The sequence below is a fragment of the Neopsephotus bourkii genome, unplaced genomic scaffold (genome assembly GCF_033783945.1).
Source record: "Neopsephotus bourkii isolate Nb327-2 ecotype Australia unplaced genomic scaffold, CSIRO-AGI_Nbou_v1 NB_1846, whole genome shotgun sequence".
NCBI lineage: Eukaryota > Metazoa > Chordata > Aves > Psittaciformes > Psittacidae > Neopsephotus > Neopsephotus bourkii.
The window spans coordinates 52,363-124,451 of NW_026902319.1; the positions used below are offsets into that span (position 1 = coordinate 52,363).

The window sequence follows — 72,089 nt, forward strand, 5'->3', positions numbered from 1 at the left end:
GAGCTCTGTGGAGTTTAAACTCACAATGAATTATGCATTATCAATCAGGCAAAACAATTAGCTGAATCATTAAAGCTCTAAAATGGTTTCAGAATCAAAGGGACCTTGGTTCAATTTACCTTCATTTAGGAGACTCAAAATAGATTTTAGTGCCAGTTTAGCTTAATTTGCACCTTTTGCATTCACTTCCCTGAGCATGTCCAAGAAAGAGTTTCCCTTTACCCGCATGATGCCTTTTCTGGGATGTATAACTGGTGAGATCTCACCACAGCACGTTTGTACTGGTGTGAGGAGTCTTTAAGCACAAGTCTGCTATGGGAAGCCTCATTCTTCCCGAACTGTGGGGGACCTGGGGCTCTGGTCAGGGCAGTAACGATGCCCTGAGGAGCAGAGGAGGAGCTGGGTCCTCATCCTGCAGCCTGCAGCCAGCTCCCGGGGTGTTTACTGTCACCACAAAGTGACAGGAACGGAACAAGGGCCAGGAACTGAGCGAGCCAACAAAACAAATCAGCGTTACTTGCCCACCCAACCGGCTGCTGAAACGCTCCGCGTTCCTCCACGGGAATTGCTTCTTTCATTGCTGACATGTCAAAGGAGGTTATTAACCACATCCATTTGTACTGCAATGGAGTTTTCCTGTTTTCATAAAGAATGTTTTGACCAGCTTTCCCCAGGCACCCTGGCATGTCATTCCCTGCAGGAATTCCTAGACCCAATTATTTAAATGCCCAAGCAACCATTTGGAAAGCACTGCTCTGCAAGCACTGTTATTTTAACTCCATTTTCTGGCCCATGGCTGACCAGAAGGCATCATTGCATGTGGTGAGCTGCAGGCACACCTGTGTTTAGGCACTTGAATCCTACTGCCACAAAATAATTGATTGGAAAAGGTCTCAGCACATATCCAAGACACTGTCGCACATCCCTGCTACTCTCCGAGCCTCTGAAATGGATGCTTCTCAATGCTCCCGTCCATCTGTCCCCAGGCTTCCCATTCCTGTTCTGTTTTACTGACACTGCAATGAGAAAACAGCGTTCCCACCCCATGGTGTGAGCGGGTGCTCTGGGGTGGCAGCTTCCCTCCGAGCAGACCCTCCAGTCCTGCAGCACAGCGTGCGAGACACTGCAGGGCTGCCTCGGAAGTATTTTGTCCCTGTGCTCCTGAGAGGTCAGCTGAGACTTCACAGTGGTTCCTTTCGGTTTCCTTTTCTGAGTCTGCCGGCGGAAAAAATGCAATGAAAATACTTGGATCACTGATATTTCAGTGAAAAGGAGTCGGGGAATTAAGGCTCACCTGGCTCTGCTGTTTCCTACTAAATGGGTGTTTGGTTTATTGCCACCTATTCATAAAGTTATCCATCATTCCTCACGGAGTTTGGTAGGAATCCATGTGAAAAGCCATTTCAATATTCACCTTTCATTACTCACCTGTCTTTATGTCCATTCGGCCCCAGCTGCAGAAATAATACTGAGTGATGCCAGCGTCAATGGCCACTCAATGCTGTGGGATGAGGTGGCCATGGCCACGGGACATGTGCCAGCAGGACACGTGCCAGCGGCTCCGGCGGAAGGCGAGGACACGAGGCAATGTCTCATGTGTACGCATAATCTGCTCTGTCTCAATTACACAGTTCACAGGCAGCTAACAGCCCAGTGATGACATGCTGGAAAGAACTGGTGCCTGCTTACAGGCTGCTACAGCAGCAGAATGTCAGATGGAGCCGGGAGCCGCGGCCGTGCCAGGCTGAGGGTCTTGTCCTGGCTGGATTTGGTCACAAACCCTCCCACTGGTGTCACTCATGGAAACCCTAAGAATGACAGAAACACACAGGAGCAATGGCGTTTCCTCCCTCCTGGCACCGGCAGTGTCGATTCCCACATGCATTGTGGCATAATGTGGGCCCCTGGTCGATGCACACAGACCTGCTGCTCTGGTTACCAATTTCCAGCCTGTCTGAGCAGAGGCCCCTTTTCTGAGAGGCTCCCTGGCCAAAAGAGGGGGGAACAGGGACACTGACATCTCTTTGAGATATAAAAAGCAAGTTATGAATAATGCGAAATTCCACTGGCAATGTGCATAATGTGCACAAGAAGCACAGGAGGAGGGAGGGCACTGGAGGGCCAGGTCACAGAAAGTGCTCCACATGCAGCATCTCTCATGAGCAGATCACGTAGGATTTTAGTGAGGGCTTATAAATATTAATACAGCACCTGCTTTGATTGCCTGCAGCTCGCAGGGGCTGTCATGCCCGGTGAGTGGGGTGGCACAGAACGGGACCGCTCCTGACAAGCCTCCAGTGTTTACCTTCATGCTCTTTTGTAGGGTTGCATGGGCCTCTCCTTTAATTGGCACTCTGGGGTAAAAGCAGAGGTAACCTCATCACGGGCTGGAGAAGGTAAAGCGTCATAATCTATGTGCACCACATCCTCATGAAGAGAGGAGGGTACCTGAGCTGAAGAGGGGATCTCAGGAAGGGATGCAGGTCGAAGCACGTGTGTCTGGATCTACAAGTGCTGTTGGCTACTTGAATTATTGAGAATTGCCAGCACATTACCTTGCAGTCAGTGCCTTCCTACACAGAGGAAAATGCGGCAGAAGCTGAATTTTGCTCAGTGTCAATACAGAATTTATTGCTGCCTTCATACCCCACAACGCTGTTACCGGTCAGAGCCCTCGCGGGGGCTACCCAGGTTACAGCGCATACAAATGCTACTCTTCTGTAATAGAGAAATCACACTTTTGGGTAAAGGGCAATCCATTCAGCTCTGCCCCCCTGAAAACTCCCAGGGCTCAAAAGCGAGCTACCGTGTTTCACCTGATCCTGAAACCTTTCTTCCCACGGGGCATCCAGACTGAATTCTGCCATGGAATGTGAAACAAGCCTGCCTGGGCTACCCTGTCATCTCTCTGACCTGGCACAGGCCTGCACACCGTGCTGGGCTTCAGGGGCTCCTAATGAGGGTGGCACAGCTCAGGAGTTGAAAATACAAGAGGAAAAATAGAGAATAGCCACACAACATGTCAAATAAGCTCACAGTGGTTCTGTAGCCGTGACTCACTCCATGAGATACTGCTGTGGTACAGCAGTAAACACACCCAACCATACAAACATTAAGGCGTTTGCTTTTTAAGTCACCTCCAAGTCCTTCAGTGCAGAAAACTTGTATATAAATCACTGTGCTTTTCTCTAATACATCACTGCAGCACCTGCACCCCGAGGGCTCCGGCAGCCAGAGCAGGAGGGAGCTCGGTGGGACCGGCCTCTCGCAGACCAAGGACACAGACGCATGAAGGGACTTGCCAAGGTCACAGAGCCAGGCTGAGCTCCATGGAAACTCGCTCCAGCACCCACTGACCCCGGAAAGAATGGACCCTGCTTCATCATGAAGCGCTGGAGCTTTGCAGTGCAGCGGTTCAGAATAACCCGAGTCAGGAAGGGAGGAGAGAAGACACTGTGGGAAACGGGTATCTTGGTGATAACCTGACATCAGCTCATGTTCTGCATAATCCCCCTTCTCCATCCCTCTTTTTCCACAAGGGCCCACCTGCACCAGGGTGAATCTGATCGTGGTGGATTAGGCAGTTCGGTACTGCAGCATGTTACACGGACATCTTGGGACCAGAATCCAGATGTTCTCACTCTCATCTTCTCTGCTTTGTTTCTGCCTTCCTGTTTTAGCCAGATGGACCTCAGCTATTCCTTGAAGCTGTATTCAGCTTCTGATGTATTTTCCATGAGTGAAAGGGGAACTCTTTTTTTCTTCCATCAGCAATTTTCTACAGTAAATAAGAAAAGGAAATGGAAAACCTTGTAGGAAGTCCCAGGCTGCTGAGGCTTTTTAAATGGGCTCAGAGCTCAGGCAAGAGGCAGATTAATCACAAAACAGACATGTTGAACCCGTGCAGAAGATGACATTTCAGGGTAGTGTAAGGAAGAAGGATTAATTGGCTGATGGGACTGGGAACAAAAGAAGCCTGAGCATGAACCACCAGGTACAGGAGAGTCAGGCTGTGACAGCACTGAGACTATTCAACAACTTTAAGCATGAACACTGTGATCTTATTCCAATGTGCTTGCAAGAAATCGCAGATGATTAATTGGATCATTTCCATATCCTGCTCCTAAGTGAGGTGCTTCAGGGAGCCTGTGTTTCTGTTGCTGCCTGACCTACACTCACAGAGTGCCAGCCACTCCAAAGAAGCTTCAACATGAAAAAGTGGAGTGATGAGCAGTACATATTAAAGAGACAGACAAACCAGGTAACAGCCCCTGCATCCCCTGAAAAATATCCCACTCCTCTGGTTAACACTTACAAAAGGCATGGCATGGAAATATACCCCTCATTTAACCAAAATAAATAACCAGTCACATAACAGGTTGCTGTTGACAGCAAGCAGCACTTGCCAAAGATACCGAGGTCCTTTCATGCAGTGTTAGCACTCCAGGATGGTTAATCTTTGCTCAATGGTCCTTTTACCCTAAAAATCCAGGAGATAAATTGCAGTGCTTTCTGCATGGGGAAACCCACACGTAACACCACAGCCATCAAACCGAGACTCAAATCCCCTTGTCAGTTCCCCCCTCTCACTTGCCCACAAGTGCTGCAAGGTAGAGCCAGAAAAAGACAAGGAGGCAGAGCAAAGCTGCTGTGCCTTGGGCACACCTCGCTCCTCCGGCACCGTGCAGGTCTGTTCACTGAGCAGCTGGAGCCTTCCTAACGCTTCATTACCCCCAGTTACCAGCGGTGGATCTCCCTGTGTATCTTCAGCCCCAAATATTAGGTTTTCCTGGGGCTGGAAGCTGGCTCTCGGAGCACCTAGAAGCTGTTTTCCACATGTTCTGTTTCTACATAATTCTAGTACCCACGAACAAGGAGGGGTTTCTCCTGGCTCAGTCCAGGCAGGTAAGCACATGTTCGGTATCAGGCACAGAGACAAGCCGGCAGTGGGATTATACCTGGAGTGGGCTTACACACCTCCTATGTTGAGCAGCCTGGGTGTACAAGGCAGAGCTGCCTTCTCGTGGAGGAGTGTGAAGTCTCTGAGCCATCCAGGAAGGATCAGTGCCTCGGGACAGGTATCTGGAGCCTGAACTGAAAAGGTTCAGCTTGTGTCATTCTAAAAAGCTTCCCATCAACCCATGACTTCATTTCAGTTTCCCAGCATCACTGAAGCTGCCATTGATTTACTGCTCAATTTCTGGGCAGTTTGGAGAGTTTTTCCCCAGCATAAACGTTATTTATTTGAAGTAGAAATGGAATCTGATGGGAAAATTTAATTTGCAAAACCAGAGAAGGTAAAAGGGGCAGAGAGAAAACCCTCCTCCAACCAGCAAGTTTTTACATCACAATGGTGCAAAAGCAGTTCCTGTTCTGATTTAAAGCAAAAACCAAAATACCTTTCCAACCCCGGCATCCCTGAGACACATGGAAAGGACCTACCAGAGACGCCCCACTGTGAAGCATCATGGTCAGGATGTCCACAGAGCACATAGTGACACACGAGGGTACAGTCCACTCATGGGGTGGTACCACAGTTGGTACCATGTATTTGCAGTGCATGACTCCAAACAAACCTGTGAAGACATTGAAAAGCTTCACAGGTACAAACAGGTATTAAACCTAACTACGCACTCTTTCTTTCTCTTTGCTGAATTCATTTGCCATTTACCCGTGTCTGCACATTTGCATTCCTTGTTCTTGCATTATGTTTGTAATGAATTTTCATTTGTACATTGTAGAGAAACGTCTCTTTCTGTCATCACACAAATGCTGCTTCTTGTTCCCTCATGCACTAACTCAAATGCAGACACTGTAATTTCCAACTGTAAAAGAAAACGATGTTTTTGAAGGCTGCGTTCTCTGCAGAATAATTCAAAGTACGTCACATTTCTTTCACTGCCAGAGCCTTGATCACTGGTTTCTTCTTTCTGCTAATCAGCTGTTACCAGTAACACTGAAATGTAGGTTCCTGGGTGAGCCTTACAAACCCAGAGAAACTGTGACCGGCATTTCCTTGGAGTTCCCTGCTGCCTGCCAGTCCCGGAGGAGGAGGACAGCACCAGCTGCCTGAAAAACATGATGGGTGCAGGAGATAAACTGCTGGTGCACATTAACCTGGAGCAATGTTTGTGTAGGAAATGGAGCAGCAGGACAGAGCTGGCCCTCAGTGACCAGCTCTGGATCCTGCTGTGCTGTGAACTGGGATGGCTCGCTCATCCAGAGCTAGAGCTGCTCTTCTGGACACCTTCAGCCTCCCCAGTTCAAGATAGGACTAATTGTGAATAACAGGCTGCATTGTTCTAAGTTTTGGATTAACATGAGATATTATGCTATAGGGCTCTACAAGAAACCTGGAGAGGGGCTTGGGACAAGGGCCTGTAGGGACGGGCCAAGGGGAATGGCTTGAACCTGCCCGAGGGGAGACTGAGCTGAGCTCTTAGGCAGAAGCTCTTCCCTGTGAGGGTGCTGAGGCACTGGCACAGGGTGCCCAGAGAAGCTGTGGCTGCCCCATCCCTGGCAGGGCTCAAGGCCAGGTTGGACACAGGGGCTTGGAGCAAGCTCCAGTGGAAGGGGTCCCTGCCCGTGGCAGGGGTTGGAGCTGGAGGAGCTTTAAGGTCCCTTCAGCCTAAACCGGGCTGGGGTTCTGGGATTCTCTGCCCCACACAGCCCCAAGGCTGTGGGACCCCATCATCCCTGCCTAGCTGCGCATTGTGTCCCTGCTGCAACCACAGCTCTGTGCCAGCCTCCACCAGCTCACGGGCTGCAGTCAGGTTAGCTGCAATCCGGTGGACCAGATTTTGGTCACCTCAAAAACAACAACATTCCCCTGCTCCCCCTCCCAGCCCTCCCACACACACATCTGCCATGCTTTAGCTGCAAAATTAAATCCCCTTTTCACTCAGCTGGCAGGAGTCAGCCCATAACTCATGAGAACAACAGTGTGAAAACAAATTAACCCCTTCAGCGAAGCAGCAGAACATGGAGGCAGGGGAGGCTGGAGGCTCTCTCCTATAAACCCCTCAGCTTTATCTGTGATCCACACACCCCAGCACCACCCTGCACACACGGACTGCCTCATCTGAAACAGAATGTCTCCTGTCACAGGCTAGGCGAGACTTTGATCTTCCTGGAGATGCACCGAAACGCCAGCTCCGGTGTCACTTCTCGGTGGAACTGGCATTTGGGTGCGTTTCCAGAGCGAAAACACTCCCTTTCGGAAATTTAAGTTATTCCATCTTATTTAATTAACTGGTTTTGCTGACCCCCTCTCTGTATTGTATTTCCACTTACCTTGTGCTTCATTAAACTTGCATGAAGCTATCCAGCCGTCAGTGCCTTGCACTCAGGATGCCAGGAACTGTTCTGACAACAGATTGGAAATCATCATGTCAAGTAATAAGCAGCTTTTGCTGGGGTTATGAAGACACCTTTGTCACGTAAGGTGGTGCAATTAGCAGGGAAGCAGCCTAGGTCCTAATAGCAAGAGAGAGAGAAGATGATAGAGAGAAATGATTAAATCTGCTCAGGAGGGAAAGGGGCTGGTGACAGCTCTGGGGCTGGATGGAAAGGGAAGCAGCAGGAGAGGGGAACCGCGGCACAGCCACAGCGGGTTTAGCTCTGCACTGCTCTTTTAATCTCTGCACTGAACTGCGATCCAGGCAGCATAAAACATTTATAGATGCACCGTGCCTTCTCTATGGCACTGTGATAAAACACGCCCTTCTGCAAGTGTCCCCACGCAGGTTTCATTCCAGTTGTCAGCATCCGACTGGAATTATTACCTGGATAAAGTCCACCAGCCCAGCCCGGGCCGGGCAGGAACCCCACAGGGGACTCGTCAAGGTGCTCGTGCCACGAACACCATCACCTGTGCCCACACCTTTATCCCAAACAGGGATGTCAGAGAGATTTCTAGCCCATGGTGCAGGTGCTCCCTCAGGGATCAGCAAATGATGGGAAACGTGCGGCACTGCGTAACTGCTGATGCATTCTGTGCACCACTCCCTTTTGTGAAAAACCCGTTATTATTGGGCAAACACAGCTCAGTAAAGCAGGGACCCGTGTGAGGAGGTTTAGCTGTGATGAGCCTGTCACATCTCTAACTTTTTTGGGGAACAAAAAAATCTGATTTGAAGTGACTATATTTTAGAAGCTGTTGCTCACTTCTGGTTTAAAGCAGCTCCAAGGAAAACCCAGAAGAAATTACGGTGTGATGAAACCTAAGTGGGATGCTCTGATTGAGAACTCCCATTCGTAACGCTGGATTCTGCTTCAGGAAAATTCTGAGTTTGAATTGTTCAGCTCAGCCGAGTGAGAACAGGGCTGACATCTCCAGAACGTCCTGCCCATCTCTCCCGCCCACAGCCCGGAGCTGCTTCCAGGAATCTCTATAGGTTTATTTTTAGCTCCCCATTTTCACATAGATTCAAGTCCAGAGCATTTAAGCTCACTCCCGCTTTAAGCAACCATGTTTAGTATTCAGCTCCGGACCAGAGGGCACAGAACAGCAGGCTCTCCAGCAGGTCCCTCTGCAGAGCTCTTCTGCAGAAGGTGACTTGCCCTGCAGCTGCCCCGTTCCGTCTGCAGCCGGTACCGGTCCCTCAGGGACACCGGCTGTAGGAACAGCTTAGGAGCAAGGGTACAGCAATCCTGGGTGAAAGCCTTGCTCAGCTGCAGCCATAGGAAACCCCTCAAACCCGGTGACTTTAACGTGCCTGGGATTTTGCTGTTCGCATTAGTAAGAGAAGATTAATTTCAACACATAGATGTGGATATTAAAAATAGGGGTGACTTTTGAGCCCTCCTGTAAAGCATTTTAAATGGCGAAACAAGCACACAGGCAAATCCTCCCTGGTGCACTTGCACCCAGCAAAACATGAGAGAGGATCAGCAGTCGGTGCCAGAACAAATTGGTACACAATCATCATTAACAGCAAGCATGCAGACCAACAGCACGCAGTGCCAGGAATGAGGAACGACAGATGAATCCTACCCTGTTGCTGCTGAGCCAGGGGAGGATTAAATGATAGCGATGGCAGTGCTGTCGGAGCGGGCTCACACTGGCCAGCAGCGGAGCACACGTGGAGATCCCTCCCCATTTCCCAGAGGCCCAGAAAAACTTGAGGGACAAAAAATTAGGAAAGCCACACAAATGTCAGCAGCCAATGGGCCGAGGCACTGCCCCTCATCCACTGTGATACCTCTTGTACATCGGGCAGGATTTGCTTGGAGATTGGATCTTTTCCCATGCTCCAGATACAGCGAGGGGGGACCCCAGAACCTCTCGTGCATCAGCTCACTTGTGTTGTTTATTCAAAACACATCAGTCAGTGGCATTTCTTTTCATTCAGCGTTAATCATGGCACACAGCACAGTTTATGTGGCACCACATTCGCCTGCACAGCACGCTTCCGATTCATAACATTCCCAAATTCTTGCAAATCAGTCAGATTCCAGCTCTGTTGTTCACACTTACAGCGATATCAGCAAACATCAGAGTATTTGAGAGCCCAGTCAGGACACTGTGAGGTTGGAGAAGGGAACCAGCGTTTGATGCTACACCTGGAGAAAGCTTTGTGCCAAGCAGCAGTTCCCAAAGGTGCAGCCATCGGCTCCAGCTCTACCAGAGCGGCTGAACTCAAGCTTTGGTGAGCTGCTGCCATCAGAGCACAAATACATGCTCTTGAAAGCATTGAGAAATGCCCCACGGTGAGATGCACTTACTTGCTTTCATCCTCACCTTTGGACACTGCGGTGACCTCTCAGCATTCTCCTGGAGGCACCAAATATTGCCCAAGCCACCCCTTTTAAGTTTAATGCTATCATAACCTTTCTTTTCTTTGTAATTAATTTACAACATTTAAATAAATGATCAGGTGAGTGTTTATGCAGAACTGAGGCCCTGCATGGACATCTGTGAGGGTATTTGGGGTATTTCTCATGCGCAGAGCAGCAAGCATTGATGTAAAGCCCACAGTGGCAAGCATTGCACTGCCCTGGCAAGCCCTGTGTGAGCGTGGCAGCGGGTTGCTGCGGTGCATCACGCACCAGAGGCAGGGCAATCCAGGGCATCATTCAGCAGAGCCCATGCTGGCTTCCCTTTTAATCTATGTGAAAATTGGATATATGGGAGAGGAGTAAGAGCTATCCGAACCCGGCCCATAAAACTGGGAGAATCATATTTTTCTCTCCAGCAAGCAACTTTTAACAGCTCTGCTGGGTGCTTATTTGCAGTCACCAGGCAGAAATTTTCCCTCTGCTGTTTACAACCCTTTTACTCATTTCTGTGGCAGAGGGGGGTGGTTTGGAGCACGCTGCCAGTGATGCTCTAGTTACTGGGTGTTATTTGCTCCAGGGACTCTTTTGATATGTAGTCCTCTGCTGTACTAATGTCCCCATTAGTCTTGATTGCCTCTGCAGGGGGTGGTAAAGACTTCTGTAACAATGTGCCTCCAAAAATCCTCCTTGAGCCTTTGATACCTTCTTTGTGACGTTTCCCTCATCTTGCACAAGACAACAGTTTGACTTTGAAATTATTACAGTCCTGTTGTTGTCATTACTTTGTATTTTACTGTGTAGCAGGATGTTTCTTATGGGATATCAAGGCGCTACCAAAGAACCTCCCTTTCTGTGTTCCTCATGTGCTCCTGAGCCATCAAGTGTGGGGGCTTTAAAGGCGGAACTGAAATGAATGGAGATTTCCTGGTGAAATTCCATAAACTTCCTGTTCATGGGCAGGATGGAAATAATAAAAAGATATTATGTTTTTCTCTGGGAAACAACATAGGACTGGAAATGAAAAACTGAAAATGAAGAGCTAAAAGGCCCTCTCACACCTCTGCAGCCTGGGGAGAACAGCCCCTTTGTGGAAGGGCTTTATATCCCCTGCAATAGCGTTTGCTTTAGAAGTGGGTCATAATGGCTTTAATTTTCATCAAGATTAGCCATAGAAAGTAGGCTTTAAAATACCCAATAAGGGAAGAAAACTTAAATGAACTTTTTTAATTTTGAAGATGACTGCAAAGGCCTGGGAGAATTCCGGGAGGATTCGGAGGAGCTGCAATGAGGCTTCTGCTGCTGTCACCAGCAGTGGACAGAGCTCCCAGCAACATCAGCACTTGCCAGGAAGGAGGCACACCAGGCTTGGATTTCACCCTTTCAGTTCTGTTGTGCTCCAGTCCTGAACTGTGATTCAGGCACCTTTGTGTAACATGCAATTCCTGGAGCCAGACATCAATTTGCTGTTTCTGTCTCCAGCTCCTTTGGTTCAAAGATCACCAACGTTATTTCCCATCACAGCTCATGCCTCAAAAATAATAAGCAAGGGCAAGAACAAAGCTTGAAAAACACCCCCATGCTGGAAAGCTCAGCAGCAATAACCACACAGACACAACAGAGCGCACAGATACAAAACCAAGTAGAGGGTCACCTCCATTGTCAGTTGTTAGCAGCATTCCAACACCTAAAAGGGCAGCAAGAAAGCTGGAAGGGGCTTTATACAAGGGCCTGTAGGGACAGGACAAGGGGAACGGCTTTAACCTGCCAGAGGGGAGGCTGAGGTTGGAACTGAATGAGCTGTAAGCTCCCTTCCAACCCAAACCATTCCATGACATATGTAACCCAAGGGATATCCAGCCCTGAGCCCATTCGGTTTCACCATATTATCTGCAAGAAGCCCCATCACCACCATCAGGCACCTTTCCATGCTAGAACCACACCTCTTGTCCCTGGGGTGAGCTGTGCACAAGAGGGGACCCAGAGAGGGACAATGGGATGATGGAGCTGCCCTTTGCTGCAAGTTCAGCCCACAGGGAGGTCCCAGGGGGAGAAAGGGCTTTTCCCGCATGAACTTGCTGTGCTGCTGGTGCTGTCGTGTTTGTGCGTTTGCAGGAGGCGGATAAGAAGGGCATCAAATTTGAATGTTATGCTAATAACATCTGTGTACTTAAATCAGCACTGAGCAGCTGGTACATTTAAAACAGCCCCCAGCATGTCTGAACACTCTGTAAATACAGAGTTGGTATCTCCTGGGATCAATTTATCATTAATAAGTTATAAAAACAGGATTTGATGCATACTGAAATAAAAATAGTGTCAAAAAAAGCCTGTTCTTTACTTCAAATTTTTTAACTCATTTTAATCATCTGGTGTGAGGCCCCCTGCCAGACATTGAGTTGCACAGATGGACTTAGAACTGGCCTCATCCTGCCCAGGACATCCAAGCACAAAGCACAGCATCCTGTGATTCCTGTGCAGTCAATGTGGAGATGCAGGCACCTCTAAAGGGGATATGAGCCATGACTTCTCAGCTCAGCGCCTGACACCTCAATGCACAGGTTAGGGCTTTGGCTTATGCTGCCAAGTGATTCACCTTTACTTAGCATGTCCAGCTTCACTAAATGTGCTACAAGGACCTTCATGTCCCCAGCAGACTCCAGAGAGCATCAGAACTTACTTTGAACACTTTGGGATGCCACCCACTGAGTCGTAAAAATTAATGATAATTACTGGGATGAAATGAATCCCTTCTCCTCTTATGCTCTGAAATAATCTGTTGTGAACAGGCATCGGACATACATATCCTGTACTGCGCTTCTTGTGCCTCCTGGATCCACAGACTGGTGACTGCTTCATTAAACATATATTTTATGCATCCTATAAGCTCAGGGAAACTGTATAATTCAGGGTACCAGCCAGGGTGTGCAGGTGGCATTTTGATTGATGCTGTGTGTATCTGTAAAACTAAGATACGCCTCTGCTTATTTGGTTGTGGTTTTTTCTCCTGCTCATCTCTTCCTGGAACACTTTTATCTCACTCCAGTAATTGCCAGCAAAACTCAGGAACAGTCAAGTCCCTGGGTAAACCTTATCAACCATGTTACACTGAACAGCACTCCTCTCCACTTCCATATGGGTCTCATCATGAAAGGTAAGCACTATTGTCACCACCAAAGGTAGTCACGGGTGTCCTTGTCCTACAGGGTTTGGTGCACTGGAGACACGTCTGGCAGAGGGATCCCGGAGAAGGGACTGGATTGAGGTTTTATTATGGTGCTGAGCTGTGCATGCCAGGAAAGGCAAATGCAGATGGTAATGTGTAGTTTTGTCCAGCTCCACCCTGGTTGGAACTGAGAACTGAGCCATGAAACGCGCCAAAGCCCATTATGTTGGTTTATGATCTTAAACAGCCTCACGGATGGACTGACAACCTCTGGAGCATAAGATCAGTTGTGCAAACCGCCAGAGTCCTGCCCCGCACTGACTGAACCAGCTGTGCAGCTGCGGCACCTCTGTCTGGAAGGCTCCAGAGATCTTCATCAGGGCCCTGTAAGCCCGGTGCTGCTTGTATGGTTGCTGGTTTCCCCCTCCCCACAGCACATGGATCGGGCGGACACCCAGCAGCCGTCCCTGTCCACCTGGAGGAAGCGGCCCTGGGCAGTTTGCTGTGGGCAGCCGCTGTGGTTGACTGGCTGGAAGCACTGTCCTGCCTCCTGCCTGCCTGGGGAGATGGGGAGAGGTTTGCTCGGGGGTTACCCCTTCCCAGGGGCCTCACTGCGGTTACGACTGACGGCAGGTCCCAGGCTGGTTGGTTTCTTAGTATTCCTGTGTGGGAAGTGAAAAGCTGCATCAACCCTAACGTGGGAACGGGGGGAGGGCCCTGGCTTAGCCCTGGGAAGCCACGCTGAAGAGAACATCTCCCTTGCCTCCTGCCAGCCGCTCTCCCCTTCCCAGCAGGTGGCTTCAGTTAAGGAGTCCCTAGCAAGAACCATGCCCCTAAGCTTAGCCTTGCGCCCACCCCTGCAGGTTGGCCTCTCCTGACCTAAGCTCCCTACATTGCTCCAGGGCTTTAAGAACTCATGCTGACATCAAGGGACATCCCTAAGATGCCCACACTAAGAGAACCTCAGGGTGAAAATGAACAGGACAGAGAAGACGATGCATAACTACTGGGTACATGCACAAGAACAAGTTTCCTCTCTGGTGTGTGCTGTCCCAGCCCTTCCCTCAGCACCAACATTCTACATACCTTGTAAAATCCTGCTTTGGTCTGTAAACTCCTGCGAGGTTTTTGCTGGTCCTCCATCACTCAGGTTGTGCTCTCGTGGTTACCAGAGCCCCCAGCAGGTACAAGTAGTGCTGCTGCAGCTGCTGAAATAGCAGGAATTCTTCACAGGACCGTGTGAAGGAGGGTGGAAAATCAGCCTTTCTCCAGCAAGCTGTGACTGTGTAAATAAGCACAAGCAGTGTAATTATTTTTCCCAAGCAACACAAACAGGACATTTTCCTGGCCAGAAGCAAGAAAAATTTCTTGATGTACTGGGATGCTGTACGCTGAGGATTTGTTGCGTATTCAATTGCATTTAACATTTGTTGTCTCTCCTGCTCTCTCAGCTGAGCAGTGCAGCATTAGGTGGTCATCTTGATCTTTGTATTTCCTTAATCACATTTGTAAGAGATTTACCCAGTGCTCAGCCTTTCATTAACAAAACCTGGCTAAACCCATCGTTAGGTAGGTATCGAATGAGAGATCAGCTGAAGTGATCAATAACAACCAAGTATAAAATGAAAAGCTATTTTTCTTCCATGCACCATGCAGTTTTCTGCTAACCTGCACATAACCCCTTCACTTCACACTGGTTCTGCTGGAGATGTGCACCTTTCTGCAAGGTTAGGAGATGGTTTACCTCGACAGCGATGGGAATGAGTCCAAACCCCCCAGCCAGTAACCTTGCCCTTATCCCTTCTGTCCACAGGATATTTCTGGACTGCTCCTCAGTTGTGTCTGGCTGAACTTGCTGGATTCAGTCCATGGTGGCAGAGAGCTGCTGGGGACCGGTGCTGGCGGGTCACTGCCATCTGAGGCACCGTCTGTCTGAGCAAGAGAACGGTTAACCAGGAAGCACATCCTGTGCCTCACAGAGCTGTGCTTTGACTGAAGAACTTGACCCAAACATTAACGAAAATCAACCAAACCACATTTGTAGTTCTTGAGAGGTATAAAAGTCCCAGGTTACAACAGATCACTGGGTAAAACAAACAAAGAAAGATTGCTAACCAGTGCTTTGTGAGATAACCAACATTTTAACTGGGTTTGGGCAGTTTTGCCAAATGCTTTAAGCTTAGGAACTAATTTGTATGTTGCCCATGAGCAAACATTTGTGCCCATTTGGTTATTTCTTACATTTCTGAGCAGTCAGTTCTGGCTCAGGACACCAGTGTCAGCCAAGAGCCACCTCCTGCAGTTACCGAGATGGTTAAATCTGGTGACGAAGAATGTGCAGAGGAAACAAAACCATTGCATATGTAAATAACAGTCACTAACCCCTCTAATGAATCTGCTCCAGGAATATGCTGTGCAGGCTGCGAGGCAAGATAATGCTCCCTACACCAGAGCAGATAGAGCCGGACCACAGCTTGTCCTTTTCTGGGAGAAACAAGGGTGAACAGAAACCCAACACGTGAGCTGTTTGAGAGATGCTGGTGAGATTGCCTTGGTCTGAACAGAAGCGGTCTGAAAGGAAACGGTGCTCTTCCAGATGTACCTGGTGCCATTTGGGATGCTTGTGGGGTTTTTCTGCTTCTGAGGAATTTTGTGCTTTGTCAACTGCAACTCAACCTCCTTCCACTGCCACTGCTGCAGCATCTGTTTTTACATTTAGATTCTTGGCACAAGGAAGAAACAGAGCCCATTGTCACTGGTGCTCACTGCCTTCTGGTGTGTGTAACTAGTCTGCAGATGATCTGCACCATGATCATTACAAGAGTGATTTAAATTTCAGATTCTGTAACTGAAATGCAGAAGCCACGATTTAAGAGCTGATTGATGAGTAACTGTCACCTGCGCATCCTGATCTCTGTGTATCCCCAGCACCAGGTAGTCATCCTCCCTGCCCCAGTGCTCAGCAGGTTCTTGCTGGTCCCCCTGAGCACAACAGTCTAAGGAGGAAAGAATAAGCAAGAAATACATATGGTTACATACAGCCTAATCCAGTTTAAGGATATGAAAAGACCCTGCCAGATACAGCAGCCTTGCTCTTACACCACCTTCCTCCGTAAAAACAGAAAATGGGGCTCTGAAGGTCAGCGGCAGGAACCAGCTTATGACCAGCTACCAAGCGCTGAAGTTTTATTGTATTAAGATACCCCTGCATAAACCGCCCACCCTGGGGTCAATAATTCCATCTCTCGCACCCCAGCCCAGCCTCTTCCAAATGAGCAGATGAAATCGGACTTTGTTCCGGAGGACTTGGGCAAATGCAGAGCTTGAGACACTGCCCTGCCTCCCAAATCCTCCTCCACCTGAGTACCCTCATTCTTTCCCTGATAAATTCACTGCACTTTTAAAGTTCTCCAGCTTTAACTCAATCACATTCCCAGGGGCTGGCAGGAGAGAACAGAAATAAAGAAATCAATCACTCGATGAGAGACAGGCTTGAAGCGGCGCCAGAACTAATAGTGCCGAATTCGGGAAGGGAGCATTTCAATATTTATTAGGAAGGGATGCTCTGGCAGATGTTTACAAGTCTGTTTCTCCCAGCGCTGCCTTCAGAAGGCTCATGCACCTTCCCCAAGGCACAGAGGGCATTCCTTTGCACAGCTACCTCCACGAGCCTTGCAGAGGATTGCTATCACCACTTCTGCAGTGAGATCATCCAGAGGCAGGCTGGCGCTCAGCCCATTTAAACTTCTTTTTGCCCTTCATGGACTTTGGGGTTCCACCCTCCCTCTTTGCCGGTGACTCCATTTTCAGACTGTTGAATTGCACTCAGTCACATAAAAATGACTGAGGGCAACAGGTAACGTTCATTACCATGGGAATGTGGGTTTCCTGCACAGACAATTCAGAACCGTTTCAAACAGCACATTGGGTTAAGCCGTTTAATGTGGAAATGAACAGGTCAGCCCCTGGAAAGCAGGACTGAAGGTGCCACATTGCTTAAACAAGTGCCAGCCACTTGTTTAATCTACTTGTGACAGCATTAAATATAACTTAAAATACTCAACTGTTTGTTCAATCTGGTGTCTTTAACCTCCAGTTCAATTCTAACTGTACAAATTACAGAAGCAGGCAGTTCAGACTCAGAAAAAATCATTTTTCCATCCAGTCTTGGTTACCTCTTTGAGAAGCTTCTTTCAGGCTTCATTAAAATCTATACACCAAAATTACCATTTTCCCCATGAAAAGCAATATCAATGTAAATAAAACAAGTGGCAGCCCTGCCTTTCCAACACTGTATGAACAGATTGACTCACGTAAACCAGTTCAAGGATAATTCCACTCACCCATCAGAATGGGAACAACACACCCTCTAACCACAGTGAAGCACCACAGTGGGGCAGTGCTATGGGTTAGCATGGTGTGCTGGTGCTCCCCACTGCCCATGCCCATCCTGCTCCCACACTGTGTACCTTCAAGCTCCCATCCACTGACTCGAGTCTTATCCCATGAGATGGGTGTGCATAATGCGTCCTAATGGCAACACAAAAGGATAAACTCTCACCTTGGGCCAGGAGAAAACATCCAGCCACCCCAGCATGAAGACACCATGTCCTCCAGCCCCTGAGTCTCAGCACAGCACCACAGTTTTATATCTGGACACTGATCCAGATATAAAACTACACCTAGATAACCTTTTTTTGAGCTAAACATACTCACCAGAAATCAAATTGGAACAAAAAGTTCATCTTCTAACATACCATGAAGAGGGAAGGAGGTCCATGGAGGAAAGGCTGGGCAGTTGCCAGAACATTAGGCAGGGTACTGGGAAGCACTGGGCACTACTGTTAGTTCCTGCTTATCTCTGGTGCTCCATCAGTGGTTTTCTTGACCTTCAGATAAAAGCAAAGTAATTTGATAAATAGAAGCACATGCTCTTGGCTCAGAGAAATAGCCAGAATAATTACTTGGACCAAGAAGAGATAGGCCAAACTGCTTTCAGCTAATCCCCTGCCTCTTTGTTGTTAGAAAAGGAAATCGTGGCCATGTGACAAGGGGCTACGGGTGCAAGCTGCAGTAGGAGAAACTTCAAATAAGTTTAAGGAAGAGCTTTTCTTCCCATGAGAACAGTCGGTCACTGGAAGAACTGCTCAGGGACTCTGTGGAGTCCCCATCTGGCAGGGCACTGGAGCTGGATGAGGTTTAAGGTCCCTTCCAACCCAAAGCAGTCTGTGAGTCTATATTCTTCACAAGGCTGGTTTTGACATTTGGGTCTGGTAGAGCTCTTTAAAGTTCTGTTTTTGAGCAGTGTCTCAAATCCCAAGGTGGTTACCACGCTGGACTTGGCACTCAGTGGAAGCCCCAAACCACAAAGCCTTTCCACAGGGCTGGACCGCATCCACTCGTACCCCCAGAGGAGGTGGAAAGACATCCCCTCCAGCCCTGAGGTGCTGCTGGGAGCTGCTGCCCATGTTCCTGCACCACCGGCCTCGCACTGCAGCTATGCTAGAGAGGAGAGCCCCAGAAAAAGGCACAACCCCTGTCATGTAGCTGCAGTCCATTAAACAGCCAGATGTGCCCAAGATCAGGTTCCTCCAGTCTATTCCATTATGGATTAAGTGGAGTCACTGAAGAAAATCATTAAGACTGTTTCGTTGTCACATCACTTCCAAACGATTACATAATTTACTGGAGCGTTTCCCCCCCTGCATGGCTGGACCTGGCTCACATCTGCAGCAGTCCCTCCGCTCACACCCTCCAAAATCCAAATTCAAGCTGAATTTCTCATTTCCCCTGGGAACCCTAAATCACTGCTTTTCATCACAAATCGGTTTCTGAGTGCCATCTCCCAAATAGGCATTTTAGTTTAAAACCTGGAAACAAAAAGATGTCAATTCAAATGTTAACCCACAGTGAAAGAAAGCACTGTCTCCAATATATCTTATGATCTTTCATTCATAACACTGAAATTTGAGTTCCAGCATCCATCAAAACAGCTTTTGAAATGCTGACTTGGAAGAAAAGTTTTTGTTCTGAATGGAGTCACCAAAGACCTAATGTTCAGGATATTGAATTAACACAGTGACTGCCTTTGGTAAAATGGTCTCAATGACTGGTAGAAAAAGAGCAAACATTAAGAAAACAAGAATTAACAAAGTACTTCTGTTGAAAACTAACTCCAGAGCAGGCATGTTCCTGTCTGGGCATAGGTGCGATTGTGCAAACCATTGTTTTGTCCAGCTTTTCTCTTGTGTGGAGAGAAGTAAGCAGTTTAATCCCATTTATCCTCAGTTTCAGTGTTCAGAGCTGGATAATTAACACTGTTATATATAGCCCTCTATTTATTGGCTAAACATCAGTGTGTGAACTGGCATACTCACATGTATTGCATATCCATATGCAGACATATGGGAACGTGCAGTAAACGAAGCGTCAATCAGTTTAACATGGAAGCTGCAATGAAATTCCTGCACGTCAAATATAAAACAATTAATAAAAGGACAAGAAATGAGTCAGAGTTTAATATCAATGCCCTGAGTGCCCACAAAAAGGAAGGGTCCATTAAACCCAGCTTCATCACCGTTTCTTATCAGCTGTGCTTGCTCTCAGCCACCAGCTATTCCATTTTAAACCTGTACTTCTATCATTTTGTTGAGCACTTACTTTTACACACTCTAAACCCACTAAGCCTTATACTGCAAGCTCTCTATAAGACAGGGCTCCAGATGTTTGCAACAGGCTGCTTGTGTAAGAACTCACATTAGCAGAACCATTTTAAGGGCGTATTCCGGCAGTGGGCTGAGGCTGTTGTATTTCTTTATATAAACACAGATTTTAAGGATACACGCCCAGGTCCATGTGGATATACACCACCTGAAACTGAAAGGTGTTTCTAAATTGAGCAATATTACTGAAAGTGGAACCTGCCCAAATCACCCTGGCACTGACTTCTGCTGGGGAACTGGCTCTGTGGGAAACTCCCTTCGCATCCCTTATATCCAGGGCATTAAATCAGTGCAAAGCTTTCTGCAAAGTTCATGAGTTATTACGTTTCACAAAGGACTAATGACAACCAAGCGTTGTGAATTTTAGACCTCATAGAATCTCCATAAAAGGGACAAGTTGGCAAACTCTCTGATGGGAGTAGAAAGGAAGGCAAAAGCTAAAAAACCCAGCACCTGTGAGAATGATGAAGTGCAAACAGCTCACACACGGTATTTGAAACAGCGGTGCTCACAGGTAGGCTGCTATTACCTTTCGCATGGGTGTCACAGCAGTGCCCTGAGAGTAAGAACACAGCCCTGCCCTCGGCAACCTTCCCTTCCTTCAGGAAGCACTGCCGGGGCCTGATTTACAGGGGATGAGCACAGAATCGTGACGCCTTGTACAGAAACCAGAGGACACAATTTCACATTTTTTCAAGGCATTTCCAGTCACCTCCCAGCTCCCTGGGGGACATTGTCCAGCTCCAGCTCCGGATCAAGTGCTCTGTGCTGTGCTCAGGTCCTCCCTCGGTCCAACCTGCATGACAGGATGCAGACACACATGGGGACATCTCCTTTTTGCAACTGAAAAGTCATGTAAGCAGCCTTAATACAACCCAATAATTACAGGTAAAAATAGATCCCCTTTGGAAAGGAGACACAGCTTGAACGGTTTCTGGTAATTTATTCTGAAACCAAAGCAGAAGGAAGCTTCTGGCCTCTGCATGGCATCAGTTGCTGCTCCTGATCTCACAGTCCTGAAAATTCGTAATTCCAGCCAGTTTCTGTGGGGTCAAGCACTTGCAGACCATGATCAGGCCTGAGGGAAGCAGAACTGAGCTCACAGTCAGGGCGATCCTCACTGCCTCTGGTTTCTTTGGGAGGTGAACGCTGCTATCATTACACCAACAGCCCTGGAGCAGCTCTTGGCTTGTGCACATGTAAGCAAGAAGAACGTACAAGCTGGTTAACACAGTCTGAGTCAGGAGCTGCATCCCGGATCTTTGGCAGGCATTTTTCTTTCTTTTAAGGGAGCTGTGGGTCTATGCAGTGATGCTTGTTTGGAGAATTCTGACGTACGAGAAAGGAAACCCATGAATTATGAGATTAACAAATAGGAAAATCAATATGGTTAATGCAAGAGTCCTTCCTCCTGCCAATTTTAATAGGGGATAAATATTCACAGAGGAAGGGTGATGCCAGGAGGCACATTTATCTCCTGATCCACACGACACCAGCGCAGTCAGCACCGAGGATGTGCCTTGGTGGCGATGCTATCAGAAAGCCCCAGCCCTGGGGTGGGCAGATTAATCATTAATCCATACTCACGTTCTGCACTGTGGGCTCGGGTCTTACTGGCACCTCTTTGGGGCCTTAGATAAGAGGGAAAACCAGGTGCTACCTGTCAGTGCATGTCATATCCCTTCAATGCACCCGACCTGCTGAGCTCCGTGCTGCTGCTGACGAAGGCTGTGGCTGGCGGGTGCTGTCTGGTAAAGCCCAGCCTGTTTCCTCCTGGATGTTCACACTCCTACATCTGGTTTTAAAGGCGGCCAACAGGACCCGAGAAGTCCGAAAGGCTCCTGTCACTTACTCCTGGTGTAAGACATCTGTGCTGATACTTCCTCTTGGCAAGGGATGAGTGGTAACAGGTCACTACATACCAAATGCAAAGCCAAATGCTCACACTGGGGATCACTAAAAGCAGCAGCCGACAGCCTCAGGGCTGTGAATTAAAGTGCAAGTGATTCACAACTATGTTAAAATAGTGGGAGCACAGGACTAGGATGAGGAGGATGAGGAAGGATGAAGATAGGCCCTGCAAGCACACACAGCAGCGAGCGTACCTGTTACAGGAGAATTCCAGATTCCCTGGCTTTCCCGGCTTTCCCATTGTTATTAAGCTGGAAATTTTTTTGCTGCACTTCTTTCCCTCCTCAGAAAAATTAAATGAAACCAGCCCATGGCAGTAACCAAACCCTACCTGCTCCGTTTCTCTTCCAAGAGCTGCGTTTCACAGATGGAGATTTACTTTGGTTTCAGTCATCTCCTAATAGATCTTGGAGGAAACGTAATAATTTTCTTCTATCCTGAAGTGACTCAGTGATGGGAAATAGATGTTAAACAAGAAAAGAACAATTGATGTATCTGCTCCTGCACTCCCTTTGCTCTCATTTGCACATAAGCTGTTTGGCTGAAGGGTGGGCTGGGGAGGACGTGAGCGCTGCTCTCGCCTTGTTCTGCTGATGTAATGATAATGGGAGGATTATTTCTTAATTTTCAGCGTGGTAAGTGGGTAATTATTGTCCAATTAGACTTGCTATTAACCTCTCTGTGCCTCATTGTGCCATCCATAAAACAAGAATAACAGCACTTACCACTCTCACTGGGATATTGGGGAGATTTATTAGTTAATGCGCGTACAGCACAGTGCAAATGAAAAGCACTGCGTGCTGGCTAGAGCAGAATTATTAATAATGAATTGTTGTTAGCAGGGTTACAGCTTTGGAAACAGGGGGTGTGATTGGATGCCTGGCAATATGGTGCACCTGTAAGGGTTTATCCTGTGAACCGTGGAGCTTAAGCTTGACTAGCTAGGTGGAGAATCTAGGAAACGGAGTCCAGTGAAACGCCAAAGCCAGTTTTGATGCTGCAGGCAGGAATGTAGCTTTTCCTGAAGTATAAACCCCCAGTGAATTAGGTTTTTTAAAAAATCTCATTAAATAATAATTAATTATCTGGGAAAAATCTATTCTTAAACTCTTCCTCCTTAAACGCTGTACATGAGCGAACACCTTGTGTCAGTTTGCCCATGACAGGCTGGCTCTTCAGGAGAAAGCTCTAAGGGGAAAGAGGAGACATGTGGAGAGGTGACCGGCAGCACTGGGAGCAGAGAGACCAGAGCTGGTCAGCCCCCAGCAGAAACATCGGCTGCAGCTGGGCAGGGACAAAGGGCAGGGAGGAGAGGGGGCAGGCACAGCAGTCAGTTACTGTCAGGATTACTAATGGCGGTCTGGAGACTTAAGCAACCTCCCACATTGCTTAATATAATCTCTTCTAAAATCTGATCCCACCTCCTCCAGGTGCCTGCTTGTGATGGACAGGGAAGAGCACGTGCTGGGGGGATGCCAACTGGGACACAGGAACTTCCCAGTCCAGTTCTGCTGCTGGTCTGTCAGGCCTGGACCTGTTGGTCTGCAGGGCACAGTGATGGTCCCCACAGCCTGGTGAGGTTTCTGTGGGGCAGCACAAGTCTCTGCTGCTGCCTGAGAGACTGTGACTATAGATCAGTCGGGGATAATTTAATTAAAGACTATACTAACTGATGCATGGGAACACACCAGTAATGAGTGTATTTTATCCACTAAGGAACAAATGCATTTTCAGAAACATTCTTTCTTCAGCTCACTTCTCATTTAAACATTTGGATGGCTTCCAGTAGCTCACTGTTGCTCCTTCTCCCATCTGTCCCACTGAGAAATACAAAACATCATTCTGCTCACATATATATATATATGTGTGCACACAGGCACACACATGTACATTCATATATAAACCCCAAGTGATGTTAAACCTTCAGTCGTGCCATCTGATACAGCTCAGGCATGTGAAAGCTGCTGTCGGTCCCTTGGCACCAGTGCCAGGGCAGAGCCTGGCAGATGCTGAAGTGACACCGATGTTGGGTGTTGGGGTGCAGCAGCAGGGGAAGGGCAACCTCATCCCAGCATCACCATGTGCTGCCTTGCTGATAAATGCCTGGGCCATGTCCCAAAACCGTGACCTCCAATTAAAAGTGGTTTTCCATCCCACACACTGGGAACAGATGAAACCTCCACCAGCTGCAAACACCCAAATGGTATTGTCTTTCTGAATAAAAATAGAAATAATGAATATGACTGGGGTACTTCCAGCTCTGCCCAGGCCAAAGGGAACAATCAAACTGACTTGCAGCCCACAGGCTCTAAAGAGAGAAGTGGTGATTGACTTACTCTCCTTTCAGGATTATCCTACCAACAAGTCGCTTCCAGCAAAAAGATCCATGGGTGCAGAGCTGAAGCACAACTGCTCCTCCAACACAGAGATTAATATGGTGCTGCATGTAGGTGTAGCAATAACGTGTTAATGAGTTATTGATTTCTTTAATTAAACTTCACTGGTATCATATTTTCAATCTAAATGAATGCATCATTAGAGTAATTAATAGCATGGTGATAGGGAGAACTGTCTGAAATTACAATTAACTGGCAGCACATGGTCCTCCCATAACACAGGCATAACAGGCAGCCCAGGAGCCCCGGTGGTGGTGATGCACCACTGGTCTCTGCTGGATGCTGCAAGGAACCTGCACAGCTCCCAGCATGGGGAGCCAGGTCCACAGTGCCCAATGCCCACCACCGTGGAACCAGCCTGGTGGGAGCCCTGGCTGAAGCCCAGCACCTATGGGATGCTGCACGGTGTGCGCTGTGCTCCCATCTCCCCCAGTCCTTCATCCCCTTAGAGCTCAGAAAGAGCAAGCACCATTCACACAGCACTGACATGAAGGAGTTTGATTTTGACCATCCACATTTGAAGATCATCCCTGCACAGTTCCCTTATCCCTTCAACACACGCCAAAGCCAGCCTCAACTTGTGCCATTTGAAAATGGCACATTCATTTACAAGAGTTCTGCCTTTGCAAATGATTGCTTAGGACAGAAAACACAGACCAGTAAAAGCTTAGGAAAGCCTGGTATTTCTAAGCACAGCATAAAAAAATAACCTAAATTGAACTCAGTTGTTACATACAGTATGAATAATACTAAATAAAAAAAAAATCACTGTGATCATAATTACAGCCAAAGCTCCTGGAGCTGAGGTGACATTTTCTTGAGTAGAATGGAATTTGCAGCTCTCCCCCTTAGGCTGGGAGCAGGGCTGCAGACCTGGTCACTGAGACTCATCAGGTCCGAGCCCTTCCACGTATTTTAATTCTATCTAAAACCTCACTAGCTATTTTTAGCCTGAACTGGTTTTTGCAGTCGCATCCGGGGCACACACATAATATCAGACTCACCCACACTGATGACTTTCTGTGGCTCTTTGCAGGGCTTGTTCTGACCTTTCTACCCTGGAAGAACAGAACAATAAGAAATTCACTCTTCTGCTATAAACCAAAGAAAGAAATGCCCTGGCTGAACATGGGAGCTGGGCAGCAGGACTGCTTCAGAGCTTACCCCATCTTCTCAATGAAGACATCCTGTCTTTCCTTGCTGTGTGGTGTGATCTGACCCATTGCAGAACCAGGTAATTGCACTAATCTGATACGGATGAGGCTGACAGCTCACAGTAGGCACAGCACGGACAAGCAGGTGACCTCAGGGGTGGGCAAAAAAGTCCAGATGATTCTCAGGGCTTCATATAAAACTCAGCTTAAAAGCTCGTTCATTTAAACAAGTTGTCACTGCAAAAAACATTGTGTCCTTCCCCGGGAAAAACAAAACTGTTGTCTTATATTAAAAGGAGTGCTTCCTTTAGGGCTAATTAAGCTGACAAATAACCCTTCCAGAGATTGAGCAGTTTAACTGATCACAACGCAGCGATGCTGGGGACCCTGGCGAGGACCAATTGCTGCTGTGCACAGCTGGGAAAATGACTGTGCCCCTCTGCATCAGGACATCGAATGAGGGAAAAATAATAGCTCATTAATCTTCCTAATGAACCTCTTCTAAACAAGATAATTCACAATTTTATGGTGCACATGGGGTTGCCGTGGAGATTTGCTAAGCTGCTTACCAAGCTGTGAATCAACGTGCACAAAAGCAGAAGCCGGCTGACATGAGTACACTCAGCAAACCTGTCTGTGGTCTTCCCGTCCTCTGAGTTTCAGTAACACCACCTCAAATCCAGGGATGGGACAGACATGCCTTCAGAGAGGGTTCAGCTGCCATGGTTATTGGATGGAAGATGCAGCCAGAGTAGCACAAACTGAGAAATCAAGTGGTTTGTGTCAGGAGCCGTGGTACTGAACATCTCCATCTTTCCCCTCCCTGGTCCCACTACATTCACAGGCCAAGCACAGGGATCCTCAACCACCCTGGAACACGAGAACAAAAGGAACTGGAACAATCCTGCCGTGCTTCACATTGTCTATGTGAAAAGAGGCCCCTTACATCCTCCCCAGGTATAAGAGACAGGCAGCGTTTCAAGTTTGAAATTAATTCCTCCAGATGTAGCACTGTTCATCTCGCACCATCACAATAATCTCCTTACGTTCATAATTAAAGACTGAGGTGCTGACTCTTCACAGTATTCAGATGTTTAATACTTGCTTGATCAGACTTATAACTGTCTTTGAAGGTTTGGATTTAAGTGTGTTACAGTCCCTGATAGAAGATGCTCTGACACCCTACAGAAGTACACTGACCTTTTACACCTATGGGCTTCCAGTGAAGTTGGAGTCTTCCCAGCTCTGCAGCACTTAAAACCCCTCTGATATTTCTCTATATTTTGTTACCGAGTTCTAGAAGAATTCTGGTAAAAAATCTTACTACTGAAGAGCACAGCAGACCCAAGCACCCACGGGCTTTGCATTTCTGAATAAATAACAGTGTTCACACAAGCATCCTTAAGGAATAGCTGCCATCGGGCAACATCTGCATGGGAACTTCCTTCCTTCCTAGGCAAAATAGGAACCTTTGAAGACTGAATTGTGTGAGTAGAACTCTTTTGGCAGTTCTGTCAGATATTTGTGAGAGTGATTGTGAGGGCCACAGTGAGGCAGGTATTTGCTAAACCACTGAAGTCGCCATCCCCCTTGGTGCCGGCTGGGCAATCCTCTGCAGGCTGCAGCTTTGGGGCAGCCTTATTCCTATTCCACACGCAGCAGCACTGAGCTGCTTCACAGATGGTGTTACAGCAGCTCGTGAGACCTTCATGGGTTTCTTATGGTCCACTGTGCCCTTAAATCATAGACATGCACATCTGCACGCTAGGCTTTTTTACAATCCAGGTAGTCTCAAGGGAATAAAGAAGGATAAAGGAATATCAAGTTATGTTTCTATTATTTCCATTTTCCATACTGGAAATATAGCTATCATCAGATCAACACAACATTAAGTAAATGACACTATTGCAAATATTCACCAATTTCCATAATGCTGCTACGCTGCATTTCCATAATTTCATGCATTCCTCTCCTTCCTTTTTATTTAATGCTGTTTCTTTCAGACAAGAGCTCAGAGCCACGATCATTTGTGCACCCTGGAGACATCAGCAAACAGAGAGGAGGCAAAAAAACCACCTTTGAGTGTCCCGTGATCCAGAGGCTTTATCTTTAACTGCAAACCGAGGCAGCTTTGCTGTACTCATCCACCAGCTGCTCGGCTGCGCGTGCCAAAGCACTGACCATTCCTGCAGCTCCGTGTCGCCGGTGAATTATCCCATTCTGTCCATTTCCAATTTATTTCCCTTTTCTGTCTGCGCTCAGCAGAACTATCAGAGCCCAGGGAAAACTCCATATGGCAACCAGGAACCCTGTCAGGGAGCTGACTGGGGCTGCCAACACGCAGAGCTGCTCTCCCTGATCACCTTGCACCAGGTTTGGGGGGGTCCAGCCGTGCCTGGAACAGCAAGGGAACATCCTGCTCTTCCCACACTGTCTTGGCCAATATCCGGAGATTCTGCCTTTAGCAAGGACCACAGAAATACGTGACAATCGTTTCACAGCGCTCTAAATCACCGCTGGCATGCTATCAGAGCTACTCAGACTTCACATAGCACATCTTAGAAACTCCTGAAGAGCAGCCAAAACTGTTCCATGCAGGAATCTCATCACCACAAACTCCCTTATACAGACTGATTTAACGGGTTAAGACAATGAATTAAGTTACCACTCTGTTTGCCCAGAAACACAGTATTAAAAGTACTAGCTCTGAAAAGCATTTAGTGATGTGTTGAGATTGAAGCCTGCTTCTTGTTCAAAGTCTTTCACTTCTTTAAAACTGCTTTCCTGCAGAAGTGTCCATAGAGACAAAGCTTTTTCTCCTTTCCATAACCCTGCATTTCCTGGGCACAGAGCACTGCAGACACTGAGGCTGTTGGGACATTCAGCTTCGGGGCTGCGTTCATTTTCCAGCCACTCAGTGGCATCACCAGTCACTGATGTCCACGCTGTCCTTAGCACTAATGCATTCAGTCCATCTCTGTTAGCTTCGATATTGACACCACCCTCCAAGCACTTCCTTAGTGTAACGTTGTCATCTTTGGGCCTTGTATGTTTTTTTAATTATTGTTATTTAAACAGCATGATGCACGCTAGTCATGGTTATACGAGTTAACCTGAGAGACTAATGGAGAAATTACGTATCCTGTTCCCACTGTTGGCACAAGCACAGGTCTTTTTCTCCCTAGCATTAACACAGTTAGTGTTTAGAGAAGTCTGGTAGGGCTGGAGATGAAAGCGTTCTCTCCAAAGAACAGGTCAACCACAAAAAACAGAAGTTCCTCCCCCTTTATACTGCAATGAAAGAACTGAAATGCCATGATGGAATGACTTAAGTAGCTGAAGAATCAAGTACAGGTTCATGGTATTTCATTAAGAGCTATTGGAAAGCTCTGACAAAAGTCATGCAGAAAAACAAAACAGAAACTGCTGAAAAAGCACATAACAGACAAGATATGAAACCAAATCCTCCTGCAGCAAAAGGACAAGAACAGTAAGAAGAGGTGGCAGCCAGAGCAGGTATTCATTAGTGTGTGAGATGGAAGAGCACAAAAGAGCAGCCCAGAGGACAGGCTAGAAAAGAACTAAAAGTTAAACAGAAAATATAAACCTGCACCCCACAACGGGCAAGGAAAGGAAGGGAAAAAAGAGCAAAACTTAAAGTAATTCTGGCTGACTTACAAAGCCGTAAGAAAGGTCTCTTGCTGCTTGAACAGATGGGTCTGAAATTGTTCTCTGTCAGCAGAAACATCACCGACTGTATTTGCCTGGAAGGGACAAACCCTGGTTGAGAGATGCACAAAGATGTAGTGCCACATGGGTACTTAATCTGAGCATGCCCCTGAGCAGACAGGCTGCAGTTGAAGTACCTCGTGCAGAGACACTTAATCTCCCCTTCCCCTTTCCTGGCCAGCCTGGGTACGATTTACCCGTTCTGCTAATACAGAATGAAGCAGAACAAAGACACTTCATCTATTATTCCTGCTCATTTGTTGAGGACAATCTTACCATTTTCTGTGTAAAGCTCTATTCAGCCATCAGGAACAGAGGGCAGGTTTGCACCAGGTGTGGGTCAGCGCTGACTTTCAGAACAACCACACAAACATCTCCTGTGGCAAAAACGGCTCCATCCCTCAAGACTTGAACCCGTTTGCTGTAGGCCTGCAGACACCCTTGATAAACACTCAAGTTTCCCTGTACTTACATTTTCCTTGGAAATCTCTCAAATGGAAGCATTTAAGTCAATTCTCTGGTGGGACATGCAGAGAAGGTTCTGCTTACTTGTAAAACTGAGCACAGACTCAGAACTTTCCAGAACTGCCCATGGAGAAAATCTCATGAGCGCACCGATTCCCAAAGGTACAAGCTATCTGCCCACCTTCAGGCCCTGTCCAGGCAGCAGTTCTGGAGGAGGAGGAATATGTGGCTACTCCAAGACAATCAAAGATGAGTTAAAAACTGCAGCTGGCAGGCAGCAGTGGATTCGTGTTTCACTTCCCTGCAGAGCGCCCAGCTCTTTCCGATACGACTGCATTGGAAGCGAGCAGCTGGATTTTAAGCCAATAGGAATATTTCTTTGCTGATTGACAGCCCTTGCTCTAAGTAGTTATTTATTTAAAAAGCAGAAAACCCCAGCACTTTGTTTTATAAAAACGACCACCCCCGTGACAAAGCCAATCACAGCTTCATGAGGCGACAACTGGGAAGAAATCTAGCTCCATGGATATGGATTTTCATTAGGTGCATGTTCATTTTGTCAATGTCTGCGCAGCATTCAGTTACTAATGCAGGCTTTAAAAACGGGACAGCATCACTTCAGGGATAATGACATTTCATGAGGCGAGAGACTGTTTGCTTTAAAGGTCTAAAACCACTGAGAGACTGTTTTCAGACCAGCTGTGACTCAAATGCTTTGTGGAAATCCAGGTTTGATTTCCAGTCACAGCCTCTGACAACCCCGATTATATCGGTTGGGTTTTGTTACATTTCTGCAATTTTCTGGTATTACATTATATTTTTAATAATAGAGACACAGAAGGAGAGGCCTTTGCCCACCTGAAACCGCACAGGGTGGAAGACTCCTGCCTAATGGCTTTTGATCCAAGCCTATGTAAATTTTAGACTAGATGATCAATGACATAATGAGATCTGTCAAGCACAAGTCATAGCACTGTAACCAAAATGTGAATAGACACTCACATTACCTAGCATGCAGCAGATAGATATTGCTATTAGAGAAGAGAGGGGAGAGCTGACAAAAATGTCCCGCTCCATGGTGAGCAGTGGTCACATTTCATTGTAATGTGAGCAGGAACCATTTGGCACTTTAATCAAAGCAGCATCTCCCATTCTGAGAGCAGGTAACTACAGCAAAGGGGCTGCAGGATGAGCTGCACTGCTCTGTGCATCTCCTGGTGGAGAATGACCCTGCAGTGTTGAAAACAGAAGTGCACGGGGGGGTAAGGAGAGAAGAAGGCAGATACTGTTTGAGTGTATCTACTTCAGGTTAGTGCTTTAATATCTCATACCACTGTAAATGCCTAATGGCATTCATTTCACTTCCCTTCTTTGGAAAGCCATCCTTTCTATTCTGCCTGCACTCATCACCTGAGCACACCACTTAGACAGTGTTTGCCAGTTTTCTATATCCCATCTATCCTCCTCCCTCCAAACTGTTCCACAGCACCGGCTCCGTGTCTTTAACTTCTCCAGAGACCTTATTCTGCAGAAATACATAAAAGCAAGAGTTTCCTCTCAAACCCCCCAACAGCTCCAGCACAACAGTTGGAACAAACTAAGCCGTACAACTGTGATACTGTTGCCTTTATTTTTTTATGGGTCTGAGTTAGTTTTCCTCCTCCTCCATTTTTTCCTGCAGTTGTCACTCTCACCTTTTCATTCCAGTGAAAATGGAAACGAAGAAAGGAAGACACTATCTGTCTATGCTTCCGTTTTAGACTCTCAAGTCTTGCACATTCACAGGAGCTGAACATTTGGGCTGAAGGAGAGTTTACTGATGTGAAATAAGTGCCAGCTCTAACCCTCAGACCTTGCAAAGCTGACTGGTCCCTTCTCAGGCAGCCCTGAGAGCAGCCTTGCTCTTCAATGCTAAATAAAACAGAGGAGTTGATGCACAAACCTGGTCTTCTAGGAGGCACACCTGATTTCTGTATCTGCTCCTGTAGCTGAGGACTAACTGTCAGAATCAGAGGTCCTTCTGTCCACTACAACTGGTTCTACTGGCAATGAACCTGTGTGAAAGACAGCTACATTAAACATGACTTTGTAATAAAATATGCAGGAACCATAAAGCCCACAAATACTTACGCTCTCCAGAAGTGATTTGACAAGATTAAACTTGTTATGCCATTCCCCAGTTAACAGTCCACTTCATATTTGGCTAAGCATTATTAAGAATCAAAGACAACCAGGAAATAGCACCTAATTCACTTCAGAAAGAAGGAGAGCGTGTTCGGATTGTCTTGGGCTTATTTCAAAGCTCCCGTCCCCCAACTTCATCAAAGAGATATTTAATCTTTTACACCATCATTTATTCATGCTGATAGAGGAAGCTGAAGCCAAGGGAAGGAGCCAGTGGCACATACAGTGCTCATTATTAGCTGAATGACTTGCAAATCCTATTACTGAGCATGGGGCTCCAACTAGTCAAAGCAATCATTTTCTTCTCAGGGTCTCCAAAATGCATCTTTAAACCAGTAAATAAGTGCCAGCCACCCTCAGCTTAGTGACTGAACACACAGAATGAGCAAAGCTTTTTACACCGCGCGAGCACCAGCCACTGGAATAATCTCTCCAGGGAAGTGGTGGATGTCCCCAGTGCTGCACACTGTTAAGATCCAGCTGGACAGAGTGCTGGGACACCTAGTCTAGGTCATGCTTTGCCTAGAAAGGTTGGGCCAGATGACCCTGGAACTCTCTTCCAACCTAGGACTCTGTGATTCTATTAAATAACTCAGCAGTTCAGAGCCAAGTCCTGTGTGGGATGGAAGCAGCAAGCCATGAAAAAGCAAGTAATGACTAAGAGAAGAGCTGGTCCATGGAAGAGGTCTATACAAGAGCCCATCACCAGAGTGCCACCTCACAGACAGCAGCCCTCGGTGTGAGGATGAGATCCAGCCAGACCCACCCACTGGCTGGGGCCTTCTGCAGTGCTGGGGGGTTTGGCCATGTGCACTCTCCCTTGCAGAGGACAAGGATGGGGCCATGCAGCGTCACCAAACCCCTGGGCATTGGCAGGTGATTCTCCACGCTCAGTGCTGCTTGTCCAAACAGATGGAGTTCAGCCCTGAGCACCTTCAGAGGTAACAAACTCCAGTTCCTAACACTGAAAACGCTCCAAAATTATGACGTTTCTGTCCAGCTCCAATCGATGCTGCCACAGCAGCTCGCTGCCAGCCCTCTTGGAAGCAGCCCTGCTTCTGCTCCTCTTGCCTTCAGCATCTATAGGCTTCAACTATAAACAAAGCGGTAAATCACAGCTCAGTCTCTGATTTAAGCAACTTTTTAATACTTGGGGATTCATTTTTGTGCCAATTCATTTCAAAATCATTTTTATTTCCCACTAAACAGAAATAAAAAGGTCATGCTGGAAGCTGGAAGCAGTATTTTCCCACTTGCTAGATGAGATAAGCCCCACGGAGCCAGCATAGGAAGTTAAACACATCCCATTACCTTTCTCAGCTTTCACCAGGCAAGTTGTGAACCTCTGAGGCTCCCTTGTGCAGCACACACCAGGGGGCTGGGAGCTCACGAGAGCCCCATCCACATGAAATACAACATCCTCATGGAATAAAACCAGGTTCTGCAGGACGCGCATTTTCACGTCACGTTTCCGTGTCTGCAAACTGCCACATTTCAACGGAACCAATTCTGCCACAGGGTTCTTGACCTGCTCTATCCACAACCAGATCTAATCTGTGGGAAAAATAAAGTATTGCAAAATCAATGCTACGTTTTTCTGCGCTTTGTGTATCTCTGTCATTGATCACACCACTAAAAACAGGTGAAACGCAGCTCCAAGAAGAGATCTAAACCTTGAAGAAGTTCTAAATCCCTGCAGCAACGACGATGCTCCAGACCCTCAGCTGCTGGACGTCCAACTCTGTTCTTTGTAAAAGCTCTAAATTTAACTAAGCTACCAGGATGTGCATTTTACACAGTGCAAATCCTGCCTGCAGCTGTAGCACGTTCTATACAGATTCACCATAAATATTAATCAAATTAAGGTTAAAAGACTATCATTTTATAATTAAATAGCATCAAAAATCCTACAGATTAAACCAACTTTGACTAAGGCTTGGCTTACAGGATTATAGTGCTTGCACAAAGAAAATGCCAAACTTCCTACGACTTATAGAGAAGGGTGGGGAAAATCCAATTTAAAACTGCTTTGCCAGAGAAACCAAAAGCAGTGTGTTCTTTGCATTATGAGAGGAACTGAGAGTATTTTAACAGCTACATGAGCTGGCATCTGTAAAACCAGCACAGAAGTGGTATTTTTGCAATTACTGTATTGGAATCTTTACCAGGAATCTCCACTTTCCAGTGCACATAAGTCTCTGCTTGGAAGCTTGCTCAGACCCTGCCTGAAGAGCCTGCTTTTGAGGCTATTTTTCTCGCAGGAAAGCTGGAATGTTCTGGGCTCATCCCTCGCTGCCAGCGTGCACCTCTTCTCACATTTTTACATTACCACGAGATTGAGCCCAGCCCACAGCTGATGAAGAGATCACAACTATTCCTGGAATCGCCCCTGTGCTGAAGCGCTCTTCAACACTCACTAAATTACCCCAATACCAATAAGCAAAATAAAAGCTGGATAAAGTCACCACAAGGTTTTGCAGAGCAATCAGCGTGAATTCCTGCCGCAGTCACTGCGGTTAAATATTCTGGACTGGATTTATTTGCTGTTCTATCATCATAATCACAGCTCCATGGCTGCAATCCACCACAAAAATGATATTCCGGGGTGGGGAATCTGGGTATCTGCAAGTTCCGTAATTGCCTTTTTATTGCACTCCTGGAGATTCCGAGTTTCTAAAAAATGCATATTAACATGACGTTCCCAGAGAATATTAATAGGTTACAGCAGAGCAGCCAGGGTACCCGGCAGCCTTGAGACACAGTGCTGAGCATTCAAATTAGAGGTGGCTTTTGCAGGGTTGAACACCATAAAACAAGGCCCCATCACCCCACTGGTCCCACCAAACGCAGCTCTGGACCACTACCATGGTGTGTGGCTTCACAGATGTATGAGATTTCACTCTAAACAAAGATATAAACCAAAGACTAAGATCATAATTTCAACTTCATGAAATCATTTATCCTCGCTGATTCTTCATAATTAACCTCATAGTTGACAAAAGCACATCATAGTTCAATCAGCAGCACACCATACGTTACACACAGCTTGCAGATGTAATGCCTAATTTCCCTGTGCAGGTATTCCAGACACGACCCCAGCTGAGAGCACTTGCCTGGGGTTTGTTTTCTTGAAAGGGAGAACAAACTGCTCACAGCTCACATGAAAAGTTCTGATCCCATATCGAAACGGTGACAGGTCTTAGGTTCTTCAGGCTCTCCCTGCCATAAATCAAGGTTGCAGATTTCCACTAGCAAAATCCATGTCAAAGGAACAGACCAAAGGAAATTTTCTGGGACTAGGTGGCACAGAATGGAAATACAGGGAAATTCTACTTTCCTTAAAGCGGGAACATACTAACAGTGTAAGAGCTCGCATGGCAGGCTGAGGAGGTTCAGCATCCCTCCTGTTACTGCAGAAAAAGGAGAGGGTGAACCTGGAGAGATACCAGCTGCACAACCCTCTTGGTGCCTTTTTCCCTTTCCCAGCACAGGCACATACATCAGCATAACTCAGCACTGCATCTGCTAAGGTAAACATCCCCTGTCAGTGTACTGTGACAGCCACAGCCTTTGACTTCAGGGTTTCACACATTTCACCCACGCTGTATTTGCAATTCTTCATTCATTCATTTCCAGCCCCACCCTGACTGTATTTTCTCAAGAGACTCCTAATATTCATCCCAATTAATGCATGAATTCCGCAGGTGAGTCGCTTCCCCTTCCTCCTGGGGACGATGCTTTCAATTACTGCCAGCGGATGGATGTAAGTAGGGGAGCAGAACACAAATTGTGTTTAGTTCTGCTCCACACATGGCTGAGTATTTTCAACCCATTCTTATGCGGAGGTTTCTGTGCTGAAAGGAGCTGCTCGCTCCCATCCTGCGCCTTACACTGTGCATCCTTAAAAATCATTTCAATTACTCTGGAATGTTTGTGTCCCTAACGACCTGCTGAGTGATGCCAGCCTGTTCTTTGGACATCTGTTACAGAGGCAGGCCTGCACTGGGATGAAGCATTCCGGTCATGCATCATGCCAGGTCATGCGCAAGTACGTTTCAAAGCAGCAGGGCGTAATTTGCACAAATGAGGATCCTTGGGAGTTTAGTGCCTGATCTAAGAGCAGCTAAATGATTATCAAAACATAATAGCTTGCCTTTAAAGTTCCTGGTGTTTGGAATAACACTGAAATCAGCCACCGAGCTGCTTTCTGTTCAGAAGCCAGTGGACCCCCTGCCTCAGTGAGGCAATTGTGCCTGAGGGAAATGATGTACAGTTCTCTTGAATCTGCACAGAATTAACTCACATTTACGCTGAACACATATAGAGTTTTGCATGTGAAAACCCTTGGGCAGCTTTGGACCTTGAAGAAATTCACACTTACATTCAATAACATATTTTAACCTCTCATGCCAAACTCTTGGTCCATGCCAAAGTGAATATAGGGGACTTCTATGGACACAACATCAAGAAGCAGAAGAATATGCTGTGAGCTTGGCCCCAGGTTGATGGAAAACTTCCCATTCCCTCTGGACATGACACTTACAGATCCATGTGGGCTGCAGGGACCTCAAAAGTCTCCAGTCCAACTTTCTGCTCAAGGCAGGGCGGTTGGATCTTGTAAGCCAAGAACAGAGGCTTCAGAAGCCCCCCAGGCCAAGCATCCAGCAATCCTCATAGCCAAAATATGATCCTCTAGAACCCTCCCTCTTCACTTTAGGGCTGTCATCTCTCCTCTGTCTACACATCTGAGCAGAGATGTGGCTTCGTCTTCCTTAACCTCTTCGTGGTTACTGGAAGGCTGATGTAAGATCCCTCTGATGCCCTCTCCTCTCCAGGCTAAAAAAGTCCCGTTCCCTCTGCCTCTCCTCGCAGAAGGGCTCCAATTGCCTGGGAATGTTGGCATGTCCACAGCTTACTGTGTTTCTGATTTGCTTGCCTAATAATCTGTTGCTCAGCCAACTTCACTCTGTGGCCTTGCGGCTCCGAGGCAGCAGAGCGTGATGGGGGGGGTCTTGCCTTTTCTGGGAAACCAACAAAGTCCCAGTGAGGTGCCTGCATAGATCCCCTGCTCTTCATGGGGGAGGTTTCAGAGCTATTTCAAACTGACAGGTTCTGGGCTTGCCAGAAACATGCACCAATGTGTTTCTTTATGCCCAGAATGGCTGGGGTCCGATGCTGAGCTGATGTAAGCTGTCACAGCACCACTGCTCTTATGGAGCTTCATTCCTGTTTACTCCAGCTGAGGATTAGACCTGCAGTTCCTCGTAGGAGGCTAGCCAGCATTTCAAATCACAGTCTTGTTACTTTGGCAGCTTATCTCTGTGTACAGAAACCAATTATTGCTGCAATGCATTCAGGTTTTGTTCAGCTTCATTTTAAAGATTTAGCAACCCCTTCTTTCCACTGCTGCTTCCGGACTGCTTGAAGAACACCACAGTGGAATAATCAGAAGGGATCACGTTGGTAAAAAAAATATGGTGGGCATTTTCTTTGGAGCATTAGCACACAGAAATCCTTACTTAGATATCTAAGGACACACAGGTCATCTGCTTGAATGCACTAAACAAGAAAACCGCAGACCATCCCAAACCACGGAGCTGGACACAGGGGAGGAATGGTTAAATAACCCCATTTTCACTTGTGCTCAATGCACTGTAAGTTTATTCCCTGAACTCTTAAAATTCAGGTAAAAGCCGTGGCCATCATGGCAGAGAAACAAAAATCAAACTCAAAGGGAAGAGCCTGAGAGGGTGTAGGCTTTGTCTTCCCCTCATCATTGATTTTCCTATTTGGGGAAAGGAAGGCAAGGTCTAAATAGCATCTGCAAAGGTTTAATCTCTAATAATTTTATCAGTCTGCCGTGTTCTTAATATAATAGGATTTCCTTTTTCTCTGTTCTTCCATGAGGTCTGAGATATACCCAGAGCAACTGAGCACAGAATTAGATATCAACTGAGCTCACTCCATTCGGTTCCTTTCCTTCCCAAGAAATTCATTTCTTTCTAGGACTTTTCATTTCAACTCAATCAGCGCCAAAGCAAAGGTACGGAATGTTTTTAACCCATCTTGGATGGAAAGTAAATAAAAGCCGTGCCGTGCAGAGGCGGTGTTAATGCAGGATTCCCGGGATGTCTGTTTGGGCAGCTGCTGTTGGAGAAAAGGGCCAGCAAACTGGTTCCTATTTCAACCTTTGTCCCAACCCCTCAGGATGAAATCTGCGTTCTTCTTTCTTGCCTCTTCTCTCCTACCTCTGTGAAGCGGGTGCCGAGGACTTTGGGAGAACCAAGCTCTCTCTGTGCCCCTTGAGAGGCACATGGGCAGGTCAGTGACTCCGAGATGCCAGGGCAGTGTCAGGGGAGAGGTGGGAGATGTTCCTTACAGAGGGAGAATGGGGGTTAGAGAAAGCTCCCTGAATAAAGAACAGACCCTGACTTGATCTTTCCTGCTCAATAAACAAAAAATGGCATCTTTGATCCCCAAATGCTTCTCTTCTGTCTTTTATATATGGAGTGCATGTATATGATAACACAGAAGAAAAATTTCCTGTCTAGTTTGAAGTGGAAATGTTCTCATGAACTCTGGGCCAGGCTGGTTTGATGCCCAAATGCTTTGATGTGTGTTTGGATCAGGGTAGTTCTGCAGTTTAAAACCAGTTCTAGAGATATCTGTTACTTTATATATATATAACCACATGCCTCCCACCTTTGAAGAAGGGAGAAGGACTGTGTCACTGTGGAATAAACCAACAAGAGGAATTAACATTTAGATACCACTTACCATTACATGAAGAACTACGCAAGTGGTGGGATAATTCAGCTGTGGCAGTTAGTGAGACAGAAGCAAGTGCACAGAGCTTGGACTATGAAAAGAACAGAAGGCTGCTCATTTTAAACTCTTTTACCAGAACCAATACATGGCGCTAGCAAGTAAAATACCCATCAGCAAGTGGGCTGATGGATAATATTCCTTGCTCATATACCCTGCAGTGCTCCTGCTCCTGTGTTAATGTACTGATCCACAGAGATAAAAAGAGGGCAAAGCTATCAGCTCACATAGGTTAACTTGACATCCTGCTTTATGATAAACATAATTCAGCATAAAGTTCAGCCTTACAAAAAGAATCATATTGTCAGTCCTACTGCCGGTAATACCATTAGTTCAGTCACACAGCACAGAAGCCTCCTCCTTATTCGCCTCCTCCTTTTCTCCTCCCCTCACTCTCAAACAGTTTAAAGACATCTGTGAAACACCTGAAAAAGAGCACATGCATTTACAAAGGTGAAACAAGTCCCTGTCCGTGCACAACACAAACTCAGGAGGAAGCTTTGCTGGGCTGAGCAAAGTCCCTGTAATTGTTCCATAGGATCCACCACTGAATGAATTCGAGTGGTTGACACCTGACCTATGATTTGAAAAGAAAACTCTCAAGTCGTGTGCCAAGTATTAAATCGAGAGAAAAATATCAGTTTAATCAGGAATGACTTAAAAGAAAAATGAGAGAACACAACACAAAGTGACTGAACACACAGTTCACATCAAAGATCTGTTAAAAATACATCCTGCATGTTGGGGCTGAGCCAGTGGATGTAACTGCCCCCAGCGCCAGGTGCTCCTTGTCATACAAGACCAAAACTGACATGTATCTTCGCAAGATTTCTGAATTCTCCAGAGGTGCTCAATTGATAAATCACCCGATTCCCTTCTTACTCCAAATACTGCTTTAAATTTCACAGAAAACCAAAGAATCATATTTTAACACTCCAACTAAAATGTCTTTTCAGCAGCCAGGCATTTCCACATACAAGCTGGTGGGATTTGGTTTTTCCTGTGTATAGATTTTCCTGGTGAGCACTGGGGGAGCTGCCTATAGAGGGGGTGAGCAGAGAGATGGGAACAGAGAAGACTTCTCTCCCCACGTGGAAATGTAAGGTTTCAAGAGTTTCCAAATCCCACCAGTTTCAATGTACCCTAAAAAGGCAGAAGCAAAGCTTCTGCTGCTGGGTTTAAGGGGTTAAAACAAAACTGCATTAGCCAGGGCTTGCTCTGACATAAGCTGGGCAAAGGATGCTGAACCCTAGAGTCCTGCTCACTGCTGCTCCACGAGATGTTTCATTTCATTCTCATCAGGCACTACAGCTACTACCGAGCTACAGCTAATTATACAAGATTTATCTGTACCAAGACATGAGGATTAGGCAGGCAGGAAAGCAACTAACAGTTATTTGGAGGTTTTGTTTAGTATAAGCTACAACGAACAGGATTTGTACACAAACAAATCAGTTCTGAAACATGTATCCAAAGGCAAAGCGGAGGGAGGGGATCAGCATTCAGGTTTTTCTTTTCTCCCTTTTCATGCTGCTGCCTGGGAGAACAAAAGGGATACGAACCTGTGCTGCAGCAAGGAGCTGGTGCTCCTGGTAGAGAAGTCTGCTGCTCCTCCCCATTGCTCCCGAGAGCCGCACGCTCCTTGCAGAGCTCAAATTAATTCTCTTCCCAACCTGCATGGCTCACCAGATGTTTAGCTCCTGAGGAGGTCAGTCCCACCGAGCGACACCAAAACACTCCGACTCAAACCCCAAATTGGGAAAAAGCCCCTAAGGAAGGGAATGTGAAACTGCAGTTACTATCACAGCCCCCCCCAGTTTCGCCAGGGGTAGCATCAGCGTGAGGCAGGATAGAGATACCCACGGACAACATATGGACATGTAAAGGTCAACACAGCTCCCACTGTGTGAGCTAACGAACTGAACCCATGTATGCCGTGGGCAGGAACAGACCTGAAACCCGCAGCATTACACAGCACTGCACAAAAAGGTCTGTTTGGCTTTACAACCAGTAGCAGCTGCGTGAGCAGCTCTTTCACTCACACTGGACACTGCAGTGAGAGATGAGAACAGCACTGTCTGATTGCCTTTTTTAACCCCTTGGGTAAGAGACTCCTGCTATAAACCTTTCCAAACCAGCCCTCAATCCTCACTTTTCATTTTGCTCCCCTTAATTGTGACAGAGACAGCTTTTAGTCTTATTTCTTTAACAAAACTTCTTCCCAAACTCCCCCTACATCACCCGCTCCTGCAGTTTCCCAGTGACATTAATTAGTCATTGTACATCGATCCCAACCTGACACGCGTGAAGAGAGCCCAGCAGCACTTCATCACTCGTGTTTATGTCTCATTTGCATGACAGCTTTGTTATAAATCAGTCTCGAGCCAAGTACATTCTGCAGGTTAAGCACGAAAACCAGGGCTTAATTCTCACAACTTGTTCATCAGATTTACCCCTGATCTCCTGGTGAAATAGCACCGTGTGTCCCTGTGCTCCTCCTGGAGGGGCTGCAGTGGCCTCTGCATTGCTGCAGCCACCCGAGGGTGACAGCACCGTTTCTTCAGCACTTGCTCAGTATCTTAGGCAATGAGTTCTTCAAAAGCAGCTCTGCCACAGGCTGATGCATAAGGAATGAAATAGATGAATAATGGAACAAATACTATCAAAAATGCCCATGGTCCCCCCCTTACCTCTTCACTACCTTTAACATTTCAATGAACTGAACTTGGAAAAACTACAAATACCTGTCCTGGCACCACAACTTTTTGATACTGATTTTACAGGCAACTGTTTTCTAAAAGTAATACTTGTAGCATTATAATTATCTTGAAAACCCATTTGTGGGAGGAAGGCCTAATATTTCTCCTCCATACTCACTGCAAGCTCCGACTTCTCCCAGTCTGGGCATCATCTGACACACCCACATGAACTGAGAGATGCTGGTTTGGGGTCAGAAAACATGTGTTGCAAATACTGAAATACAGAGCCAGAAAAGAGCAGCCGGAGCCGGGGCTTGGCGCAGCGGAGATTGGAGCAGACACTGGGACTGGTCAAGTTTCCAGTGCTGTGCTGGCATTTCCCAGCTCCTGGTACAAATGGCACCAGTGGTGGGGTTAACGGGGTGCAAAACCTGAGGGAGCTCCAGTGCTGAACAGGTGGTAAAAGTGAAACAGCCTTCTGGGAGTGCGGGCTGAAGAGCTGCAGGCTGAGGAAGAAGGTCTGTGTGCGAATGGTGACAAAGCAAAGATAAGGCCTGAGCGCCCCAAGCATGTGCTGCTCTTAACTTTGCATCAACAGAAGGAAAACAAGCCCAGAAACATGGTACTTTATGAGGCCCTTTACAAAGAAGTGATACATAAAGGTCTTGAGGAATGCAAAGGGTCCTGTTGAGTTAGTCATCATAGGCGCTATGGTGAGCTCAGTTCACTTTCAGAGATCCTATCAAGAACACTGTTAACCTGTTGCTCACAGCTTGATCCCCAAAACCTCATGAAAGTACATAACACACCATCAGCTGTAGCCTCTTCTATCACTCTAAAAATGTGCCCTCTTACACCAATGCCATTTTTTATGTCAGATGTATTCTGAAAGCAGCCAGGCAGCTACATCAGGACTCAAATCATCACCTTCCCTAAGCAGATAAAACAAGGAAAGCAGAGCTACATACATGCACAGGCAGCAGCTCCGGTGGGATTTGGTGGCTTCTGAAACAAGAGGAAGACCAGAGAGCTCACATACTGTTTTCAGTGCACTGCAAGTAGCTAATAGGCCACCTGAAGTATGAACACTGCTGAGAGTGGAGCTTGAAGTACAGAAAGATGAGCAAACCAGCATACCTGTGGATGCACCATAGAAAAACACAGTGAACAAGAAGTTCTCCAGAAATAGAGAGCAGCAGCTGGACTTGGAAACTGTGACTTCACAGTTTCTAAAGTTGGATCATTCTGGAAGGCAGCGTTGAGCCCAAGACCAGAAGATGTGCGTGAGCTCACGTCTGCAGCTACATTAGCAGGATGCCTTCCCCGCTCCGATACAACAATCACTGTCTTCAGCCTGTCTCAAGCATTTGGCAATACAGTCTTTCTACAAGTGGCCCCTCTGCAAACCAGCACAAGTCATTCTTGCTGCATCTCACACTTGTCACTTCTTCTGACCTACCATGAGCACATTCCAGAGCTGTTGTCTCCGCAGTGATTCAATTAGCCCTCTCCCTCCCCACACCCTGGTTCTCTCCTTTGCTAATTCTCTAGCCTGGAATAGCAGATGCCTTCCTATCAAAACTTCCAGTGCAGAGTGCTGACATTTGGAGATAAACAGAAAAGCACAAGACAGGCAGCTAATTCTCATCTCAGCCCGCTCAGGATTTCGATTACAATTTGCTTTTAAGATGTCTACCCACAGCACTAGCAGGGAGATCTGTTAGACATGCAGCCCTGCTAATGAAAGCCAGCATTGCCCTTTGCATGTCAAACAATAGTGTAGACAGGTTCAGAAATTTCACAGCACGTGTAAAATCCTATTAAGTGCACCACCATTTGAAGACCCAATTTGAAGCTGCAGTCAAAGCTCATTCTCCAAACTGATTATGGCATTATAGAACATGCTTATCCCTCCAGGTCTGGAGATTTTATTTGTTCAAGCTCCCTGACCCCAGAGGCCAAACCTCAGTAAACTTCGCAGCAGGCACAATAATGAGACTTGTGAGAACAAGAGCCTGGACCTCACTGTCATCCCACCCTGCACCCTTCTCCCTGTGCCCCACACTCCCTTCCCAAGCACTAAGCCACCTAATCGGGCTTATGCATATGAGTGCAAGCATTTAAACCCATCGTGGTTTTAGGCACACAAACACCCTCCAGGGTCAGGGAAAGCAAATACCTACAGAGAACAGCATGGTGTATTGCAGGACAAACTGAATCCTGGGGGAGCAGAATGGTCAGCATCTCCTGTCAAGTGCTCCTGGCTCATGGCTCTGACTAGAGCCAGCCCCCAGCTGGGGCACAGGATGATGCTCTTGAGAGACATCTGAATGAACTGAGCCTCAAACTCATGCGAGGATCCCTGGCTCAACCTCTTACCTGGTTTGCACTGTCAGCTCTCATACCCGTCAGTGTAAATAAGAGCATCCCAAAGCTGCAAAGAGGTGGCGTGAGCATTGACCATGAATTCAGCAAGGCATCTTTTCCTTGGAGGGTTTATAATCTACATTAAGTAGAAACCTTTTCACACAGGCATGTTGTTATGGCCACTTGATCTGTATACTTAATATACAAGCACTAAATGACAGCTTATAGGAATCTTCCTCTAAACAAAGGAGGAAAGGATGGGCAGTGGCAGAATATGGATGTGCATGCTGATAAATGGAACCACTGCTTGCACATCTGCAACAATGCTTAGCAAAGCCATGAACAGGCTTAATTCAATCTCAGATTCATTCAGCCTTTGATCTCTCACAGTTGCCAACCACCAGTATCATCTGTGGAGCTTGTCCTGTGCAGCCCCCTCCAAAATGAGAACACCACCACTACAAACAATTCTTCTTTGCTGATCAATACACTTACTGCAACAAAGCCCTGGGTAAATACATACCTTAGCTCTGAATGAACACTGAAACCATGACCAGTAGTAAGTCAGTGACTGCTTTTGTGGACTGAGAATCAATTACTTAGTGGCAAAGGAAAGAAAAACACAGTGAGCAGCATTGGGCACATTTTCCAGTAACTTCTGTGCAGGACATCACATGAATCTCACCTATGCAAGAACTTACTGCAGCCAAAGGAACAAATGACCAGGAGAGGCAAATGGTGCAGGTAGCACTGCTCTTGAAGTGATGAGGACCACAACCAAAGCACTTAAATTCATTAAAAACCAGCTTCCTCACAGTTGCATTTTTGTTTTAAAAGATGTACTTTTAGTCTCAGTAAAAGCTGTTCAGAAGCCAAACTGTGCCAGCTGCAATATCCTCATCCACATGAAACTCCCTACTATGGAAACAACAAGCTAACAGATGTCTGTAACACAGACAAGAACTTGAGCTGGGAACACACGGGTTTGTAAAAGGATCTCTTGCCATTAGCACGCCTGGATGTGCTAATTCAGGGTTTCCAACAAGTACATCCATTCCCTCTAACCCAGCTGGTGGCCAGATGGCCAGGATGAACCCATGGGGTTGTTTCATCAGCGCACGGCTGGCAGGACAGCAAGACACGGCTTTAGTGTGCCCCTGGGAAGCAGGCAGAGGTACAGACACGGCTCCAGCCCGCAGGCTGCCAGGCTCAGTGCTTCACGAGCCCTGCACAGACAGGCTGTGCCATACGACAGGCCTTTCTAAAAGGTTTCTCTAAGAGCTATAACTCCTTACAACTTCTCCCCTCCTCACCTTGCCTCACACCAGCCCTTTGAAGAGTCCCTGCTCTACCAGCAATCTGTCCCAGACACCTTTGAACATACACCAAGCAATAAGAGACCATTTGCCAAATGGTGCTACTCCTTCGGTTGCTGGGATTATGAAGTGCTCTATTATCATTCAGAAGCAAACAGCTTCTGCCCCACTCTCTGCAGAGGTACCAGGCTATCCCAGCCTAAGAATGACCCCTTTGGTTAAAAACACTCGTGGAAACACCAGCAGCATCTCACTGTGCCAGAGCAGGCGCCAAGGAGGATTTCACAATAACCCTGACTTCCTCCCCAGTTCAGTTAAATATTTGCACCCAATTTACTGGAAAGATTTTCTGACCACGTTATATGTATGGAACAGATCTTGTGCTGATCCTATTGGGTAAACCAGGAAGTCAGATGGATCAGTATTTATGGGCATTGTGGATATTCCCTCCCCTCCTCTTCCCCCCTCGCCATCTAATAGATTTCCACTGGAGCATTCGTGTCATTTCTCAGGTGCCATAAAACTTACCTCTAGCCTACACACCGGTGTTTATGGTGAACACTGTATATCAGATCAGAAGAAAATGGTATTTTAGTGCAACTTGGCGGTTTTCAATGAATCACCAGCCTCCTGCGAATATCACTGCACTACTTTGGCATGGCACTTTTATGCCTTGGCATTAGAGTATACAACAGCTAGCTGCAGGTACTTGAAAGTCCTCAGCTCAACAGCTGTCCATACCCAGCTGCAGCCTCTGAGCTCATAGCAGAAAAATGAGGAAATGGAACATTCCTTGCTAGCAAACATCCCAGTATTTAGTGCACCTGGAGCAGAAGCAGGGTGCTGCATGAAGAACAAAACACTGGTGCACGCCAGTCTTACCAACCCTTACACAGGGCTCCAGACCAGTCGGCTTGGTTGGGGAGAGGACGTAGATTCATGCAGAAGGCAACTGTTACAGAAATACCAATGAGAAGACTTCTGCACACCTTCACCTGAAAGCACAAGCAGTTTGGTTGAAGCCAGATTTCACCTCAAGTACACCCCATGGGTTCTCTCCAGTACTCAAATACTTTGGGACTTGTCTTTGTTTTCCAGCTCTTTTGTTAGCAAAACTTCAGCACAGCCCCGTCCCACACCCCCTGGCCTCTCTCTGTTTCTCTCATTTAAGCACCTTACAAAGCTTTATCAGACTAATTATGTCAAAGGCAAATTCAGCCCTATCTAACCATGACTTTGAAATACACTAAGAGGAAACAAGGGCTCATTAAAGTGGAATGCTGAGGAGTGGAAGAACCCACCCCTGCCAGAAGGAAATTAGGACACTCTCTTTCCCCTTTCCCAAAACAATTTGTGAAATAAACATGAGTTTGCTGCTGGTTACAGGCTTCTTCATCAACAAACACAGTTCAGAGATTTCCAGGTGCAGTTTTATGCATCACCACTTCAGCTCATCACTGATGGACCGCCTGAGATCGTGCCCACTCCCCATGGGAGCACCATCACCTCTGATGATGGAGATGATGTGCCTGCATGCTTGGCCTTGTTTGTCTACAGGCACCTGCTGGAGGTGAAAAGCTCTGTCCTGCTCTGTCATACCCAGCAGTCTCTGTACCTGTTTGCAGGAGGTTTTGCCATTCCTGGTGTATCTTCATGCCCACTGAGCTCTGACTCATCCAGGCTGGATTTTTGAAGCCACCCAGAGACACACAGTCTGGATTTCTAAGGCAGACTGGAGCCGTGTTGCAGTGCCATTGCCACAGGGTGCAATTTGCCTTTCACCCGCCACTGCAGCAGAAGGGTGGGTAAGTGTCTCCGGCTACGCAAGAATATCAGCAGGACTTACTCTGGCCCAGGACTGAGGAACTGGCGAGCATCAGCTTTAGGGGTTTTCATGCTCACCAGTGCAAAATTCCCAGGTAAGGATTTTTGCTAAGGCAGCCTCAGAATTACATGAAAATTGGATGGGAATTTAAATGACAATGGTGGTGCCTGGATGTTGGCCTTAGGAATGTAAATGCCTTTCCAGGTGTTGCCAGGGTAATTGTGAGTGTTCTTTTCCCAAGTAACTTATACCTCAGCACCCTAATTTGCACCAGTGCCAACTGAACCTGGGCCTCTCGGAGCCTGTCAGCTCTGGTTTAGGTGTGCATCCTCAAGCACTGCTTATGTCTGAGGTGCTCTACTGCCCAACAGCAGAGACAAGTACCCTTTAAGGGCACATCCAAACCCGGCCAGGAGGAGAACATGAAAGGCAAGGAAAGAAAACTGGACTTTGGTGCCTAAAGAGGTGACCTCCCAGAGACAAACATTTGGACACGTTTCTCTATCAGCTCTACACATTAAAAGGAAAAAGCCTCATCGGTGCCTTATGGGTTTTCCCACTACTTCTGGCTAAATCCATATTAAAGTGATGCTCTCAGCACCCGCACCCTCACACACCAGTAGCTGATCATCGCAGCCACTCTGTCGCCATTTATCCAATTGAAACATTTTGTTCTTTTAATCTTTCCTTCTAAATTCTCCAAGTTCTTTGATCACTTCTGCTGGATGTCCCCAGCTCTGTTGTGATGGAGCTTGCTGGCATTTGGGTACTCATGATAACAGCACTTGTAAGTTAATAGAGTCATGCCAGGAATGAATCTGCCTAAATTTATAGAAGCGTTTTTAAGAAGCCAAGAAGCTGTAATCCCTCTTCAAACGGCGTTGGGAACACCGCACCTGGGCTTCTGCATTTGGTTCTCCACAGCTAAACACTAAAATCTGTTGGGAAATGGAAGAACTCTCTCATGGCAATTAAAAGCTGGATTGTGTCTGCCGTTGCCATCCATCCCCTTTGTTAGCGGCATGACAAGCTGCAGATCTCAGCCCAATTGCCTTTCCTCCGCCAGCCCCAGGTTTCTTTGCTCCCCACCTACCCCCATTTTCTGACCCAGCTGCTGCTGCCCAGGTATCACAGTATCACAGTATGTTAGAGATTGGAAGGGACCTCAAAAGATCATCTAGTCCAATCCCCCTGCTGGAGCAGGAACACCTAGATAAGGTTACACAGGAACGTGTCCAGGCGGGTTTTGAATGTGTCCAGAGAAGGAGACTCCACAACCTCCCTGGGCAGCCTGTTCCAGTGCTCATGTTCTGCCCGATGCCCATAGCTCCCAGCACAGAACCTGCATCAGGAAGGTTATCCCAGGGAGGAAACCTCCTTCCTGCCCAGGCAGAGAGCGGGCACTGCTCATTTCCCACATGCAAACGCAGCACTTGGACAAGGGCATTCCCACGTTTCACACCTCCAACCTCTGCGCCTTTCTGCTGGTCCCTTTGGAAAACTGTTTTACCTTCACGATTCCAGAGCTGTTCCACAACACTGTGCCCTGTGCTGGAGCAAGCGCCCCAAGGGAAGGCACCTGAACCCTGCACCAGCAACCAGCGCTCTGCTTGCTCAGAAACCCAGCCCCAAAACCCAAAGCAGGTAACCTGGGGGAAGACACAGGAACTCTCAGCTCTGCCAGGTGAGCACACAGCTGTGCCTTCCAGGGCTCGTTTAGATCCCAGGAAGAACGTGGTTCTACAGAGGCAGCCCAAAGCATCACAGAGGCAGGAAGCAAGCTGCTTGGGCTGTCCATTTCTTCTGGCTGTCAGGGGGTTTCAGCTTTGGTTTATAGTTTCCTTTGGCTCTATAAAACACTTTGACACATGCTGCTGACCTCTGCCTTGCCTTCTATTCCTTCCCCCCCCACCCACCCAAGTGCGATGCCACTTAGAAAGGCATTGAGGCATCACTGCTAAATTGCACCCACCGTTTGTGCAGACAAGCATGGAGTGAATTTACTCCCATTTACCAGTTCAACATTTAATTCAGTTCAGTCTTGGGAGAACAGTGACAAACCCACGGGCTGAGCGAGGCACCAGCACCTTTGCCACAGGGAGCTCAGCGCACAGCTCTCATTTTCCCCTTTCTCTCGATGGCTCGCTCATCTTTACAGGTATCGCTGGTTCTCACCTCATTCACTCCAGGACCCCCCCTCACTGCAGCTCAGCCTGGTCAAGCCTCCGGGCAGGAGGCTGGGGGGGGGCAGGAGGTGCTGCAGAATCCTCCTGGTTCTGTGCTGTAAGGTCTATGTTTATGATGCACTTTAAACTGCTCCAGCCAAAACCCCTTCAGGTGCAGAGAAACAAATCTGCTTCTCTAAGCTTATCTGATGGGTGATCAGAGGCAGCTGGGCACTGGGCACCAGCTGCTCCTGTGTGGAGCAATCGCTGTTTCCATCATGCTGGACAAAGCCAGGCTTTCTGCAGCACACCCGCAGCTCCACAGGCCAAGGGACAAACCAGCACAACACAGGACACTGCCTGGGCTCCAGTTACTTTTGTGACATTAAACTCCAAGATTTACCTGTGGCAAATAGAAGTGTTTGAACGTGCCCATGGATCTCTGGCACTGAAACATTAAATCTCGGCTGGAATGAAAACAATAACTGATACAGAACTTTCTATCCTTTTCTGCCCCCAAAACTGCAGAAGCAATCAATCAAATCAATCAGATTTGAATCGATCAAAACATTTACCAAATGAACATTAGAAATCTTGCAGAAGCCACAAGCCAGTTTGTTTTGACATTTTCAAATGACAATTTTGATGCCTCAAGTGCAATTTAATTATTTTCAAAATTTGATTTACTAAACCAAAACAAACACCAAAATAAAACTTTCAACTAAAATGAAGTTTTTCACTTTTGCACAAAAACTTCAAAAAGCAAGAAGTACTTTGAAAGTATTAATCTGAGCTAAAGCAAAACTCCTGTAGTGAAGACACTTCAAACACGCTGATCAATGTACTCGCAGAGCATGCACTCGCATGGGGAATCCTTCGTGGAGCTGTGCCATGGTAGCTGGGCTGGGCAGTGGAGCAGCACAGCCCCTTCATGGGTGCACTTGACCCTTAAAATAGAGGAAAGGAAACCAAAATTGCTTCAAAGTCAGCCCTGGCCCCAGCCCAATGGCACCATTATTTCCCATAGGTTGACACTGTGTCTTTGTACAGGGTGTGCATGGCCCAGGCTGTTTAAATGAAGTGATTCTGTCCATTTAACCACATCTGGGGCTTTGGTGCTCCCTGAGCCCAGCACCCTGCACTGCAGCACCTGGGCTCACCCCAGCACCCAGCACCCACTGCAGGGACCCGCAGGCACCAGGGCAGCATCAGTCCTGGCTGGCAGCCCTTGCTTTAGGGGTGGTTGAGGAGCAGGTTTTGAACCCAGCGCATCACTTCACCCTTGGGCAGTGCCCGCTGCTCTGTGTTTTGGAGGTCAGCCCTGCCTGACCCCGGGCAGGCTTGTCCTAGGGCTGCAATGACTCCTTCACCTCTGGCTCAGCTCAAACCCCACAGGGATTCCCCCTCCTCCCCAGGTATTACTGAACAAAATGGGTAGGAATAGATGGTGTGTGGAAGGAAGGCGGCTGCGAGATGGCTGGCTGCAGAGGACATCAGTAACGGGGGCGAAGGAGAAGGGTAGAAAATGTATTTTCATGTACTACAGATACTGTTCTTCAGAGACAAATGATACCAGCAAACACAAGCTCCCTGCCAAGATATAAATATCAAGCTGCTGATACAAGCCTGCTCTTGCTGGTGGCTCGTTCAGCGATTCAGAGATGATGCCAGCAGAGGTGCAGAATTACAGATGTTGCCTCCGATGTCACCCGCACCAAAGGTGCTGAGGGGGCCATTTATTTTCCAGGAATAGCAACATCATTACTAAAAACTTCCATGGTGACATTGAGCTGTTCAGGTTGTACCCGCTTGTTTCTTTTAAAGGTAATACCAGGCTTCACTTGGAAACATATTGAATTACAGACATTTTTCAAACGCAGAGAGGCTGAAGCGAAGCAACCAACATACTCCACTGATGCTGCTTTATCTTTTCATCTGGGCAGCACAGCACACTTGCTCCCCTCCTTCATGCTGACCAGCAAGTGACCATTTCTAAAATACCGTGCTGAAAGCCCTGTGCAGATGAAGGATATTTCAAGATTCCCAGAGGGAAAGGATTTGCATGCAGTCTATTATTAATCAAATAAACCAGGCGTGCCAAGCACAAAGTGAAAAGGAAATACTTAGAGGATCTATTCTCTGCCAGTCTGAAGTAAAAGGGGAGTTGGCAACTGAGAGAGAGACTTTACTGGAAGACAAGCTTCTGTAGTGCTAATCCAATCTCATATTTAAATGCTTTGATTTTCACAGCCATCAGAAACCTCAGCGGACAAAGGATGTGTAAGAGGATCCATTAGGCAGAGAAACCAGGGAATAGAGTGACTGTAAAGATGCAAAACAACTCGAGGAGTGGAAAGAACATTTAGCTTATCCCCTGCAAACAGAACCACATGAGGCTTGTCGGTGTTGGTCCAGTGTACTCCTTGATGCATTTGTAACCACATGGTTTTACATGGGTCGCTAGTCCATAAAATACAACCCAGCACCAGGAAACAGAAGAGTCTGTGCAGGTCTGAAGGGGAACGATCAAACCATAACAAGAAATTTGCACTGTGACTTCTCAGTGCAGCTGGAAAATGGCACATCCGAGCATGCCGGCTCTGCTCACAGGCAGCAGACACAGTCTGCAAGGGGAGGGAGGGCCGGGGGGGTTACAATCAAATAGTTATAAATACCTTTAGGAAAATTAAATCCACCCATTCCCAATGCAGGATTTTAGACACCCAAGCATACACAGGCCCAAGCCCATAGGGAGACCTCAGGGCAAGTAAAGCACGAGTCTCCTCTCTTCAGCACATGAATCAAGGTGGTTCACCCTCTCCCTCACCTTGATATCATCACCTGAGTGGATGTGGGATGAGAACACACACACGTGGAGGGAGGAAAGGCTGAGCTGAATGCTCACAACAGAGACAAAGCCTTGCCCGAGAAGCCAGGTCAGGAAACCAAAGCAGCCAGGTTCTAAGGGGAGTTTATTTAATGGAACTCAGGGAGGCTGGTCCTCATTTTCTAGCAAGTGTAAACCTCCCATCTGGTGAGCATTAACCACCCTCACACACCTACATATGCTTTTCAGGCTCAGGGGACTAGTTTCAACACTTTGTGCAAGATGGGAGCACAAAAGCAATGCTCAGTTCAAGGAGGAAAATTCTCTGAGGAAGACCATTCCTGTTGATAGTTGAAACTTTTGTTTGAAGTGAAGGATACAGTGTGTGAGGGGGGGAAATGGTACTGACTGCTCTCTGCAGCCGTAAGAATGTGTTTGTAGTTTAAAGACACCAGTAGGTTCACTGAAATAACATTAATTGCTTCTTTTTAAGTTTAATTTTTGATATTATCACAAAGGAAGAGAGAACATTGGCTGCATCACCATTAAAAAGGCCTTCTCAGTATGTGGGGTTTCAGACATGGCAGATTTTAGAAACTAATGGCCAAATTAAGTTATATTAAAGGCTCTGGCAAAACACGAAGGCTAAGAAATGGTGACCCGCATGTGGCTGCGCATCACCACTACTGCCCTTGCACAAAGCCTGTATGGTGCATTGTTATCTGTATGTATAATTTATTAGAGAGCCGCCAGGGAATTCCCCTTTACAGTCAACTGCTGAAGGTAATGGATGTGGGGTTACAAAACAGAAAGCCTCTAGCCCTGGGGGGAGCAGCCCCTCAGCCCTCGGGTCACTGCTCAGAGCTCAGCCCTTCGATCCCCCCCTCACACACACATTACGGTCCAGAAATTAACTCTATCATTCTAACCACATGGCTTTGTTTCATCGCAGCCACGGGAAGGGTATTTCTGTCTGTCAACAGCCATTGCACCTCCTGTGCTGTGCTTGCCTGAGTACAGATATGTGTTCTTAATGAAATAATGCATTCCTGCTGCAGGAAGGGGTCTGTGGTTTACACTGGTTGTGCATCGCAGGGAAATGATGAAACCCTTCACTTAAACGACTGTGGCAAAGCAGAACATGACAAATGGATGTGTGGGAGTTCAATGTTCTTAATTTTCCAATTAGTGCTTTAAAAAAAAATGACTAGGGGAAAAAAAAACACAACACAAAACCCAAAAGCAGCTTTCAACAAAGAGCCCAGCAAACGCAGCAGCCCCGCGAATATCATACTCAAACCAAGCAAGTACTGAACTCCCTCCCAGCATGCCTTCATAATCACTCCTCTTTCTGGGAGCATATTCAGACCCTACCTTATCTCAGATAGTAGGGATTGAGCATCAAACACCAGCTTTCCCAGTGTAAAAGCTAGCAGCCTCCCATAGCGATGTGCTGGTCAAACAGAGGGAAAACAAAGGCAAAACAACCCACTTAATTCCACTTCCATTGTGTGCCCAAATCCCCGTTTCTTTTGGCGATCACGTTTTGACTCCTGCGGAAGGAAGCCATTTCCCCCCAGCCCACCCAGCTTTGCTGAGCTGCAAACACTTCCCATGTTTTCCCATTCATTTTTCACCATGGAACTTTCAGAAGCTCCCCCTGAAGCAGCATCTGTTCTCGCACGCATCCCAGTTCCCTCCTGAAGTTCACCTGCCAGTGCCTGCTCCTTCTCCACACTCCACTGACCAAGCTTGAGGCACAAATGAATAAATTCATTTTAGTCAGTGTTGTCTTTTAGATGCAAGTACATAATTAAACCTGCATGAACCCTGTGCTGTTCCTCCCTTCAGTTTGCCTTTAACCCCTTCCAGTAACACCACCAGTATCCTACAGGCAGCCGTCTGGGAGTTTTTCCCCGGTAATTCTTTGCAGTAACACCACTGGCATCACCAGGTGTACTCCAAATATTCCACTGTAACCGTGTTCTCACCCCACCCCGCCAGTGGATGGCTCACAATGAAACTAAAGACTGATGTGCTGATGCTCCAGCCTTTCCCATCTGGAGGAGGATGCTCATAAGCAGAGACCCAGATGGGCTTAGTCCCTCCAAGCTAACATCCTGTACAGGACCAAAGCTTACGAGGTGAAAAGCAAGAGATATGGAGCACATTTCAAAGGCACACCTACAGCTCCCCTTGAAAAAGCAAAGCTGAGATAAAGCAGTCCTCAGCCAAGAGCCAGCAGCACGGATCAGGCAGCAGCAGACAAATGCAACATGGAGCACGCAGGGCTCAACCACAACCCCAGCCACCTATCACCAGGGCCACTCTACACCCATGATGATGGATAATGAAATTAAGTAGCAATTAGGACTGGGTTAACCTCTGAAGGTTACAGGAGATCCTTAAAGCTATGCAGAGACACATAAATTACACAGTGCCTCCTGATTTAGGAGCCTAAGCCGGAAGCATTGGGCTGAGATCCCCTTTCAGCAATTACCCAAGTAAATTTTCCCAACGACCCACTTCCATCCTTTACAAGCCTCCACATCGCTGCATCTTGTGCTTAAAGAAGACTTATTTTTATAGTGTCTCCAAAGACCAGCAGCAGAGCCCTGTGTGAGGACAGGGACAAGCAGGATATTGGAAAGAAGTTCGCCTGTCCATGGACATCTGACTTGGGATATGATACAGAAAGAGCATGGATTCATGTTCTATCCAATGTCAGCTGCTTCCATATGAAGTCTAAATAAATATTATTTATATAGGTTAGACATCTGATGAGGATTCCACAGGGATTGTCCTTCCCAAGCCACCCCCAGCCTCAGCACAGCTCCTTCAACTCTCTCTACTTCCCTGCAACAGCAGCAAAACCTGCTTGCTCCCCCTGGCCCTTGCAGGTCAGGCTCAACAGATGCAGTGCTCCCTTCTGGCCTCTAACTAAGTCTGCAGGCTTATCCGAGCCCTTGTACCTGTGCTGCTTTAAGACCAGCTGGGCTGCTGCAGATCATCGGCTGGAAAAGGAGGTGCCTCTTGAAAGCGGTTTTGAAAGTGTGGAAGCATTGACTTCATTGTCAGATTTCAAAAGTCCTGTTTTGTTTTCTTCTTAAACCAAGGACATTGCAGGGACATATTTTATGTTCAAACTATTATCTACATATTTCTCTAACTTTTCCTCAGCCAGCTCCTCATAACCAGCAACCCAACGCATTCATCACCAGGTTAAATGAACAAGTAGGATCTTCGGTAGCCAGGATTGCAAGGATCACTCAGGACCAAGTTCAAGAAAAGTTCCCGAGGCATACGAAGCGGGGATAGAATATGAATATGTATAGGCGTATTGTGCGACCTAATACCTATGTATGACTTTACAGGATAAATGTAAAAGGAAAACGGCACTGAGGCACGCATGCCTTTTGGAGGACCAATCCCCCGTGCGTCTTCAGCTGAATAAAGCATACCTACTTTACAACTTTAACCAAGTTGTGGAGTCTATTCCGCTATCACTCTTCACTGAAACAGATCCCAATTACCCATCGCCACTCATCACTTTGCAACGCACTCAGAATCATCATCTCAGCCACTCATTCCCAGAGCTTTACATGCTACCAGGAGCTCTCAGGAACATCTTCAGGGGGCACTGAGGTGCAACGGCTTCCCCAGAAAGCTCTTTAATGGATCTGCGAAACAGGAGCCTCACAAAACCATGCTCATAAATGGACCTAAAAATAATTTTGCTCTGGTACCAAAGCAACTCTTTAAAACAGAAATGCTTAAAGGATACAAACCCCAAAAAGCAGAGGCTTCCTCAGTCCAACAGCTTCAAACACCAGTGCATCTCACAGAGCTCCACCACGAGCTGCAGAAACCCTGCCTCCATGAGGACCTTTTAGCTGGGAGTAACATGCTCTCTGCTGCTCTCCTTGGGCCACTCCATGCCAGGTGGCTCCAATGGACGAATTCATTCCTCATTTCAGGTAACTGGGGTTTTCTGTGTTGGATAACACACACGAATTTTAACAACCCTTCCAAAACCGTGGGCCGAACCTTGTTCAGAGTTACAACCCCACAGAAACACTGGGTTTCACCTTGGGAGTGGTTGATAAGCAGTGCATAAAATTGCCCCTCCAAATCCCCTGTGTTCAGACACTCGGACAAGAGATGCCTCCGAGCAGAGGGTGCTGGTGCCACACATGCCCTTGCACCATCCTTCTGCTGCAGAACCTCCCATCCCACTGCCCACAGCAGGCCGAGCCCCTGGGGTTTGTTTGCCAGGTGAAGGCAAAGCGGTCTCAGACAGTGGCACAAGAACACAGGTTCCCTGTGTCCCCGAGACTCCTTTGGTATTAATGAAGAAGAGATTGTAATTTTTATCTCCTGGCACTATGGAATTCCTCTTTTATTATTTAGATCATGTGTTGAATTTTGAACGGTTTCTTGCTGACAGCTTGCTCAGAAACAGCATCGAACTGGCATGTAGAACATTGGCATTGCCAGAAACCATTTTCATGGGCTTGATTTTATGCCTCCATGTGGCTCCCTGCTAGCCCTGAAAGGCTGAAATCAGGAGCACAGGCTATATCTGGGACTTCACGTGGCAGCAAGAGATGGTGCAGCCCATGCTGTGACAGAGGCACAGGAGAAACTGGAGAAGCAGGATCTCCTCCACATTCCCTAGAGCACCAGGAGATGCTGCATTCAACAGCACTGAGGGAAGTGAAGTGGGCTTCACTCCCAAATGCCTTGCCTGCTGCCTGTCCTGATTTCCATGTGCAGAGGGGAACCTTCTGAAACCTGCCTGATGCGTTTTCCAGTAGATTAGAGCAGGGATTGAAACCTTTTTTCCTGGCTTCCTAATTCACCTTGAAACCCCCAGCAGTCTGACATTGGGTATCTAGAGATGCTTTTCCTTGCGAAGCATGGTATGGTCATATGCAAAGGCCACAGAAGTTCACACAGCATCTGCCCACATTCTGCTGCTTTTACTCTCTCACTCAAAAATGAGATTTGTGGATGTCACACATAAACCACAACCTGCCCCAGCTGGTGCATCACCCAGCACCCGAGATGCAGCTCCTCACCTCTCATCTGCCTCCGATCCTCACAGCCACTGCACCATCTTCCCCCATCACCCTCCTGCCACACTTCTGGTCCTCACCCTGCTCAAGCCTCATGAGTTACCTCGCTGGGTATCACTGTCCCCACCTCCCTCCAACACCTCCACCAAGGCAGGACCCCAGGGGCAGGTACAGGGCACTGGGCACAGCTCCCACTGCCTGGTGGGACATGCGGCACATGGGAGCGGTGGCACGATTGGGTCAATGGGTTCCCTACGCTTTGCTTTCTGTTTGTCTCCTTTTTCCTTTAATTATTCTATTAGTGTGATATTTTGAATGTCTTAACCAAAATAATGGATTTTTACTTGGATATGTGTGCCAACAATAATCACTGCTAAGTCTTAACAATCGCAATAAAATAAGTATCGCTGCTAATGGTACCTCATTTGTACTAAGGATGCTGCAGCAGTAGCAGTTTCTGCAATCATTTTTCTATAATTATTTCAGCTAATGCTCATCCACTATGTTAGATTTTGAAATGGAGGTACCTGCATGGAAAATTACAACCCCTTCTGCTTTACTCAGGAGCAGCACAGCCAAACCAGCAGTCCAAGAGCCCTCCTTGCTTGGGGACGTCACTTCAGGGGGTCCGAGTGACCGGGAATGAAAATGCACAGTGTGAATGACACAGATGCAAGACCTGAATCTGGATGTGGCAGGGGCCTGGCCCCGAGGAGGCAGCTGAACCTCTCTCCTTTTTTTGCCTGTTTTCTTCTTCCATTTCTTGTGTGTACAACCCCCGTGTGCATAATTCATTGGTAAGAATTCAATTCTGAGGCAAAGACAGCGGCCTAAAGTGAAGCCAGAACAGGCGCCAGCATCCCATTCTGTCTGTGCACAACATCCAAAAGAAAAATCTTTATGAACGGGTTCCTTAAAGGCAGAAGCAAAAAATTCACATAAAATTCAATTAAAACCATTTAGCCTAATCTGCTCTTAAACAATTAAGACTTTGCTAAATCAGGGTAGAATTTACATAGAAATGAAACTAACCCATGTGCAATATTGAGCCATATCAGAATTACCAGCAATTTAATTGAATATGTGTAAATGGCTTGTTATCAGTGTGATTGTTGTGGATTCCTTCAATGTCAGGAAGGCAATCAGAGCAAGCAGCAGACACACACCCCACACAAATCAATTATGCCATAAAACTGAACTTAATGAAGAGACATCTTCATAGCTTTGTGTTAGCTGAAGCTGCTTTATCTGCATGCTGACACAAACATGTGCAGCTCCGTTCAGCAGCATCCCATGTGCATGAGTCTGCACTCATCCCGGTGTCAAAGCCACTGCACGTACCCAAGCACGTGCAGGAATAACTGAGCACAGGTCTGAACTAGACCAAAAGTCAAGGAAAATCTGACTCCGCACTTACTAATGGGTATGATTTATTGAGCTGCATTCATGAGGCTTTATATCTTGACAGCAGAGTTTATAATACTCTCCCTTAGGAAGGGAATATAGAAGAGTTCATCCACTGCCTGCTACAGAAGCCTCTGGGCTTTTTGAAGCTCAGTTCGGATGTGCAGGGTGGCTCTAAATGCCAAGTCACTTCTTTCTTTTTAATTAACAAACTCATCTCTATGTGGAAACATACCACACACAAATATAGCCATAGAAAAATCACATAGGCCATTGAATGGGTTAGAATATGAAGAAGTCAGGGTAGGATTTTAGGGTGTAGTTTCAAAGACTCACCTGTCCACTACTGATGCACTGAGCTGCAGCCAGCGGCTGGGTCAGGCTTTGCCACCTTTGTGAATAGGGACAGTTCAAGCCCTGCGTGGGCTCCTCCTGGGGACATGCCCATGTCTCCAGGCTGGTTTTGCGTGATCTGCTACAGCCTTCACTAGTCCAAGTCTGCTGCCGTCTCCGTGGGACCCAGATGGTTTCAAACAAGCTCAGCTTTGCTTGAATTAGAATATAAGCACCTCAAAGCTTAACACCTATCCATAAGTTATCTCTTACCATCTCACCCATCTGACCAGTGGAATGACTGGTTCATTGTGACCATCATGAAGGGCAGAAGATGTTACCAAACCCAATCCATAGAAACTGCAGATGATAAAGGCACTGCTGCACAGTTCAGGTTTGTCTAGATTCATTCAATACATCTTATTTTGGTTGTGTTTCCTGGCACTGAACCAGACATTCATGTTTTACTAACAGGTACTAACAGCCACAGCAACATAACTTGCCCCACAGTGACTGCAGACACCTAACCTGGACTTGCAGCTTTATTACAAGCTGAAGCAGTAAATAAAGCTCCTTTGTCCAGCACACACAGTTTAAAACACCAAAGCTCACAAAATGAAAACCTTAAGCCCTTAAATTCCCACCTCCCCCTCGGGTGAGCATGGAGCACTGCAGCAGTGCTGGCACCAATGCTGCTCCAGCCCTGCACATTGCTGCTCAGGTGCATCGGTGCTGCGGCTGCAGCACCCATCCTGCCCCAGCAGTGGGAGAGCCTGGAAACAGGGAGTACAGCTTGGTACCATGCCCAAGAAAGCAACCATGTGCTGCCATTATGGTCAATAATAGATCAATACGTTAATATACCATTAGTTGTGCTGCTTTGTTTCAGGTCTGGGAACAGCCCAGGGATGGAGCCACCTCCAGCACTGCGCTTTCCTACTTGACCCCAAGGAGCAGGAGGTGGCAGCTCCAGCAGCAAAGCTGGAGCAGAAAGGGAAGCTTCAGACAGATGGTTTCAATTATAGCCCAGCACCCAACCTGAGTAATGACTGTGCAGCTGACACAGTATTAAAAGCATTGTTAACGCTGTTAATTGTTAAAGAAGAGCTGCAAAGGATGAATGGTGTGTCACCAGCCCCTCCGCAGGAGTGTTATTAACTACCAGGGGAATGATCAGAGGTTAAAGCTACTAAATGAGGGTCAGATTGTGCAGCAAGTGAATTCATACATGGCAGAAGACATCCAAGGGGTGGGTATGGCTGTAACGCACAAATAACCAAGCGCTATGATTCAATCTCTACCCAGAATTTACTAACTCTTGCTGCTGTGTTTACACACTTTGCTGCTGTTATTTACTACTTTATTTGTTTTAAATAACTGTGTTTGACAGCACTAGGCTGAGGGCTCAATATTTTGTTTCAACACAAAAAATACAAAATTACCCAGACAGAGCATGTTCTTTCCATCCCAGACTCAGCCATGCAACCCAGCAGCATGCTCTCTCTCTGATTTCAGGGGCCATTTGTCCCATAGTCTCTGCCTGGTGAGACCAGTCACCTCATTTTCCTATTGCTTCGGTACAGTTATTGTTGCTAATTGCTGAAAAAGAGAGATTGTATTATACCTGAAGTTTAATCAAGGTTTCCCTAAGAGCTGACTACTTGTAACTGGGACCAGCTGAGGTCATCCATGGCATTCCTGACTGCCAATTCTTTCATGCTTGCTTGAAGGTCACACCATAAGTGGCTACATTTCCCAGAGCTCCAAACCACTTCAGACACACAGAAGAGCTGCTTTGAAATACACATCTCCAGTTCTGGCTGCAGAAGACTTCAGTGTTTAACCCACAAATGCCTTTTGCTTTACAGCCACGAGGCACACAAGCCCAGGCATCTCCCTTCCCTGGCCCATGGAGGGCCAAACACCACCACAAGGGTCAAACAGCAAGGGGAGATGTCATAGATGCGTAGACTGCTTTGGGTTGGAAGGGAGCTTAAAGCTCATCCACTTCCACCCCCTTTACATAAAATAAACCCCTATATAAAATATAATACGAACATGAAAGCAAAGGATGTCCAGATGCAGAAGCAATACAACACACAGTAACAATACAGAGGGAAGATCTTCACCCTGGCAGCATCAATCCTCTGCTCCATAGAATCATAGAATAGTTAGGGTTGGAAACGACCTTAAGATCCATCTTGCTCTCCCACCCTCAGCTTTGCTCAGGCTGATCAACACCAGATTTACATCATGGTAAAGGAACCCAGAGCTGCAAAACTAGTGACAGCCATTAGTAAAAATGAAAAGGATAAGCAAAGTGGCTGGGCATTATTCAATAGAGCATCAATGCCACAAAGACACAAAATGGGCTCTGGGGAGCCCTGCCTATAATCAAATTGCTGAAAAGACTGGGGTCGGGATGAAACAAGAGGCCAGACGTGTGATTCTGTGTGCTAGTTAAGGGAATTACATGTTACACAATGGGAGAGCTCAGTAACAAAAAAAGGGAATAATTACAGTTATTTTGTAACAATGAGAAATCTGGGAAGAGAAATCTAATTTTTTTCTCCAATTTAAGCACAAAGTCCAGTCCCTTTCAGTCTAGGTTAACATCAAACATTTATTTTCCATGCCTAAGAAGCTTTCTGACAGAAGAAAGAAAAAAGGAGAAAAAAAAATCCTCAACCAAACAAACAATTTACATTCACAAGCCATTTCTGTTTGAGAAATAACTGCTGCAAACAGACCAGTGCATGAAGTTAATCTTAAGCAGGGTTGAAGCTTTGTTTTCCTTCTTTGCCAGAACAGCAGGACCTGTCTATCCCCCTCCATGGTACAGGTCAGTCTCCACTTGGCAGCCACTGCTGATCCCTTCTCAGCACCAGTGTCCCCCTATGGACCAGCATCATGAGAACGAAGAGAGCTGGGAACAGGAGCTGGAAGATCAAGCCCCAGTGGTGCTCCCAGGCCCCATAAACAACCTCAGAGGCAGACCCACATGTATATACACACGTATGTACCCTACTGGCTGACACAGCTCGCACAGCAGCAGTGAGATCACAGGGTTGCGCTGCCTGCTCCTGGAATCAGCAGGAAGGACAGACCGGCCCCAGAAAGCCCTTGTATCTCCCTCCCCACTGGCGACCCGGTCAGATGGATTTGGTCTGTGAAATGTTTCCTGGGCTCAGGAGAAGGTGGGTAGCAACAGCAGGTTAAACACCAGAGCATCAGCCTGGTGAGCATATACACACTGACTGGCAGAGCTTTAGGTCCTTTAAAAACATACCCTGTACCTGGAGGTACCACCCAAACACTGGGCTTGGCTCTACCCACCCGAAGTCCTGTTTCCCTGCCTCATTCTGCCCAGGTGGGTGCTTACTGCACTCAAAGTGGGGCAGCTGGGACAGGCGCAGCCTCCCTTGGCCCTTCTGACCAGCCATTTCGAGTGCACCCATCGCAGTGTCTGCCGTGAGCAGCCAGAGCTCCTCTGCAATGAATCTCTCCCCTCTCCTGAAAATAAATGCAGGTAATATCAGGTGCCATCCTGGGTAACAAGAATTAATAACTTGTTCCTTCAGAGTCAAGTGCATCCCATAGACAGGAGGGGAAATAACTGCAACCTGCCTCTGATTACAAGAGGAGATAATGGGGCCATTCCTGGGCCTCCCTCATGTGTCACTGTCTCCTCTTGCCATTAGCCATTTACTCCACACTCATCAAATCATACCTCAGATTTCATTACCAAAACCAGTAACTGTGTTTTGTTACAAACCAGTGTGTGCTGGTCTCTGCCTGAACCACCCCCCCCCAGCATTGTATTTCTCATAATAAGTTTTAATTGGATTTTAGCTCTCTGCCTTTTATGCTCCATCTTAGGCTTTATTGGGTTTAATTACAAATCCATAGTTATTTGTTATGTGGCTCTGGATTGATATTTTGCACTGACAATTACATTTTTATTCAAAGAAAAAATGTATTAGGAAAAAATAGCAAGAGGCAGACTCATTGTATGAGCTGATTAATTGAATCCCGGCTTTATGTGCATTCATGATGAACGACCGCTTGCCAAAAACTGACTTGAATATTAGATCACAGTACACTTACTCCTTTTAATTGGTTTGCACAAAGTGCAAGCTGCTGTAACAATGGATCATCTGTGAAAACACACCAGCAACAGAGGCCCTCGGAGCCCTACTCTGGTGTCCCCTACAACTCTGCTCGTGATTCTTTATCTTTCCCTGCACAACAGTGGCAAGATAGTGAAGCTCCAGCAGTGCCACCTGAAGCAAGCAAGGAGAAGCTGCCTCTGCTATGGGCCCTCCTTTTGAGACCCACAGTTCAGTTTGCATGATTTATAAGACTTACCAGAGAAAGTGTTACATGTTTTTGCAGAAGAATAGAGAATTCTTAGAGACTGTAGCTCACTGCCCCTATACCTCTTTGGAAACATTGAGCAAATATGCACAATTAATAATACCAATGCCAATATAAACCGCCCCACCTGTATGGCCATAAGCTGCACCACCAGCTCCAACATTCACCTCCTGCAAGCAAGCTATTTGGCTACCAAGTCCCCTCAACCAGGACCACGCATCCTGCGGGTCACCAGGATGAGCAGGGGAAACCCAGATGAGTGTTTAAGGTCCCAGCAAATGCACCTGAGCAACCGCAGAGGCTCCTCAGCACCCTTTGGATGTTGGTAAGAAGAACTCGCAGCTCCCACATGGGAAGCTCTGAGGTGACGTTGGGCAAGTGCAGCTCAGCACCTTCCCACCGCAGAACTTAATGTGACACAGCACTGAGAAACGCAACCTGACAAACTAAGCGGCCACAGTGAAGCCATGCTGGAGAAAGCAAATTCTACTGTTTGCTTTCCTCACCAACCACCATTAAATACAGTTTGCAAGCACTGAAGCTGTTTTGTCACCCTGGTTTTATCACATCACATCAAATTAATTTGAAAGTGGGTGAGGACAAACACAAGCACTTGGGCACAGCTCAGAGACTGGTGCTCTGAGCCAAGACCTAGGAAGGCAAAAGAAGTGCAAAGTCCTACTTCCAGAGGCTGGAGCATTGCAATGACAGAAAATCTGGTCATTTATTACCACAAACTGATTCACTAGAAAGGAAAAAGGAAAAAAAGAATCATTTCTTGCTCAGCTCTGAAAACCAGCAGGAACAACAGAAAAGGTCACGCTCCCGGTGTGTGTTTAAGCCTTCCTCCCAGACAGCAAGTTTATTATATCAAGCCTTCATTTCAAATCAATATTCCTACTTACTCCTTTGGCCTGTGCTTATTGACCACAGCTGTCCTTGCAGGCTTCTTATTTGCTAAATGCAGTTCACAAATGATGACATTGGAGGGGCAAGAAGCACAGTTCTGTGCTCCTCACTCTGCAAAGGACAGCGAGCATCAGCCAGGAAAATAAACCCAACCCCTCTTCCCCTGGAAAGCTGCTCACCTAAACCTGGATAGGGACATTCTGCAACCTCAAGTCTGACAAGCCTGGCAAGCTTTGCCTTTTGGGGGAGTTTAAAGCTTAGCAAACAACTCGGGGAGGAGAATTTGGTGCCACAAGCACTGACCTAGATCACAGTGAATTTACTGTGTGAAAACTGAAGTGTACGCTCTGATTAAGAACCGCTACTGTGACTGTTTGATTGCACTGACACTGCTGGCACTGCACCAGCGTGACAGCTCTGCAGGAATCCCTCCCGATCCCCAGGGACAGGAGTGGGGGACGCTGGGCTCCCGCTACAGACGCTCTGTGGCTTTATGAGTTGACAACAAGCACCCAGATCCCCCGCAGTGATGCTGCTTTTGGACCTGTTAAACATACTGGGGAAAAAAGGGACTCATCGGAGGTGACCCTCTCATGGTCATACCCAGAGAAATCAGGATCAGGCAAGGGAAAAGTGAAATTAATGGGGATGGTCAGCCCCAGACACAGGGCTCTCTGCAATAACAAGATAAAAGGGATTTAAGAAAAGAGAGAGGGAAAGTAAAGCCAAACACTCAAATGCGTTTGGTCCAGTGAGAAGGGACAGAGTCCTGTGTATGCAGATCCAGCTCCTTGTTTTATTAGATTCATCCTCTTGGGACAGATTCACATCCCAGTAGAGATGCATCCACAAAGCACAAACTCGCAGAGAGATTTGGGGTGGGGGGAGAACACATTAGGACCATCGCATTTTCATCAGATAAAGTGTTCTTATCGTAGCACTGCAACACAGTATAAAAGTTCATTAATAGAAATGGATTCATCACAACACTCACCGACCCTCTGAATTGAAACATGAGTGCACAACAGGCAAGGAAATGCAATACTTCCCTTAAAAGGGTTTGTAACCCAGTGAAATGCTGAGCATCTGCTCTGCCCCCTCTTAACAGCTTTTAATTGTACCTGCCACAGTCCTAACCCACACTCAGTGGGGATCCTCAGCTTCCCAGGCTTTGCAATGGGAACATCCCAAAGGCAACAACCGCCCTGCAGCTGCTGCCCGTGTGGAAAACAAACGTTTTGAGGGTTGGAGACCACCAACTCGTGCTTCAGCACCACCCAGCAGCACAGGAGCCACCGCTGCCACCCAATGCCTGGCTTTCCCTTAACCTGTAGCACAGACATGTTCCACAGGTGCCATTTCCCCCGATTTCTTTTGCACCTCAGCACAGATGAACTGATCAACGTGGCTGCTGCTTGTGGAAAGCCCGAACTCAAAGTAACAAGACGGAGCCAACCAATTCACTTCTCCTAAGCTGCCAGACCTCTCCGCTGGTAATGTCCCAGCTGACTTCATTTCTAGAAGGACAAGGGCAATTTGATCCCTGAGAGCTTTGACCCGCAGCAGTGAAGAAAACATGAGGAAGGGAAGGGGAGGTGAATGCTGATGCCCTAACACAGGGGCTGGTTTTCCGACCTCCATGGCCGGGTAAGTGACTGGCTCAGAGCCCGCAGACTGCCCGTACCCAGGGCGAGCTGAGGGAAGCCGAGAGCCAGCCCATGCAGAATTCAAGCGGGCATCACTACATTCCCATCACTATGGAGGAGAATGAAGAGCACTTGGTTTTAGACAAGCTGCATTGTCCCGCACTTGTCAGCACAGGTTTGTGCCAGGAACAGGACAAGCACAAGGGTACCAGCGTGGAAGAGGGACAAAGGAAAATCCACGGCTGGACTTCTGCAAGGAGAGCTGCTGACAAGCAGGAGGAAGACAGGACAGTCTGAGGTCACCTGCTCATTTATATTCAGAAACAGCTTCCAGTTTCAGCCTCAGGATCAACTGTTCTTTTTCCCACCTATTATCTCCCTGAATGCCCTTGTGCCAAGAGGAAGAGACTGCAAGTTGTGTCTGTCCTTGGGTGAGCTGCTCTGAGAACTGAGGGGCTACAGCCCTGCATAGAGGGCTTGGGATGACCCCACCACTCCAAGCACATCTCCATGGAGCCCTGCAGCTCCCCGTGACCCCCCAACAGCATCCCCAAGGCAGCACAATGACCAAGCAAAAGCATTGCATCATTAGTAAAATGGAAGACACCAAGCAAAATGTGTCCCTGGAAAAAACCTGACTCTTATGTTTAAAGTAAACATCATAATAAAATGGATGTGCTGAACAGCACTTCTAGGAGTTTCTAGCAGGCAAAGCATCAGAGTGCCTGAAATGGTTTTCTCTTTATCCTACTGGCACTGGTCAGTAACAGCTCAATCAGACAAGCTCCTCATGGGGAACAGAAAGGTCAGGTTTGAAGGAAGAGTTGAACCTGATAGTGACTGTAAGCAAGCAAAACTAGGACAGAAAACATCCTCACTGGGGTCCTCATTACACCCCATCTCACTGCTTAGCACTCACCTCCATACCTACCAAGCTGGAGAAAACTTGCCTATTTTAACACTGCTTTTTACCCAATACTCGTTCTTAGTCCTGTTACCTTAGTTTCTGTATGAAGGTCTAAAACATGCCAAGATGGAACTATACAGTTTGAAACAAACTGACCTGGATAGAAAATAATTGCTGTTTGTGAACAGGGGAGGTATTAATTAGGGAGCCTCACACAGGACATATGAAGAAATGTGAATATTTTAGGGAAGGAACTGCACTGTTGATGGTTGGGGCAGGGATGCCCAAGCTCACATAACTGCAGATCCACGAAGGCAGAGCAAGAGCCATCAGCTCATAGCACAACTGCACCATCCCCTCGCCAGGCACTCGCTCTCAACAATGCCCTGCAGGGAAGGGATCATGTTAAGAGGGAACACTCAGGTCCATTTGGGCAGCCAGCGCATTACACAGCACTTACTGCTTTGTAGGGCTCTTTACTCACCATCGCTGTGTGGCACATAAGTAAGGGGGAAAAAAAATCTCTGCAAAAGCCTCAGGCCAGCAGACAAACCCTCTTCCCTTCCCAAGTTTCTGGAGGCTCGTGTGTTGTGGGTAACAGAAGGACTGGAACTCGCATCCAAAAACCTCTGCACCCAGTTCTGGCCATGAGAGCCGTGGCCAGTTTTACTTCTGAGGCAAGTGCCAGAGGAAAGAGCTCTGCAGAACAGGCTGATTCCTTCCAAAAGGTACAGGTGTGTGCCTATACGCTCACAGATTTGTATACCCTAAAACATAGCTATATATATATGTATGTGTACATATATTTATATATAAACAGGCACTTATGCAAAGGGAGCATTTGTCATGCTTCATAAATGTAACTGGAGATTCTGGAACACAGGGAAACGGAACTAGAAAGTAACAATGATTTGCCTTAGAGCTGGCTGGGATCACACCAGGGCATTTCACTCACTCTGTTACATTCAGGCACCAAAATAATCCTGTTGTTCAGGAAAAAAGGCTTAAAAGAGTCAACCAAAACTTGATCCGAGGAGCAGAGCCAGTTTAAACAACACAAAGCGAAATGACACCGCACGGTTGCAAAGAGAGCTATCCATTTTATTTAATGGTAACCAGCTGCTTAAAAGCAAACCAGATTGTTAACTGAGTGGAAAGCCTCAGAGGAGGGAAGTCAGCACAAAACCCATGGGAGTGAGCCCCATCTGCACCCACATCAGACCATCCTGTCCACAGGATTTGAAGTTAATAGTGAGACTGAGCTATTGTTTTAGGGAATTTTCCCTCGTTACTATTCCTGGTGCTTACAAAGGGGTCAGTTTGAAGGCAGGTGAAAAACCCTGCTTAAGCTTTAAAGAGAACTGAAATGTTTGGGGCTGAGGGAATTCATTGTACTCCGGAGATGCTGAGTCCTGACCCTACCAAAGTTACCAGGAAATTAATTTCAACCAGAGAATTCCACATCCTTCCATGGCTTCACCCAGAGCCAAAGGCACCTCCTTTACAGGGAGGTTCACAGGGGGGTTCTTTCATGAAGCAAACTCCTAAACTCGAGAAGTTTTAAAGCTTCTGGCCAAATGTAGGCTCTTGTATGGAAAACGGGAGCCCCCAGAACAATTGTCCCATTCTCAGCCCCAGACTCTTCACACGGAGCTCAGCTCCTCTACTCAGAGCCATGACTTCCCTGTTACAGAACATGAACACCAACATTGATATCCCTATTGCTACGAGCGGATCTGCAAGGAGCCGGGAATCACAGCTGCCTGGGAAGTGCTGTGGGCACAGGGCTGCCGGCAGGAGCGGGAGATGAAACACGCTGTTGTCAAGACGGGGGCTCAGGAGCATTTAAACACGTTCCACAGGTTTGGGGTTCTACAGGAATGGGATTTTCCTCTGCTCCCAGAGCACTCTGTGCAGCACCCGAGTTTGTCTCTCTGGTGACTTTAAGGACCAGGTTGGAGGCAGCTTCATGCCTAGGGTGAAGCTGCTCTTGCCCCCAGCCAGCACACAGAGACACCGGGGTGAGCCCATTCCTGACCACATGCTGATGAACAACACCCCTCAGTACCTGTGCCCACAGGGAATCCCAGCAAGTTAGTGCAGAAACAAGGGCAGCTTTGAAGAGGGATGACAGACACTGCAGAAACGGGTTATTAGGAATAAGAGGCAGACAGGCTCGGAGGGAAGAGCTGGAGGGCAGCTTTTACCTTGTAGTACTCATCTAAACACACAACCTGAAGTAATCAATTGCAGCAGGAGGCAAATTGGAAGAGAGAGCCCACACATTACAAATGTAAAACCATGGTACTTGCTCCTAACAGGTGCAGAGAGTAACCTTGTAAGAGATAAATGATACTGATGTGCTGAGGCTGAGCAGAACAAAACAAAGGAGGTAAATCTCTGCTTTGATAATTAGCAAAGGACTGATCATCTAGAGGAAAAACACCACCACAATAAGAAGTCCTGCCTGCTCTCAGTGGTGATGAACACTGAAGAGCACTCCACAGTAGTTCTTTGGGATTCAAGTGATATCTATTTATTCCTTTTGCAGGGTTTAATAAACTAATAACAATACCTGTGAAGAATCTTTGTGTGCACTGTCAGTGACAGGGCCCTCCTGCTGTTCAACCCATGATTTATCTGGGAGAGCAGAGTGCCATCATTAGACCACCACAGGAAGCAGAAGACTTTCTGAGGGCTAATGATCATTGCAAAACCTTCCCTGTGGGTGCACAAAAGGTAATTTATCACAATTTGCTTCTGTAATGTTGATGCATTGAGCAATATTCCTATTGCTCAGCGGTCCCTCAAACCTTCCTGGGTAACTGGGGTGGAGGTAGGTGAAGCTGTGAGATGCAGATGGGCTATGCAAGTGCAGGATCACCCTTCAGGCACACTGCTTGCACACTTTGATGTGTGCCTATGACAGTCTCATCTAAGGAGTCTGGGAAAAACATGCCTGAGTCAGTGGAACACCACCAGGGTCCTGGGTCTGAGGGAGGAGTTTGTGTCCTGTTCTGAAAGCCCAGGGGTCAGGTACTGCGGGGAAAGCTCTGCTGCAACATCTGGTCAGTTTAAACCAGCGCTGATCCAGATGTTTATTTGCATTGCATTTCCAGGCAGTGTTGGCAGGCAGGAAACCCAGGCAACCACCACCAAATTCACACAGCACCCACACACGACAGCCCCAAGAACCATGGAAGAATTCGGGACCATGCAGCACCGGGCAGGCACTCTGAAAAACAGCATTTTCCTTCCCAAACCCTCGCTCAGATGCATTCTGGTTTTCCCAGAATGGCAGAATAACGTCTGTGCTCTGAAATTTGTATTGTTATTTGCTTAACTGAGAAACAAAAACACCCACTTCTAAGGCAAGGAGTCTCAGGTTTGGCATATGTGATCTGGGAGTAACTCTTGCTAACTCTTTGTGGAAGGAAATAAGGTGCCTCATTTTCAGATGCTTTTGAAAACGCACTTCAATTCCTTCCCATCTCTGATAAGAGACACTTTGAAAGTCAGGTAAAGGGTTTGTTTTTTAAAGAAAACCAGTGCAAATTTAATGATAGTCTATCTTTCTCTCCTCACATTCTTGATCTTAAGATAAAGATGCTAACAGGTATTGCCACTGTCAATTTGTGCCCAAAATACATTCTTATCTTTCTCTTTATACAGTAAAGCATTTATCACTTTTCCTCTTTTGTAAGAGTGTCAGCATTTGTGTACCAACACCTTACTGCTACTTTGTCAGGTACTCAGCCACTGCGATTATCTAGAAGTATTTTGGAGGCAGCAAACACCAAAAGGAGGCATATGGTGCTCTGTTTAGAGTAGCAATGCCGGTCTCATCACTGCCGAGATCCCAGAAAAGCCATCTAGGATGCAAATCAGTTTCATGAAGCCAGGGGAAAAGAATAACAGTCGTATTTCTGAGGAAATAAGGTGAAAAACTATTAACTGTGAGCAGACCAGCCTGGCCAGAGTGGCAGCTATGCAGCAGCCAGGGGGCTTGGCTTTCCCTCTCACATCTCTTATCCTTTTTGCTTCCACCCCGGTTTCTGACAATCAAGACAACACACTGGGGAAACAGGGCTGAGATTGGAAATCCCACAAGATGAAAAACCACATACATGTCAGAGCAGTTGTGTGGACATCTGCCATGGAGGAAATGTTGGCTTTGGCTGCCCCCACCCCAAGCCTGAGGATTCTTTCTCCCCCTCCACTTTGGGAAGGGAAGCCAGCTTCTGCCCATCTGCCTCTTGTACCATCTCCTTACACAAGTCTAGAGCTGTCATTCTCCTGTTGACCGGAATCTCCAATAGCTCATCCATGCACCCCAAGCCATGTGCCTGCCTCACTCCAGGGCACATCCAGCTCCAGGGTGCCCTAACTGGATGCTCAGCACCCCATCACCCTTCAGACCAACTGGCCCTGCCCCAACACAGCTAACCCCCATGTCAGTGCACAGAGCAAGACACTGGCCACTGCAGTGGTACTCAAAAGCATTCTACATTCAAATAAAAGATCAAAGTGATGTGCACTGAACACCAGTGGTTGTTCATACAAATGTCAGTGGGGGGCACTTCCCAGCTACATAGCCACTTGTTGCGTGTGCCAAAGAAGTTACTGAGTAGCTGACTTTGGTGCTGTGATGCATCCTGATGCTTTATCATTTCCTGGCAGTCACAACTGCTTTCTGCTCTTCTTGCCATTACTGCTTTTCTTAAACTTCAGCAGTCATTTGGTTTCATTGCTGTTTGTCTCTAGCAGAGTCTTCTGTGATGCTGGAGTTTATGAGCTGGAATTAATGGAAGTGTGGCTTTTGGCTAAGCCTGCTTAGTGCACCCATGAAACCTACAGTCATTATCCTGTAGAGCAGAAATTGTACTACCCTAAGCCTTGCCCCCACTCAAGGATCTATTAGTGCATAGTGTAAGTACCAGCATCTTCATTTGCTTTGTTCTCACTTCCCCTGCGCAAGGGCTCACTTGATTTCTCATGTGGCCAAAAGGCTGAGCATCAATCAATTTTTTCCTTCTTTTTTTAAACCAGGTTGAAAAGCAGCAACCAGATCTTTCATTAGCTGTATGCCTGGAGTCATCCCGGCTGGCCAGAACTGGCTCCCAAATGGGTCAGGTTTTAGGGTGCTCCTGAACTTTGTGAATGAGCAATGTAACCTGAATCCCCATGAGAGCTGTGCAGAGACTTCATAGCCCAGGACACTTGTTCCTAGTGCAGTGCCCCTTCATAACAGGGTCCTTAAGGGTAAACAAAGTGGGGATGGTAAAACAGGGAATCACCTATTCCTTCCTCCCAGTCCTCCAGGTCACCTGTCCCAGTCTAGAACTGCAGATAGTCATCCTCACTAAACCAAAATAAGCGTATATGCTAAAGAGGACAATCTCCTGCAGAACAAGCCTTCTCCATCACATTTTTTCTCCTGTCCTTGCTTTCATGAGTGTAACCTCAGCAGTAATACTTAAACTCATGAGATCACTTCTGCTGTAGGCAGCTGCAGGAAAGGTTGCCATGGCCCAGTTGCTCACTTATTGCACATGCAGAAGGTGGTTACATATCTCAGGAAGGAGTGCATCAAAACTACCTAAGGAAAGTGGGATAAACCAGCATCTCTGCTACAACAACAGGGAGCCGATGCACTTGTTATTGAAGTCTATAGTGAATGTGATACAATAAACAAACGTTTATCTGCAAAATCCAGGTTCCTAATAATGACCTTTCATTTTGTGGTAGTTACAGACCAGCTGGGACAAGTAATCCTTGTTCAGTTTGTATTAGTTGCTTCAAATGCATTCCCTGTTAACCATCCCTGCTTCCCCATCCTATATATGCAAAGCTGCTCAGTGTGTTTGCTCTGTGCAAACAGAGCTCAATCGTAATTAATCTGTGTGC

General features: G+C 47.0%; 1 long non-coding RNA gene across 1 annotated transcript; it reads right to left on the minus strand.

The window, feature by feature from the left end:
- Positions 1 to 5,002: 5,002 nt before the first annotated feature.
- Positions 5,003 to 14,287, minus strand: LOC133207256 (uncharacterized). The gene is made up of 3 exons (XR_009724000.1): positions 14,030 to 14,287; positions 7,294 to 7,476; positions 5,003 to 5,089 (listed from the first exon to the last, which is right to left on the minus strand). It is a non-coding gene; the product is annotated as an uncharacterized LOC133207256 (long non-coding RNA).
- Positions 14,288 to 72,089: the final 57,802 nt, after the last annotated feature.